Source organism: Megalobrama amblycephala, linkage group LG3, assembly GCF_018812025.1.
Source record: "Megalobrama amblycephala isolate DHTTF-2021 linkage group LG3, ASM1881202v1, whole genome shotgun sequence".
Lineage (NCBI taxonomy): Eukaryota > Metazoa > Chordata > Actinopteri > Cypriniformes > Xenocyprididae > Megalobrama > Megalobrama amblycephala.
This window is the reverse complement of record NC_063046.1, coordinates 2,492,221-2,564,309: the sequence shown is the minus strand read 5'-3', so window position 1 is coordinate 2,564,309 and position 72,089 is coordinate 2,492,221. Positions and strand designations below refer to the sequence as shown.

Below are 72,089 nucleotides of genomic sequence, written 5' to 3'. Positions count from 1 at the left end.
ATCAGCCAAATAATTTTGGAGGGAACCAAAATTGTGTAGAGCTTCGCTCAAGTGGATATTGGCATGACAAAGGCTGTAGTTTCAAATGCGTTATTATCTGTCAAAGCAGTAAGACTCGTATACTTTTACAAGAAAATACTATTTCAGTCTTTCTGCTTCAACATTTCACTTTTGATTCAATGTTACTTGCTAATTTCTTTAATTATTTACTAGCAATTTCTAAATGAGAATTGTTTTAAAGTAAATCCTACAGCAGTTTTTTTTTTTTTTTTTTTTTTTCAGTGTATAGTGTTTGTGCCAAGTATAAAAGGCAACAAATACAGTAGAATCCTGCTTTGTTCAACAACATAAACCTTACACCCCAAACATGCTTATCTATGAAAATAATAATAATAATAATAATAATAATAATAATAACAGCTTCAAAATTAGCGTTTTTGATATGGGTGTGTGTCATTTACATTGTAGAGCAAAACATTCAGTTATCGTCAACTTATGTTTACCACAAACCTTATTTTACTCATACTGTAAATTGAAAAATCTCATAATTAAAACCCATATAGGGAACCACTAATGATTTCGTCTTTTAGGTTTTGAAATCATCCCTGCACCACTCTATGGTTGTTGGAGCTAGTAAAAAGCCTTTACCAACAAACTTAATCAGTTATTCTGTTTTGCAGAAGGACAGCCGGTACTAGTTAATGGTTCACTGATGTCCTGGAACAAGGCTCAGAGTTACTGTAGAAAAAACTACGAAGACCTGTTCACCGTAAAGAACAATGATGAGAATCAACAGCTAACCATGATGACCCAAAATTACACTTGTGCCTGGATCGGTCTGTTCAGGGACTCGTGGAAGTGGTCGGATCAGACCATCACAAGCCCTCTGCGATGGGCTGCAGGACAACCGGATAATTCATTTGGCAGTGAAATATGTGCTGCTGTAGACAATGATGGTCAGATTGCTGATGAACGCTGCTCAAAACAGTTTTTCTTCTTTTGCAATAGTAAGTTTGTGTTTTTATTTTAGAGCATTTTGTGGCTGTTTCCAGGTTCTATTTTTATACTCTATACTGTATATAATTAATCTAGTAGGTCTATTTGTTATTGCTCATACTTTAGGATTTGAATATCACTGAACATTGAAGTTTAGTGTGTGCATTGTCCAAACATGAATGATTCCTTTTCTTAAAGTAGCAGTGAGTTTTGTGTGGACAGACAGCACACATATATTCTTCAGAAAACATAGGCAAAACACCACATGTGAATTAGAGTAAACTTTAACTAATAGATGCACCATACTTTCTCTGGTTGATTAATCGCAGCACATTAAGACAATTGTTTTGTATTACAGTTTGTTTGTTTTAAATGTTGTTTAAATATGCAAGTGAGGCATTATTTAATTAAACATTCACTCATTTGCATATATTTTCCTAACAATAATCTGAACATTGGTTGAAGCCAGGTTCGAAATTCACACATGATAGAGTTAAGGTTTTTACAGAGGGGATTTCTCCTTTTCACTGCATAAATCAGAATAAACTGTCAACAGACAGAAAAAAAACACATTTTAACACATTTTTTGTTTTTAGAAATAAAATGCTATATATGATCAGGCGAATTATTTATGAACAAATCCTTCAGTAAAACCCTTCAGAATAAAGATAGGAATAAAACTGTAAGTTTTGTTGTATGTAAGTGCTGCTAAAGTGGAGAAAAAAATCATTTTGTGAAAATGGCCTTTAAAAATATGTATTGTAATCAACAAGCGCAAATAGAAATGTGTACTTTGGATGTTTCCCTTCCACTAGACACGTTATGGAAGCAAAATAGACCAACATCTCAAAATTGACCAGTGCATTAAAAACAATGTAGTGTCTTGACTTAAAAAAATAATGTTAAGAAACTGTCAACAGACAGAAAAAAAAACCACATTTTAACACATTTTTTGTTTTTAGAAATAAAATGTTATATATGATCAGGCGAATGATTTATGAACAAACCCTTCAGTAAAACCCTTCAGAATATAGATAGGAATAAAACTGTAAGTTTTGTTGTATGTAAGTGCTGCTAAAGTGGAGAAAAAAATTATTTTGTGAAAATGGCCTTTAAAAATATGTATTGTAATCAACAAGCGCAAATGGATAAAGTGTAATTAACACTTAAATGTGTACTTTGAATGTTTCCCTTCCACTAGACACGTTATGGAAGCAAAATAGACCAACATCTCAAAATTGACCAGTGCATTAAAAATAATGTAGTGTCATGACTTAAAAAAATGTTACTGCAATTTTAAAATATTACAATAAATCTATAATATTAGAATAGATAAATTTACTGAAAATAACTGTCTAATTGTCTGTATTTTCATGTGTTTCATTGCTCTTCTCAGTACGGCCGAAGCAGCAGATATTAAGACTGGAGGTGAAAGCAGGTGATGATGTCAGTGATCAAGAGATTAGAGATGCTGTGTTGAAGGAGGTGAGCCATGTGCTTCTCACGGCACCTATAATCTACAGTAGTGTTTTATGTTATCTCACTAACCCACATGTCCTGTTGAGACTGGCTTCTAGGTTCTTTGTATTTCAGAGATTAAAATTAACCTCTATATTCTTTTCACTTCTTTGCAATGTTTTTCTACCCAGTTAAATCCCGGACAATTAAAGCTTTATAATCTTGTACTTTTACATTGGTTCTGTCTGACATTAGTCTGTCCTCAGGTTCATCAGAAGCTGAGAGAGCAGACGATGGCAGCGGATGTTAAGTTGGTGTGGCGGGAGCAGCCAAATGGAAGAGTGTTCCAAAAAATTAAGGATCATTATAAATGAGGAAAAAAAAAACTTAAAAGGAGAAGATGATTATATTAACATTATATCTTATTTACATTATATCTGAAAGAACCAATATATTTTAGTCACTTAATTGCATGTTTAGAATTTTTAGATTTTATTGGATTTAACCTGATCTTACCAAAAAACATTACTATTTTATGAGGTGGTGATTTCATATGAATTTTTACAATGGGAATCGAATGAAAATGTACTTTTTTTTCTTTTCTTTTTTTTAGAAAAAATATATACCATCTAAGCATAACCACTGCTGGAGCAGATCATACAAATTCATACAAAATTAGCCACCAATTCAACAAAATGTAGTTACGAAAAACTTAAAACATTATTGTGAATGAAGTTGGTGAAAGGCTAAACTGGAGGATAACATCAGCTGATATAATAAGTCTGGTGCAGTGTATTTGTAAGATTTGCATATGTGATTTCTCGTTTAGTCTAGAGAGGGCACACTTTGATTAAATGTATAAAATATCTGCTTGTTAGGTTGTGACGTCATATACTGTTTGTACGCATATATACATGTATATGGTTCATTTTTAAGATTCTGGGTCAAGTTAGCATTTTTAATAGCTTCGCCTGTTGATTGTCGAAATCTATGCAAATTGTGTTTTAGTGATTTATTAATTTTATGTAAACGGTGTCAATTATACAGCAGGTGAAATCCGAGGGTATCTGATCCACACATAAGCAGCAATGACAATGCATCTTTTGAGGTCCAGAAGGGTATTAAAAGACATCGTTAAAACAGTCATGTGACTGCAGTGGTTCAACCTCAATGTTATGAAGCAATGAGAATACTTTTTGTGTGCAAAAACAAAACAAAATAACTTTTTCAACAATATCTAGAGATGGGCGATTTCAAAACACTGCTTTGTGAAGCTTCAATGCTTTATTAATCTTTTGATTCGAATCAGGGGTTCGGAGCGCCAAAGTCACATGATTTCATTAAACGAGGCATCGTTACAATGTAAGTCTTTTGAAATTTCAGTGGTTCGTGTGATTTTGTCAGTTTGATTCATGCTCCGAACCGCTGATTCGAAACAAAAGATTCATAAAGCTTCGAAGCTTCAAGAATCAGTGTTTTGAAATCGCCCATCTCTAGATATTGTTGAAAAAGTCGTTATTTTGTTTTGTTTTTTGTGTCATTGCTGCTTATGTGTGGATCAGATACCCTCGGATTTCATCAAAAATATCTTAATTTGTGTTCTGAGGACAAACGAAGGTCTTACGGCTTAGGGGCAACACGAGAGTGAGTAATTAATGAACGAATTGTCATTTTTGGGTGAACTAACCCTTTAATTCTTAATTATTTTGCAGTTAACGTGTCTTTTCTTCCCCACCTGTCTTTGTATGACCCAATGAGGGTTTTTCTGTCCAGTGGTCATGCCTTAACTTTGCAATTTCTAGTATTTCATTAGTATTGCATCCTTCTCATGGGCATTTAATAATTTTTTACTTTTCAGTCTGAGTTAAATCTCATTTTTAGCTCATTTTGCCTGTAAAAGAAAACCTGCCTAATAATTTTGCACACCTGAATCTGAGGCGTTTTCATTCCCAACCTTTATGAACAATTATATATCTCTTATAAATGATTAAATACAAAATTAGTAGTAATTATTAAGATTGATCTGCTTTGAAATTGGTAAGATGTACTTTGAAATAAAAAATATGATCAGAAAATCAACTTGCCTAATAATTCTGCACACGGTGTATAGCTTTGAAAATGCAAAAACAAATATAACCTGCACTGATGATATTATTCACCTGACAGATTAATAAATGTAATAGTTCATTAGCAGACATTGTGTAATGTTTACAGTTAGTCATGGATATTCAAATATAAATCTGAGTGAAGTTGAATTTACTGCCATGTACTCGTGTGCATTACACTTTCTTGGATCTTTTGCTGTTTTGTGATCTTGTGTACCAGCCAGCGCAGTAATTGGATTACTTCTCTTCAATAATGTGGAGAATATTATTGTTTATAATATTATTATACACAGTTTGACATTGTGATAAAGGTATTTCTGTTTTGTGCTTTTAGTAAAATTATCCAGAAAAACATTTATAAGTGTACGTAGGTAAGAATCAGTGTGTGCAAGCTATTCAGAGAGCTTTTTAAAATGCATTGCTGAAAAGACCAATTAGCTGGTCACCAGCATGTTATTTTGTATAATTGTCAAAAATTGTATAATTTCGACAGTAAATACTACATTTGTATAATTGTATAATTGTCACAACAAAGTTGTGTTTCATTATAATTGGCAAGACTTTCTCCACAGCTTCACTGGTTTGCCAACTTTACCAGGTGAGTTTTGATCAGGTGGATTTCCAATGCAAATAATTCCCTTCATCCTTGGCAGTGATTATTCTGTATTTGTGTAAATGCATTTGTTGAGCATCATTAGATGAGGAAATTATGAATACCTACACCATGAACGGAGAAGGATGCTGCTTTTACTCTCAAAATACAGTAAAAAAAAGGATTTCTTTACACCTGGTCTTGAATAATTTTTAAAACAAGGTGAATATCTATCTACTACAACTTGCATTTTTGGCATCTGGACAGTGATGGAGCTGAGATTGGTGAGTGTATTGTAAAAAATGTTTTCACTATCTGCTGCTTAGAATAATTTTGCTATTGCAATGCTACATTACATTGTTAGTTTTGAAGTTGTAAAACTAAAATTCTTTTAGGAGGAGGAGTGTCATTGGAGAAGGCGTAACGTCAATGGTCCTGACGTCATTGAATCGCTTTCAGTGTTTTACGACTGTCACGACTAACCATTGGAGGATACCTTGGAAATTATTGGTTGGTGCTGTAAAATGAATCCCACCTTCACACAGAGCAGTTTATTTAGTGTACTGAGGCTTCCCTGCCATTGACTTCCATTCAGAATGGCCTTCCTGAATGTCTCGCTGTCGATGATGCTTACCTTGCCGACAGATGCAGGTAAAAACACACTCTTTCTGTCACACATGCTCAAACAAACTTGTTACTTCAACAGCCTAAGCCTTTGTTAATAAAACTTTCGAATAGTAACGACTGATTCAGCATTTAAGATAGCAGTCCAGAAAGCAAGTATGACTACATTGTGGAAATAATGGAAAGGGTCTTATTAGGCATGACACGCATTTGATTGACTATATTTACAGTACTGTGTGACCTTCTTGCTTTTGTGAAACAGTTACCTCATTACATCAAATTTAAGATATTAAATCGTGTACTTCATATTAAAAGATTCTTACAGATGTCAAGCACACAACACAAAAGCTTTTCATGAACAAAAGCCAATGATATTGTGCTTTCCCATGCAAACAACTCTCTTCTGCCTGGATTGATTCTCTCAATATTTGTGTAAACACATTTGATGTGCATCATTAGCTGAGCAAATTTTTACACCATGAATCCCTAATGCTGCTGTTGTCAAAGAATAAAGACAATAGTGATGTCAATACACAAATGAACATGGGTGTGTGTTTACCCCAGGTCAGAACTATATTTTAATATGGGGTTCATTCATTTTTAGTTAGTCCATGAAGAAGAGCTCACTGATCTAATCTCAGCAGCGATGGAGCAAAGATTGATTCATCTGTTTTTGCTCTCAGGTGAGTGTAATTTTGTGTATGAATGTGATCTCCATTAAGTCACTTTTTATTGACCATCTGAAAACTTGAATTACTGGATTTTTGTTCTAACTTTGTAATAACATCTCAACCCACTCAGGATTTCTCTCTTTAATTCTGTGCGGCTCACGTGAGTACATTCTGATCCGAGAGTATAAAACGTGGGGCAAGGCTCTGGATTACTGTCGACAGAACTACATTGACTTGGCTACTGTACAGACTGATGAAGAGTGGAGCGAATTGAACAAGTTAACCGCCGAACTACAGTTTTACATTTGGATTGGACTGTACGATGATGCAAACAGCTGGCGTTGGTCTTTTCAAAATGAAACTGTTACATCCTTTCAATGGGATTCTGACCAGCCAAACAATATGTACGGAAAACAATATTGTGTAAATCTACGATCAACTGGATACTGGTGGGATGAAGTCTGTAATTTGACATATCCCTTTTTTTGTCAAAATGGTGGTAAGATTCTAGACAAAATATTTTCAATATAATTTCAGCCATTCATCCCAAAGAGCTCATTTCACTGCATGCCATTGTACATTAGCTTAAACCAGTTACAAGTCACACGGGTATATTTGTAGCAATAACCAACAATACATTGTATGGGTCCAAATTATCGATTTTTCTTTTATGCCAAAAATCATGAGGATATTAGGATATTATGTAAAGATCATGTTTCATGAAGATATTTTGTACATTTCCTAACATAAATATATCAAAAGTTTATTTTTGTGATTGTATATGCATTGCTAAGGACTTCATATGGACAACTTTAATGGTGATTTTCTCAATATTTAGATTTTTTTTTTTTTTACACCCTCAGACTCCAGATTATCTCAGCAAAAATTGTCCTTTCATAACAAACTGTACATCAACGGAAAGCTTATTTATTCAGCTTTCAGGTGATGTATAAATCTCAATTTCAAAAATTGACCCGTTTTGTGGACCATGGTCATATTACAGTGTATATAATATTGTATTCCTCATCGGTTTTCAGGCAAGACACTACACATTAATAGGGTAAAAACTGATATCACCTACATTTCTCATTTGATTAATCACAGTATACTAAGACAATTGTTTTGTATTGCAAGTTTTCTGAAATATTATATATGAATATGCAAATTATGCATTATTATTATTAAATATGCACAAATTTGCATACATTTCCAGAACACAAATTTGAATATTGGAGGAGGAGATTTTGGATTTCTCTTTTTTCTATCACTCCATAAATCAGAAAATACTGTCAACAGAAAAAGAAAATTTCAACAGTTTGTTTTTAGGATAAATCAGGTTGAATGTTATATGAACAAACCCCTCAGTACAAACCTTCAGAATTTAAATATGAATAAAACTGTAAATTTTGGTGTATGTAAGTGTTACTGAAGTGAAGAAAAAAAAGAGAAAACGGCCTTTAAAAGACACATATTACAAATGCAAATAGATAATGTACAAAATAAACACTACTTTTGATGTTTTCTTTCCATTAATCATAAGATATGTTATGGAAGCAAACTAACACAAAATCTTAAAATTGACCAGCGCATGATTTTTTTTTTCTTGCCTTTTTCTTGCCTTGCCTTAAAAACAGTCAATTTGATTTTAATAACTTTGCAGCCACATGAGTAAACTTTCTTCATGTATTATAATTTATTATGTTAAAATAACCAATATAACTTTTACTATAGATTATACGCAAACAAGAAGCTTTGCTTTCACTTTGCCAGCTGTGATTTTACCTTTTATGTAGTGGACAAATGTAGAATAGCTCGATCAATTAGACTGGCCTGTTGAGGTAATCATAGTTACTCTGATGTTTTACAGAAGGACAGCCAGTACTAGTTACTGATCCAGAGATGTCCTGGAATGACGCTCAGAATTACTGCAGAGAAAACTACACAGACTTGTTCACCGTGAGGAGCAGGGATGTGAATAAACAGCTAACCACGATGATCAGAGATTACACTTGTGCCTGGATCGGTCTGTTCAGGGACTCGTGGAAGTGGTTGAATCAGACCAGCATGAGCCCTTATTTCCCTCTGCAGTGGGCTGCAGGACAACCAGATAACTCATTTGGCCAAGACGCATGTGGTGCTTTAGATTATTACAGTGAGATTGCTGATGAGACCTGCACAAACACGCATTTCTTCTTGTGCCAGACAAGTATGGTGTTATTTAAATCTTGATATTTTTGTTGTTGTTTAAGATTTTTTGGCTTGAACATATATAAAACTAGACACGCTAAAATCAAAGAAGAGATTACTTTAAATATTCAGTATTCAATATATATATAATTAAAGATTGGCTGGATTAAATTAATTAAAAGTTTATTTTTTCGAACAGATATTAAGAAATTTTCATGCAAGATTTTTTTGAACATTGCATTGTAAAAAGCAAGTTCAAAATGACTACGTAATGTATAATTAAATAAACACAAGTAATAATAATATATGGTGTTTAATATATGGTGTTTATCAATATATACATGCAAAAACATTAAAATAAAAAAATCCATGCTGAGATATAAATGTTTTGAAGTGATTGTGCAAATGAATCGTTGAATCATAATTTTGAATCATTTCACTTAAAAGGACAATTTGAATAAATCGAGCTAAAAACTTAGTTTTTGCTACTGAGGTTTAAATTGAAAATGCTATTACTTAACTTAATGACTTAATTCTCATCATTTCTAAACCCTAACCTAGTGTAATGAATCAATGTGATATTCACAAAGTTAATAACACATATTGTACATATTCAACATATATCACTGAGCCATATTGCAACCAAACCTTTTCTCATTTTGTAGTTTAAGTGATTGCAATCATATGTATTTGTATTTTTCACTTTCATTTCTTTCCACAGCACGAATGAAGCAACAGGTATTAAGACTGGAGGTGAAAGCAGGAGATAATGTCAATGATAAAGCAATTACAGCTGCTGTGTTAAATAAGGTGAGCTGCATACTGTACCTACAGTACTGTGGTAATTGATATCGATGGCCATCTTTCTTACCTTGTTATCCAGTTCTGTTGATTTTACATCAGGCTTTTATATTTCAAAAAAATACTTTCATTGGTGTAATCTGAAGGAGTCATGTTGATTCAGTCATTCTATCACATGAAAGATATTTCACAGAAGGTTACCTTTTATACAAATGCATGCAACTTCTAAGTTGACCAATAAGTATCCTGATACTTCTGTGTGTGTGTGTGTGTGTGTGTGTGTGTATGTGTGTAATATATATAATATACACAAAAAATATGCTTTGGTAAATCTAAATTATAACATGTCATACTTATGACATACTAAGTTATGTTTATGAAATGCCAAGTCAAAATGATGACATACTAAGTAATAATCATGAGAAAAATGACATCATTTTGAATTTTTATATCATAATTTATATCAACTTTTTATGACATTATGTCATAATTATGACTAATTCATCATTGAGATCAAAAGTTGTAATTATGAGAGGAAAATGTGAAATTATGACAGTCACAATTTCTACTTTTTGTCATCATTGACTTTTTAAGTTGTCATAATTTCAATTTAGTATGTCATAATTTAGACTTAATGTGCTGTAAAAATTCAAAATTGTGACATACTAAGTCATAATTCTGACCATTTCATAATTATAAGATGAAAAGTTGCAATTATCATCATAGTTTGTCATAATTGTCTTGTCATAATTGGAAATGATTTTGTCAAACAAAAGCATTTTTTTCGGTAACACTTTACTTGAAGGGGTGTGCATAAGACTGACATGACACCTTCATAATCATGACATGACACGTGTCATGAATATGAAGGAGGTTTTATGAATGTTTATGACAACTGTCATTAAGTGTCATTCGCTCAATTATGTCATTTTTAATGCAAAGATGACATTGTTTGAGATGTCCGAGTTACGACAACTTGACATAAACCAATACATTGTAACCTGTCAGTGTCTTTGTCATGACAACTTGACATTATTTAGCTTTATGGGTTAACATTGCATTAAACTGTCATGTGGTTGGTTTTGACATGGCTGTCATGAGGCCATTATAATAGTGTCATAAATATGTATCTTGAGCTCAAGTACAGTGGTACAAATTTAACTTGTCATTAAAATGTCATTAAGTGACAAAACTCTGACAAATAATTTTATAACAGCGTCATGACTATTTTTCATTTCATGTTTTTTTTTTTTTTTTTTTAAGTTTCCTCCAACAGAAGGTCAGATAATAGACAATTTCAAATTTCGTAAAAAAGATGACACTGTTATAAAATAATGGTAACACTTTATTTTAGGGTCTTTTAACTAGTTGCTTATTACTATTAGCATTCATATGGCTAAAATATTGGCTGTTTATTAGTACTTATAAAGCACATATTAATGCCTTATTCTGCATGATCTTATTCTACATTCTTAATCCTACCCAATACCTAAACCTAACAATTAACTATAATAAGCAGTAAATTAAGAGTTTATTGAGGGAAAAGTCATAGTTAATCGTTTATATATGTGTTCCCTATACTGAAGTGTTACCAAAATAATGTAATGTAATGTTAACCCATAAAGCTAAGTAGTTTTTTAAGTTTGATAATTAATCTGCTATGTCATGTTTATGACAGGTTATGATGTTTTGCTAATGTCAAGTTGTCATGACAAAGACACTGACAGGTTATGATGTATTGGTTTATGTCAAGTTGTCGTAACAAAGATATCTCAAACAATGTCATCTTTGCATTAAAAATGACATAATTGAGCGAATGACATTTAATGACAGTTGTCATAAACATGCATAAAACCTCCTTCATATTCATGACACGTGTCATGTCAAGATTATGAAGGTGTCATGTCAGTCTTATGCACACCCCTTCAAGTAAAGTGTTACCTTTTTTTCTTATGATGCAGAAACGAGCTTCCTTACATCACAGACAGATTTTATTAATGAATCGAACCGTTCTAATCCTCAGGTCCAGCAGACACTGAGAGAGAAGGGAATGGCAGCGGATGTTAAGTTAGCATGGCGGGAGCAGCCGGATGGAATGGTGTTCCAAAAAATGAAAAATGGATCAACAGGCATGAACGAAGAACTTTAAGTGCAGAAGATGATTTAATATTATCATCGACAAACTTGAAAATAGTGCTTCTGATTTGTAGCATAATATGTAGTGTTTAGAATTAAGATTAATTTGTTAATTATTTTTTACATGATGTGATAATATTAGTGAACATTTTTAGTTAGATTTACAGTAGATTCTTGAAAATAAATGTTCTTTATTGGTTCCATGAAGAACCTTCAACATCCATGGAATCTTTCAATTTTTCAAGGTTCTTTAGAATTTTAAAATGTTCGTTACACTATGAAAGAATGGTTCTTTTATGATCTGATCACTGAAAGGTTATTTGGGGAAACAATAATTGTTCTTCTTTGGAATCCCCCAAATGCTCTCTAAATGTATTTTTTGTTTTGTTTTGTTTTTAAATTCAGTGGATTATTGTTCTTAGCAGGCAATAAAATGGCACAAACATGCATTTTTATCCATATACTGTAACTGAACCTGAAGGTCATAGGTTCGAGCCTCAGTACCAGCAGGAAATGCAGGTGGTGGGGAGTGGGTTTGGAATGACATGAGGGTGAGTAATGACATAATTTTCATTTTTGGGTCAACTAACCCTTTTAACACATTATAATCCTTCACGTCTATTGCGATTTTCAAAATTCTGGCCACCTGATAATACCTAAAAATGTTGATATACTAGGAACTGTTAAAAAGCATCACATGACCCCTTTAAACAAACAAACAAACAATAAAAACAAATGAAAAATAACTTGATACTATGATTGTGGTGTGATTTCCATGTCACTTCATTTAGACGCCGTTACAGTGAATTCAGTAGTGCTCCAATGATGAGATGGTATGATACGATGGTTTTGTTTATTCACAAAAAACAAACAATCAATACAATAACAGTTATCCAAAGTAATTGTAAACAACAATTGAAAACCTTACATCTGCTGGTGCCTTCCACTGTTCCACAACTCCAATTATGTCATTTACTAGGGACACTTACTATACTGTCACGATGACATTAACAAATGAAAGTGAATGGCTCATACAATGATTAAATAAACTTTAATATTATCTTCAGATCTACAGAAAGTCTCCTGCATTGATTTCTCATTCTAAGTAGTCGTCTTCATTTTCATGGTTTTATCTGTTTTACTTTCTGCATTTGTTCATTGCCCACTAAAGAAAAGATTCAGTTTTCAGGTAACTCAGAGCATCTTTATTGGCTTCCTCTGCTTCAGCGGTTCTCCTCAATTCCTCCAGCTCTCTGACCCAGTCTTCTTTCCCAGCCTCCCTCAGTTTGGGGATGAAAAAGTCCAGATGTTGAAGAGTGAAGGCAGAGTCTGGCTTTAATGTGATCTGAGACAGATGCTTGATGGTCATGTAAGCTTCAATTTCCTGCAGATCTTGATCAAGATAATCCATTAAAACTGAAAACCTCTTGGACTGTTCTTGAGCTTTTTCATACTCTTTTTTAATATTGTCATACTTGAGTTTCTGATGATGTTTTTCTTGTTTTCTTTGACGTGTTTGCTTTTTGTTTACATTTCAATAATGTGCTTAGAGTGCTCTATTTTCGTGCACTAATTTTGTACTTAATATACTAATAATTCTTCTTTAGTACTTCTTAAGATCATCTTAAGAACATCTAAGTGTACTCAACTGTGCTATTTTGAGACAGCATGAAATATGAACTAAAATGAGCTTTTAATTTTAAAAAATGTATTTAGATATCACTTATAGTAAATTTGAACCCATAGTGTACTACAAGTGGTAAGTAACTTGTCATTTTTTAAATACAGAGATAGTTTAAATAAATAAATAAATAGAAAGCTACAAGTGTACATTTGTAGCTAAATGTTTTGCTGATCCAAAAAAATGATCTGATCTGTGACTCAAAAGCCATGATCTACACCAAGATTAATAAATGTTATAAAAAGGTGTTGTTTATTATTAAGCAATTTTTGTGCATATCCAATTTAAATATGGTCAGATTTAGTGTGAACGGGGAATGAAATGCAATTTTTATAAATCTGTTTCGAGCTACATCCATACGTGGTTTGAAATCCTGTTCAAATCGCATATCTGGAAATCTGATTCAGTCTGACTGCTCTGATCGGGTTTCACATGGTTTATGTTATTTTCTCACGCCACTTAAAACAAACATTAAACTTTGTTATAGGAAACATGCTGAAAGTCGATGAAGAAACAAGAATGCGCTAAATGACAATATACTGTAAATGAAACCGGCGGAGATGACAGCTAAGAATAAAGCCACTCATATCAGCCTTGTACCTTTCTATCGCTGCCTCATTATAACGTAGTAGTCCAGCGCGGTGGATACACCTGTATTGCAAACCCCTCCATTGTTGCGGTTGTTGTTTTTTTTGGTGTATGCCTACCAATGCAACATCATTGCCATAGAAACCAATTCAGATAATCCAGAAAATAAAAGAGTGTTTATCCAATCGGAAAACAAATAATTGGATTTGGACTGACAGTGTGAATGTAGCCTTTGTTCTTTTCAGCTGATTTTGTGCATTGTGTGGTCTGATTTGTGCGCCCATTTGAACACAATTACAAATGCAGAAAAGCAATCTTTGTGCTGTCCTATTAAATAAAGGCATTTTTATTAAGACTGTTAAAAGGGGCTATGAGCTTCAAACACTTCACTGATTTAAAAAAATGCAGCCCAAAAAGACAGAATAAAGCAGAGGAGCATAGCAAAGAGCACTAAATTACCAAAAATAATGTCACTATTGTTTCCATCAGTCGTATAATGACGTACTAGACATGTGTGTGCAGTAGTGTGCCATTAGCTGCTGATGCAGACAATTCAGAGCCCTGATACAAAGTTCTACATGTGATTCACTGTGAGTAAAGCTGGGAGTAATTTTCATTTTAAAGTGAACTAATCCTTTAAGAAAACATTTTTCATTTCCTTAACCAAAACAGAATGTTTGGGGGGAAAATTTAGCTGAGTGGATCTGCAGGTTGGAGTAATGGGCATGCCAAAAGGTAGGGGGCGTTGAGAAAGGTCTTCATCATTGGTCACTAAAACTGTCTGCCAGGGTGTGGGGTAGGGTTAGAGTTAGTTTCTGTTGTAGTAATTTACCTTTCGGGACGCCCATTACTCTGACCTGCAGTCTCCTCATTTAACAACTTTCACTTTGAGCTTCATGGACTTTGAAGGACGCAGCTCTGTTTTGAAACACAGTTACAGTGTAACATTCCTGTAGCTGCAATAAAACTAATAGATGAATAAGACTGGATGAAACGTAATGGAATATGACTAGAACAATAACTCTCACTGTTTCTCCTGTTTCACGTCAGAGATGTAAATATTGTCCATCCTGAATGTCTACATGTGATGTGGACATAAGAAAATGAGTGATGAGGATGTGTTTACATGCAAATGTGTTCATATTCTATGAACAAAATGAAAATAAACAGTAAAAAACAACAGGAATATGAAATGAAACAAAATAATTAAAAAAATGTAATTCTCATGAAAAAAACAACAACTTATTATTTAAAAAAAAAGAATAATAACAATGATAATAATAATAATGTCTGCATTCCAGCCAATCACAATCCAGTATTTAGAAGAAATAAGACTGAAACAGCAGCAGCAGAAGATGATGTTATTATTTCAGTGGGATAATGAGAGTCCAACGACCTTTACTAACATTATAAATGAACTTCAGGGGAATGAAAGCACGATATGAGCACTTTAACGTCTTTATCTCGTCTCTGTTGTGAATGTCTCCTCCTCAACACCAGGGGTCTCTGCTCTCAGAAGAGGGAAAAGAAGAAAGCCCATGAGAGCAGAAAAACGTTTCTCCCTCTTCATCACCAGCACCAGATAAAAAGTGGCCCAAAACAGAGAAACACAAACATACATAATATTTTAATTAAGGTCCATATTCATATAGACTGACACTGACTGACACAGACGTCAAGATGCAAATAAAGGGAAAGAGGTGGACGAATACACAAATATAGAGGTAAATATGTAAATAAGTAAATATGAAATAGGGGTTTTCAGAGAAATACACAAATGATGTGATGACGAATGAGGGATGAGAGCAGATATAATGATCACACTGTTTAAAGCTGCAGACAGAAACATCAGACTCAGGACAGAAACACACGACCTCTAAAGTAAGAACAACTCACATGTTCATTCTTCAAACACAACTAGACTTTGAGATCTTAATATTGTCTGAATGATTATGTACAGTGAATTCATGCTGCTGTTCAGATACTAACTGAAACTGTCATATTTTACTCCAAAAAGAATCTGTGAATGTTTGATATCTGAGTTTTTCAATGTGTTTCTTCCTCAGAAATGGAGCAAACTCTATATTTCATTCTTCTTCTCATTGGTGAGTGTGTTTGTTGTTTTATTGATGGTTTATAGTTTCATCAGGTTTGACTCTGTTATGAAAAGCATTAAATCAAACCCTCTCTTTCACAGCTCTCTGCTCCGTATCTGAATGTGTTCAGCGTCAGTATCACTTTATAAACGTGAAGAAGACCTGGACTGAAGCTCAGAGATACTGCAGAGAGAAATACACAGATCTGGCCACCGTTGACAACATGAACGACACGAACGAGCTGAAGAAGAGTGTGAATGATGAACGTGTCTGGATTGGGCTGCAGAAGACGAGTGTTGATAAATGGCAGTGGTCTTCAGGTGATCCTGCGCTCTATCTGAACTGGGGATCTGGACAACCTGATGGCAGAGACGAGTGTGCTTTTATGAGAGATGGACAATGGCATGATGGGAAATGTAGTGACAGCCTGACTTTCATCTGCAGTTCATCTAACAACAGTAAGTTCAGCTCTTTTTTTGTCACTTGGGATAACTGTGTGAATCTGCCATTAGAGAGCTTAGCCATTGTTTTGACTAACATATATTGTAAGTAATTAATGAATGGATAAAATTTCAATATGCAATAGACAACCTGTCACATATTGATATTTATGAACAAAACTCCAATTATTGTCTTAATACACCTGAGTGTGATTTTATTGTGTTCACTTTTTACATAAATAGATAATAGCAATTTTGTTGTGGAGATTGTAATTCTCAAAAGTAACCTTGTTTAAGTAGATGTTTGAAGATGAGATGTTGTTGACATATATTTTATTTCTATAAGAGAGAGCTTGATTCATTCATCTTTCAGGATCTCAACACAAACCTGTAAAAACGTCATTCTTAGATGAACTTTAAAGGAACAAGACAAACACTAACATTAATATTAATATTGCAACAATATTCATTTGTATATATTAATAATCTTCAACATTTACAACTTTTTACTGACATATTTCTAGGTCTAGCTAACAAATATATTCAGCAGCAGTGAAACATCTTCATCTGTTTGATGTTTCTCTCATTCAGATCTTTGTGTCTGAATCAAGTATTCTAGAGAAATGTGTAACAAAACATAATGAGGAAATATAAAGTTATATTAAAATCATCACAAATGTTACTTAATGTTTTATCAGCAAAATCATCATGAATATATTGTGAATATTTAATATATCATCAGCTGTAGAAACAGTCTTTGAAAGACACGTGTTTCTGATGTTTCCACTGCTGCTCTTATTCACATCAAACCATAAAGCAGCATAAGAATAATGAACAAACTGATTCATGAATCTGTTTCCATTTGTTTTTCTTAAAGTGAACACAGGACTCGTCTTTGTCAATGAGCAGAAGAAGTGGAGAGACGCTCAGAGTTACTGCAGACAGAATCACATTGATCTGGTCAGTGTGAGGAACCAGAATGAGAATCAACAGCTTCAGAAGTTCATCAATGAGAGTCACATATCTGGTGATGTCTGGATCGGTCTGTTCAGAGACTCATGGGAGTGGTCAGATCAGAGTAACTCCTCATTCAGATACTGGAAGACTGGTGAACCTAATAATGTTGGAGGTAATGAAAACTGTGCAGCGATCGAACCGAACACTCAGGGACAATGGATAGACATCTCTTGCAACTACCAGTTTCCTTTTGTGTGTCATGAAGGTGAGCAGATCCTCACAAACACACACAATCCATCCATCACCTCCAGATATCTTAAAGTTCACACTACATGTCTGACATGACAAATTCCTCCACAGTGTTTGTTCTGCATGTTGTTTTTGATCAGTCTCTCTCTAGTTTCTGCTTGTGGTTTGTTTTGTGTCCAGATAAACTGATTCTGATCAAAGAGAAGCTGACGTGGTCTGAAGCTCTGAGATACTGCAGACAGAATCATGTGGATCTGGTCTCGGTTCATTCAGAAGAGATTCAGCGTGACGTGATGAATGTGGTTAAACAGGCGTCTACTGAGGCGGTGTGGTTGGGTTTACGTCACTCCTGCACTGTGGGCCTCTGGTTCTGGGTGAGCGGACAGACCGTGTGCTATCAGAACTGGGCTCCAGGGAACGGCACAGGAGAAGAGAACTGTGTGTTCGGAGCAGTTCAGTCTGGAGAAGATCAGCGCTGGATCAGCCGTCCTGAGACTGACAGACTCAACTTCATCTGCAGCAGATATGAAGAATGAATTAATACACATACATTTCATGTAAGATAACAAATGCTTGTGTGTGTTTAACTTCATTTTTATTCATCACTTGGTTGTAAAATAATAGAGTAGAGTCTTTATTGTCCACCAAGGTGGAAATTTTTCACATAAAACAGCTAAACAGGCCATTTAAAAACAATACACGGACAGAATCAAATAACATAAATAAAAGATAAAAAATACAGTTCATGCCACTGTCAGTCACTTGCAGAGTTGAGCATTTCAATGGCATTAGGAATAAAAGACTTCATAAACTGTTTTATTTGCTAAAAGAATTCGATAGCGCCTTCCTGTCATCATCGGTGCCTCTGTTACTCTTATAGGCAAAGTGGATCAAGCGCACAGTGGAAGTTAAATGGTGGGCTTTTAAACCATCTGAGCCAGTGGTCTTATTCGACTTCAGTTTGCTAAGACTTGAAATAACATCAGCCATAATAGCATAAATAATTTTACATATAATAATTTCAGTAGGCAGTTGTATCTGAGCTTTAAAAACACTGCTTCATGAAGCTTTGAGAATCTTTTGTTGTGAATCATTCAGCAAACGTATCAAACTGCTGATTTCAGTAAACAAGGCTTTGTTACTTTTTGAAACATTTCGAAATTTTAATGGTTTGCCGCTATCATTTCTGATCTCAAATCAGTTCGGAAATTTATTGTATTAAACAGCATTTTTTTCAGGAACTTACTTTACAATGTAATCATCAATAATTAGATCAAATTGAAGTTTTTTAAATAAAGGAATATTTCCAGCCCATAAATGATTATTCAAAAACATCTGGTTTGATCATCATGAATGAGTCGTATCCTCCATGTTTGAGTGCAATGATTGGATAGCAAAAATGGATGGTAATATCATGCAAAAATAAACAAAATAGCATTAAACATAAATAAAAATGAGTCTGGTGATTCCTCTGGCAGTAACTTGAGCTGTGCTGCTAATGTCTGATAGCGCTGACAATCACGTCTCTCAGATAATGTTACACAATAAAATAAAAGAGACTTACACAGTAGGGTATCATGTAAGACTAAATGAACAGTTTCAAATATTGACGTTTGTTGTTCAGCTGTTAATTGTTAAGAGCCTTTACATCTGCTGTTTGCTTTTATAAACTCTTTCTGTCTCTTTTCGTGTTATTTACTAACTTCAGAGTTAATTGAATTTTGTGAGGGGTCAAAGGGCATCATATACTCGTCATTATATGTTTATACTGTTTTCTTTGTGTTTTATCATGATATAATTCATGTAACTGAAGATGGTGTGAGTTTTTTAAATTCCTCATTTGTGTTTTAAGGATCTCTGTGGTGCTTCTCTCTCTTATATTGAGTTTCATGTATTAATCATGACTTTATATTAGAAATGACTGGTTGAATGTGAATCAATGAGAACATTATGTGCCTCAGCTAAATGAAATATTGTTTATTCATGAAGAATTGAAGGTTGTGTATAAAATATCTAATTCTTTTGTGCTGAACATAAAAGAACGTGTCAACAACAGCAGCTCAAATAAACTCACATACAACCAGCAATCTCATCTCTTGACTGTTTCTCAACATCAGAACATCATTATATCACAAAATCCAACATGGTTTAAATCATAATTCAAACATATTGAGGATACATAAGCTGTGTCTCAATTTAGAAAGTTAATTCAAAGAACAAATGTGTCACAGCGGTGCAACAAAGGCTTTTCTATTTCAAAGGCTTCTTTGAATGCGGCCTATAAATGCATCTTTCTTTCCTCGGGTTGTGAAGGACAGAACGAGTGGATCCTTCCAATCCCAGCCTATCCCAAGATTCATTGCTCTTTCAAAGAAAACGACTTGTGCTTTGGTAGTGACTGATGATTTATGTTTAAATGTAAGTCTTTTAAGTTTTTTTTTTTTTTTTTTTTTTTTTTAAACAGCTAGCCATACAAATGTCAGAAAACCAATGGCCTTTATTAAAAACTAAAAATGCTGTTTAAACAATTGTAATAAGTTTCAAGACATTACAGATCTGTACCTCTGCACTTGCTCGGCTGCATTTGTTAATGTGAAGCAAAACTTGCTCTAACATTTGGTTTTGTTTTAGGGAGAAAAGAGCAGATGCTCAGTTTAAACTGAGGATGAAAATAATGATTTATTCACTGAGGCCAGAAAATTCAGCCAGTGTGGCTTGAAGATAAAGGCTACAACCCTTTATAATATCTCTGTTTAACCATCCTGTACATAAGGTTACAGTTAATTTAACCCTCACCCTTTACAAGGATCACAACAATAAATCAACCTATAGACGATGCAATACTCTTTCAGTTTGTGTTTTTGATGTCACGCAAGCTTTGTCAGATCATGTTTAAACCAATTCAACTCAACAATGGTGACATGCTTCATGCCAGCACACAAAAATCATTCAGATTCCCAGCATGCATTGCAACACAAATAAATTATGCAGCTGAATTCTTTTCCTATTTATATATGAACATTTTTGATTGTCACTATAGGTTTGTATGATGAGTGTTGATGTATAAGTGTGTTTACACAAGAGGTTGTGTCAGCAGCTGAATTTATTACTTTTTTCATTAATGCTTCAGCTGAGTAATTATTTAAGTCAGTCATGAAAGTACAAAAAAGGGAGTCATTTAAACCACTTTAATCCAGTCATTTGACTGCCATTAAAACATGTATTGATCTGAATTCTCATTCTCTCTTTCTGAAAACACCTGCAATTACTGAAAGAGAAATACACTAGCAAACGTCAAGAGCCCAAATAAAGCAAACACTGATCACCGTGATGGTGACTTCAAACAAATTTATTTTCAACCAAACATCCACATCTAAAACTCTGTTAATTCTCAATAAGAACTTCTGTAGATGTCTGACAGAAATAAAGCCGATCAGGGGTGCGTTTCCCAAAAGCATCGTTAGCCAGCTAACATCGCAAGAACATTCCGGAACGTTCCGTCGTTACAAACATAGTTCAGGGATTTGCCGTTTCCCGAAACCATACTTCTAACGAACATTCGCAAACTGCATCGCAAACTTGTGTGGTTGAACGACAGCTCTCGATCTGTGGTTAGAAGCATAGTTTCCTGTTTTTATGACATGTGGACTTAATAAATCCTTATCTTGACCAAAATAAGCAAGCTGACATTAAGTCTTTAATTTCGAATATATACAAATGTCATTTACATATTTTAGTTTGTCAAGAGATTTAAAGCACTGTTTTTGGAGAGTGTGTATGTGCTCTAGTACGTCAGAACAAGCATTTGATTTAATCTGGAAATAAAGCAAAATAACTGAGGGAAATGAGAATTAGTCCTCTAATGCCATGTCCGTAATTTATAGCAGAAAATCTAGCATTAATTCGATCTCAAAATTCATTTAACCCTTGATAGTACGCAATATGATATTAATGAGGAAAAAATTATTTGTGTTGTTTTTCCAGCTTAAAATTTGACACTTTAACAATATCAATAAACATTTTCATAAATTTTTAATTTATTTATTTTTTATAGGTTTATTGCCGCCTCGAGGCAACATTGTACCACAATGGAAAAATTTAAACATTTGGCATTTTCATGTAGAAAAAAGAAATTTATGTGTTGAAAACATCAATTTTGTTAACTAGACACTTGAACAAACAAATTTATCCAGTTTTTAATGTATTAAAAGTTTCATATTTAATAAAAAGTAACATTTTATATCCAGCTGTTGCTCTCAGGCAACATTGTACCATAGTGGAACACGAGTATTATATATTTATGTTATTATATCAAGTTATCATATCCATCTTTATCCTCATCTCCATCTTCTCTCTCACCCTCACTCTCTCCCTGATGGACTGTCACTATGATTTAATCTTCCTCATCACAGCATGACCCCTCATTAACTCCTCATCATCACCCTCATCAGCTGCCAGTGTTACCTGTGTTTTATAGCTTTATGAAGTACTATAGAAAATGTGCGGATCATATTATATGCAGATATAGTATGTGAATTAGTATTCTTATAAGTGCATTACAAAATCATGTGAAAATGCCAACATGTTTAGATAATTCTAACTCATTTCCTTACAAATATAATACATTTGTATTCAAACCTATTATGCCTGTATGGCCTTATGCGATTCCATTATGGTACAATGTTGCGGCAACATACAGTTTTTTGTTATTTTCTCTAAAACATTTGATGATATATAATGTAAAGTTCTTGAAAATACTTCTTTTACTTCATATTTTTTATGGGTGATCAAATGGATACAAACAAGTGAAAAAAGCACTTTTCATTGGAGAAAATATGGAACCATGTGCACATGTGCTGAAACAGGACACAAAATGGACCCCTGTTGCTCATGTTTTGGTCTTTTTTGGACTTTTATTGATTAGTATTTGAGTTATTCTGTCATGAGATATGTTTGATCAATCAATTGGTGCCTTATTTTATTAAAAACAAACTAAAATAGACCATGTTGCCTGGAGGCAACACCGTACCATAGAAGTTATTACTCACCACCTGCATGACGTCATTCACCAATGTGGCTGAACGACAGGTTTGTGACAATACGGTTTCTGTTACCTTTCGGCACGCACATTACTCTGACCTGCAGTGACCCCTGTCTCCTCATTAAACAACTCTCACTTCAACCTTCGTGGACTTCGAAGGACGCAGCTCTGATTTGAAACACAGTTATAGTGTAACATTCCTGTAGCTGCAATAAAACTAATAGATGAATAAGACTGGATGAAATATGAAATATGACTACAACAATAACTCTCACTGTTTATCCTGTTTCACATCAGAGATGTAAATATTGTCCAGACTGAATGTCTACATGTGATGTGGAGATAAACAAATGAGTGATGAGGATGTGTTTACATGAAAATGTGTTCATGTTTTATAAACAAAATAAAAATAAACAGTAAACAGCAGGAGTATGAAATGGAAAAACAAAACAAAACAAAAAATCATGAAAAAAAAAGAATTAAAAAAAATAATAATAATAAATAAATAAATAAAGATATTTTAATGTCTGCATTCCAGCCACAATCCAGTATTTAGAGGAAATAAGACTGAAACAGCAGCAGCAGAAGATGATGTTATTATTTCAGTGGGATAATGAGAGTCCAACAACCTTTACTAACATTATAAATGAACTTCACTTTAATGTCTTTATCTCGTCTCTGTTGTGAATGTCTCCTCCTCAACACCAGGGGTCTCTGCTCTCAGAAGAGGGAAAAGAAGAAAGCCCATGAGAGCAGAAAAACGTTTCTCCCTCTTCATCACCAGCACCAGATAAAAAGTGGCCCAAAACAGAAAAACACAAACATACATGATATTTAATTAAGGTCCATATTCATATAGACTGACACTGACTGACACAGATGTCAAGATGCAAATAAAGGGAAAGAGTTGGACGAATACACAAATATAGAGGAAGTGAATATGATATAGGGGTTTTCAGAGAAATACACAAATGATGTGATGACGAATGAGGGATGAGAGCAGATATAATGATCACACTGTTTAAAGCTGCAGACAGAAACATCAGACTCAGGACAGAAACACACGACCTCTAAAGTAAGAACAACTCACATGTTCATTCTTCAAACACAACTAGACTTTGAGATCTTAATATTGTCTGAATTATTGTGAATTTTGTTATTCTGCTATTTTTCAAATGACATGATCATGTTTTACTCCAAGATGAATATGGGATTATCTGAGTTTTTCAATGTGTTTCTTCCTCAGAAATGGAGCAAACTCTATATTTCATTCTTCTTCTCATTGGTGAGTGTGTTTGTTGTTTTATTGATGCTTTATAGTTTCATCAGGTTTGACTCTGTTATGAAAAGCATTAAATCAAACCCTCTCTTTCACAGCTCTCTGCTCCGTATCTGAATGTGTTCAGCGTCAGTATCACTTTATACGTGAGGCGAAGAGCTGGACTGAAGCTCAGAGATACTGCAGAGAGAATTACACAGATCTGGCCACCGTTGACAACATGAACGACATGAACGAGCTGAAGAGTGTGAGTGATAAAGCTAATAACTATGTCTGGATTGGGCTGAAGAAGACGGGTGTTGATAAATGGCAGTGGTCTTTAGGTGATCCTGTGCTCTATCTGAACTGGGGATCTGGACAACCAAATAACGGAGATGAGAGGTGTGCTATAATGACAAATGGACAATGGCATGATGGGTCATGTAGTGACAGCCGGACATTCATCTGCAGTTCATCTAACAACAGTAAGTTCAGCTCCCTACAACGACAACAAACATTATTTATAGAAAGATGCACCATATGTTGTACAAAATTGCTTCTACTTTTAATTGTGGTCATAAAGAGACTGTGGATATTTTTCAACTTAAGTCAATTTCTAATTCACTCGCATGTTGTCACTTGGGATAATGCGTGAATCTTCCATTAGAGAGCCTAGAGAATTTACAGCATAATTACATAAAATACAAAAATATCAAACCATTGTTTTGACTAACATAAATGGTAAGGAATTAATGAATGGATGAAATTTCAATATGCAATAGCATCGTGATCTCATTAGAATATGTGTGTATTTTTATGTAAAGTGTGGTTCTACCATACATACAGTAACTTACATTTTCATACACACAAAAACTTACAATATTGACATATTTATAGCACTAAAACATAAAAATACTTGCGTATTAACAGCAATAAAACATAAATCATTTACGTATCCAAGTGTGAAATGTGTATGAATTCCCATTAATTTTAAAATCGTGGCATTAATGTTTTAAATCTGTTGTATTCAATTGTCATATCAATACGTTTTTAGTCGAATTTATTGAATGCAGTTTACTCATCTACTTAAAGCTGCAGTAGGTAACTTTTGTAAAAATGTATTTTTTACATATTTGTTAAACCTGTCATTATGTCCTGACAGTAGAATATGAGACAGATAATCTGTGAAAAAATCAAACTCCTCTGGCTCCTCCCAGTGGTCCTATTGCTATTTGCAGAAATACACCGCTCCCGGTAAGAAACAACCAATCAGAGCCAGGAGGAGTGTCTTAGCAGTGTCAATCAAGCTCGCGTGCGCCTCTCATGCAGAGCGCGTAGAGGCGTTCAAATTCAAGATTACCGGTGTGCCGCAGCTTTGCTTATGGCGGAAAAACGATCCAAACTGCCAATTCCTCGAGTGGCACCTGCTCACAAAATAAAGACGGGTAAACGGAAAAAGACAGATGACGATGATAAAAAAGCCAAAAAGAAAGAATTAGATAGAGCCCGAAATAAAACGAGGGTAAATATCGGAGCGGCTTTTCCGAGGTGGAGGGAGCTACGTGTCCTGAAAGGATTAAAAACCGATGCAGAGTCAGACACATTTCTGCTTGACAAGTAAGTATCCCTGCTTGATTTGTTTCATTTTTTAAGAACTACACAACTAAGATAATTTCAAAACAGGCCTGCCCGTCCCCTGCCTGATGCTTCCTCTTCTCCCCGCCCGTTGACTCCTCGAAGTCGCTGTGGGTGTGAATTCCTCGTCGGAGCCCATTGACTCAGTGTCAAAACTCTAGCCGCATAACATACAGATAAAATGTCACGCGCTGTGCAAAGCAACTATTAAAACCTACTAATTCACTGGCTTGTCATGTTGCTGAAATAATGTACTAGCAAACCTTATTTAGCATTACATATCGATAGAATAATTACTTGCATACTGTAACGTTAGTTACCGTTATATTATCATACTAGCTATTTATTACTTATAGAAATAGTGCAACGTCATATAGTTACATTACATGTATTGCAAAATACTTAATGTTTTGAGGACCAAGTTTGTAGTCAAAGTATGGGCAGGCCATAGTCAATGTAAATCATATTGTTGATGTTTCGTCCGTACCAGTGAATGTGCCATAACTGTTTATCCCTTACTAGCCTGCGCGTTCACGGCAGGCTCTGTTGTGATGGGGGAGGAGCTGTGGAGGGAGGGCTGTAGCGCAGCATAGAGCAAGGGGGAGTGACCTGTGAGTTGTGCTTGTTCAAATTTTCAGGCTAAGTCAACGTTTTCTAAAAACTCCCTACAGCAGCTTTAATATGAAATAACATTTCTGTTCGTGACTTGTGCTGCAAACTCGTTTCGGAGGATTACACAATGTTAAACAAGACTACACTTTGAAACCTTAAAATGAATAACATTTCTGTAACTGTTTAACCATTTTGTAATATGTAGTTTGTTTGCTGTGCGACACAGAAAGCGTTTTCTCCTATGCAGTCAAATGCTGACAATACAACCATAAGATACACAAAAACACAACATAAATTCACAAATCACATCAATTTTATTTGTTCGCTGTACTCCAAATCTGTAAAATCCATGTAAGGAAAATTGTCTCCGGGCCGTTAAATTCTTAGAAAATAATGCACACCCAGGTTGTCTATTACCAGCCTGGTCTCATTGTTAATACGTAAGTATAAATATGTAACTTTCTGTAATGTATAGTTTTGTTTCATTTTTCGTGGTTCATGTCAAGTCAAGTCATCTTCATTTATATAGCGCTTTTCACAATACATATTGTTTCAAAGTAGCTTCACAGTGACAATAGGAAAATTATTATCGGAACTAAAGTTGGTTTTTGATTGAATCACTTCCGTTGTAAAAATTGTTAATTATTACTTTAGGGGCCGCTTAAATGACACCTTTCCTACTAAAGACCGAATACCTTTAATGCATTCTTGCCGTTCATTTACATGTTTAGTCTATAGGTTTGCGTGTTTGGGCACACTGTATGTGCACAGAAGCTTGGTCTTTTTAAAAAAGTGATATTTGCCAAATTACTTGTCTGATCCGCATAATACAGAAAAATTAGTTGTGTCCACTGATCTATGCGAACTAGAATAATTTGATAACGTTTTATCTATACATAGGGAAAGGAAAGGGAAGGGGGTATTCGCAGGGGATAGTTTAGTAGAAATGTCAGGGCTGCGTTATCATCATGTCTAGATGCAGGTCCTTCATCTCATCTGGACACGGCCTGGATCTGGCAGGCTGCGGCAAACCTCGGGATAAACAGAGAGAGACTAATATTAGCATAGACGGCATTCTTCTAATGATGTAGCGAGTACATTCAGGTGTTATGGGAAGTTTTCCCGGTTCTGGCTGACCTAATCTATGCAGCCTAACAATTTACATGATTTGAATTATAGAAGAAGATATGTATGCCAGGTTAAACAGATGTGTTTTTAGTCTAGACTTAAACTGACGGAGTGTGTCTGCTTCCCGAACAATGCTAGGAAGACTGTTCCAAAGAGTAGAACAACCACCCAGTAGAGCGTTGCAGTAATCTAGCATTGAGGTCATAAACGCTGTATGTCCTACACCTTCTCTATTCTACTTACGGAACGAAGGCAGTGCCATTTCCATTTTTTCCATAAGTAGAATAGGGAAGGCGTAGGACATACGGTGTAAGCTTTTTGAAGAATACGAAAATGCGGTTTTGGCGGAAGCACTTGGAAGGCGATATTTGTTTATATAAATCATATATATTTACATTTTTTTTCGAAAATGACCGATTGTTTCACTAGGTAAGACTCTAATTCCTCATCGGGTATCGTTTAAAGCTCTTTGAAGCTGCACTGAAACTGTAATTTTGACCTTCAACCGTTTGGAGGCCATTGAAGTCCACTATAAGGAGAATAATCCTGGAATGTTTTTATCAAAATCCTTAATTTCTTTTCGACTGAAGAAAGAAGGACATGAACATCTTGGATGACATGGGGGTGAGTAAATTATCAGGAAAATTTTATTTGAAAGTGAACTAATGCTTTAAATTCTGATCTGTACTCTATAAAAACGTCTCAGGTTACGTATGTAACCATGGTTCCCTGAGAACAGGGAACGAGACTCTGCGTTTGCAAACGCTATGGGGGACGTCACATAACCCAGGTGTCTGAAAGCAACTATCCAATAACTCTAATCCCTATTGGCCGGCGACAGCCTATGACATAATATGGCGTGACCCGGATGTATAAAAGGAGCACCTGGAGAAACAGAAGACATCCATCGTCTTGAGGGACTGTTCTGCAGGCAGGCAGCCCGAAGCATGGCAAGGAAATGCAGAGTCTCGTTCCCTGTTCTCAGGGAACCATGGTTACATACATGAGATGTTCCCTTTCGAAAGGGAACTTCTACTCTGCGTTTGCAAATGCTATGGGGAACGATATACCCATGCCGCCATGCTTGAGGACAGTGCATGCCAAAAAATATGGCTGACAAACTTCGAGCAGTTTCGAAGGAAACACTTAGCAACTCACCCTCGGGTCACACCAGCTGTCAGTGACGGCATTCCCTATGGCCAACAGCCCAAGCTGAGCCTACAGAAGGCCTTCCTCTATATAGAGAGAAGGCCTAATAAGGCTGCTAGAGCATCTGAGACCAACTTTTCCGCAGACAAAGTGGTCTCTTCTAGGGAATGAGGCCAGGGAACTGAAGGGAACCCCGACCAGTCACTAGAGGGGAACGAAGTCACTCCCAATGCCACCAGGGAGGCCGACCTGGTCTATCGTAAGACAAGCTTAGTCTTGGCCAATCCCTGTCTGAACACAGAATCTCAAAAACACATCCTTCACAGAAGGGAGTGGGTAAAAGTGACTGCAAAAGGGCAGGAGCAATTTAAACCCACGCGTAGAGGTGGGCATCCTGGAGAGCAGAACTCAGCTGAGTGCTATGAACCCTCAAATTCAGGGGAGTATGATCCACTCATCCTAGGATCTGCTCAGCGCTTAATGCACTGAGGAGGCTGTGCGCTAAACACCTGATGCTTCAGGGGAGCGCAAACCAGCCTATGGCTAAATCTTAGGAGGAGGCCTAATTAACCCTCAGGGGTCTGAGGATTTTTGGGGCCCTGGAGAAGTTTTGACATGCCCTGACATTTGTGCTTTTTTCAGTTGTTCATAAACATATTAATGGAAAAAGTGTCATTACACTGTACACTGTATACAATAATATGTGAGGAACATGTATGTACATGTTTGTGTTTTTGAAGGAATAACGTTTATGCGTGGTTATTGAAAAAACAAAAAATTTAAGTCACTGAAATAAGGCCAAAAAATATATATTAAATCTTTGTTCACAAGACTTCTGGGTATTTGAGGTTGTAGACTAGAGTTTTTGCTTCAAAATGAGGTAAAAATTATGCTGCCTGCTTGTTCATATAAAACAATAGAGAGATTTAAATTTTCTAAAAGATCTTTGGTCAAGAAACACAGTATGCGTGGAGGCGTGAATCATCATGAATAATGGGTGATTCTCACCTGAGAAGACAAAAGAATCGCATAAAGAGCTCTAATGAGCTGCATAAATAATGAGCTCTTTCAGACAGGTAGGCTGTGAAAAAACCCTCTGTTGATCATGTCTCAAATCTCATCATGTTGTATATCAAACATACAGAAAAAACAGCAATACTGTGAAATATTATTACAATTTAAAATAATGGTATTCTATTATATTCTTTAAAATATAATGTATTTGTGTGATGCAAAGTGTCTGAACAGTTATGTTACCTCTATGGCATTTCATATAGGCTTTTAGTTTAAAAGCATGCACATTTGGAGAAATATTGATGGATTCTCATATGTTTGTCAATTTTCTATACAGAGGAGTAATATTCAGGATTTATTGTTATCACTGAGCGCTGGATACTGTGTTTTCAATTCATACTTGCAGCCGGAGGGCGCTCTGCCCCTTTTGTCCACAAATGCCTGCTAAAGAAGAATAGGCAATCCAGGAACTAACCGAACTAACAGAGGCCAGAGATTGCTAACTATGGCTATTCAAAACACTTTTCAAGACAATAAATACACGATTGAGACGATGTATGCATGTATTGACTGAATTTACGTCTGAATAGCGCTCACTCCGTGGGCGTGGCCGCATTAGCGGATAATGAGCTCAATCACTGGCTTCTGACATGGCTCTCTTTTCATACAGATTACATAAACACAGAATATTTGTTTTTGATTTGATTTAAAACCTGACATTTCAACGTTTTTTTATACATAAGTCTAATTTTTTTGTGATTAGTATTCACTAAGTTACAGTTAATTTTCTGAGAACTATCAGATTGGAGTTCGTTCAGAGGGAGACGAGAGATCACGCATCGTGTTAGTTTTCTTTATTTTACAAAAAGCACAACATTTTGTTGTTACTCTGAGTGTACACAAATAAAAGAAGATATTCCACAGATTAAAATGGTGTATAACTCTTAATTGTATGTGCAACATTGACAGAGTATTTTGAGTCTCTTTCACACTGGTTAGAAAAAAACCGCGGTGATCACGCCGGCGTGACCGCCGACCCGAGGGAGTTAAGGCCTACCACCATGATCAGCTTAGGGAGCTAAGCACTATTACGTACATAACCCAAAAGGGAAGTACAAAGCTCACCTAACAGGTAGACCATGCAATGGGCACATACTCATGGAGGCCAAGAGGGCCTACAGCATGAAAGTAACTGAATATGACACAGAAGTATATTTAGAAAGTGGCCTGGAGGCGCCACCCTGAACACCTGTCCTGCTGGTAGCAGACAGACAACTTTTAATGGCAGCATAAGAGGCTGCAAAGCGCCCGCATGATAATCTACCCAACACAATCCAACGAGCAGTGTACTCAGTAAAAGCACCTTTTTACTCTTTCAAGCAAGAGGGGTACAACATACGGCAACACATAGTCGAGGAAGGCCCGTGCGGGCCTATCACCTCAACAGACACGTGGCATCAGCTCATGGCAGTGTTCATAGGCACCGAAGAACGATAAATAACCGACACAAAGGAGGTTAAATATCATCTGGGCGCCTGGCCAACCAGAAGTGTATATAATGGTTCTCAGAGAGAAATACACGTCAACATATACCAATATGTTGCAAAAGGCGGCCCATAGGGCCTAGCAACCTTTAGACATATGGCATATGTCCAGTGGCCATATCTAGGAGCATGTAATAGATCCGCCTTAGACATCTAGGTGGCCATTAGCTCAACTAGATTGATCAGAGGAGGCGGATGCAGTTTAAACCAAACCTCAGTAAGGTTTCACCACCGCATACACCCTGAGGGGCTAGCCACTCAAAAGTATTCAGAAAAAGCACCATGAAATTCTCACAGCGAGAAGAGTACGCAGCTGAACTCCACATGCTACACCGGAGGCTGAAAAGAGGCCTACCTTAGTAAACATATGGCATCAGCAAGTGGCTGCCATAACCAGACCACCCAAAAACCATGTATTTAGTACTGAAACTTCCTCAGAAGAAATACATAGAACGCTGCCACCCAATGTGAACAGGCCTGATTAGGGCCTATCCATCGAGGTGGGGCGTGGCCTTTTTAAGGTGGTCAGGTTTTTTTTTTTTTTCCCAAAGCATCCTGCCAACAAATCAACTAAAAAGGAGGCCTAGAGGGGCCTACAAATTCAGTGACAAGTGGCGTTCAGCAACTGTAGAGTAAAAACACAGACTGTGCACTAGAAACCCTGATACAGGGGAGCACAAACCATCCTAGGGCTGAACCTCAGAAGGAGGCCTCATGGAAGCCTACAACCCATGATCAGCTTAGGGAGCTAAGCACTATTACACAAACAACCCTAACAGGGAAGTACAAAGCTCAACCTAACAGGTAGACCATACTGTGGGCACATAATCACGGAAGGACATTCAGTGGTGGCCTGTGAGGGACATATGACTCAATGACAGTAGTTAAACTGTAAAGTGCCCACATGACAATCCACCAAGACTCAAGGAGGCTGATGTAGTTATAACCAAACCTCAGTAAGGTTTACCACCAGAACTCACCCTGAGAGGTCAACCACTCAGGAGGAAAAAAGGAGGATGCAATCCAGCAGGTGATGCATTCAGTAGCACCAATAAACCTACAAATGGGGAATATTAGGTCACCAATGTCTCCAATAGCAGCTACATGAAAAGGTCTGCTATTGTCATGAAAAGCTGCGCTTGAATCTTACCATCTCATCTTTGTGCATTACATGACATAACAATCCACCATGCAAAGATCCAGCAGCAAGAAAGTCCGGCTACCGACTAGCACACAGGGAAATCGGAGCGGTCCCCAGGATCTGGCTGCTCTTCGGCAAAGGGGTATGGAGGTGCAGGCCTTTACTCAGAGGTTTTGGTCACAGACAGAGAGATTTAATCACCCTGATGTGGTCCTCAAAGACATTTTTAATCATTGTCTTGATGACCCTCTGCCGCAGTGGGAGATGGAGCTGGTGGGGAGTTTAAATTTCTGGAATTTCTCTAATTACCTGTATCTGCATAAGAATGGGAAGAAGTGAGTCTGCTCCAGAGCCCGGTCCAGCCCGAGAGTCCGCTCCAGAGGCCACTCCAGTCCGTGAGTCCGCTCCAGAGGCCGCTCCTGCCTGTGAGTCCGCTCCAAAGCCTGCTCCAGCCCGTGAGTCCGCTCCAGAGCCCGCTCCAGCCCGTGAGACCGCTCCAGAGCCCGCTCCAGCCTGTGAGTCCGCTCCAGAGCCAGCTCCAGCCCGTGAGTCCACTCCAGAGCCCGCTCCAGCCCGTGAGTCTGCTCCAGAGCCTGCTCCAGCCCATGAGTCCGCTCCAGCCCGTGAGTCTGCTCCAGCCCGTGAGTCCGCTCCAGAGCCCGCTCCAGTCCGTGAGCCCGCTGCAGCGCCCGCAGAGGAGGTGGCCACTGAGTTGCCGCCTCACCCACGTAAAAGGAGGAAGAGGAGGAAGAAGGCTTCCTCCATCCCTCAAGGCCCGGAGGCCTTCCTAGAGCCTGCTGTAGGCCTGGAGGCCACCCCAGAGGTATTAGAGCCGAATGCTCTCCCTGTCATGGCCAAGAGGGCTGTCTTCGCCTTTTATGTTTTGGCTGTTCTGCGTGCCTGGAGAGTGCACTTAAGTTCTCTTGACCACAGACCAGTCTGCCAGTCTGAGCCCGCTGCCGTCCCTGAGCAGCCTGCTGTCATCCCAGAGCTGCCCGCTCTCCCTGTCAGTCCTGTCATGGCCAAGAGGGCTGTCTTCACCTTCTATGTTTTGGCGGTCTTGCGTGCCTGGAGGATGCACTCAGGCTCTTTTGACTCTGGACCAGTCTGCCAGCCCGAACCCGCTGCCGTCCTAGAGCAGCCCGCTGCCATCCCCGAGCAGCCAGCTCTCCTTGATACGGCCATGGAGGCCATCACCAAGCAGCCTGCTCATCCTGACACGGCCACGGAGGCCCCTTGGTCTGCCCTGCCGGCGCCACCCAAGCTTTCTGCCCTGCCTCCGCCGCCCAGGCCGTCTGACCTGCTGAAGCCCTCCTGGTCAGTTCCTCCAGCACCGCCCTGGCACTCAGCCAGGACTCCAGACCTGCTGGAACCCCCCTGGTCAGTTCCTCCAGCACCGCCCTGGCACTCAGCACAGACTCCAGACCTGCTGGAACCCGCCTGGTCAGTTCCTCCAGCACTGCCCTGGCAATCAGCCAGGACTCCAGACCTGCTGGAACCCGCCTGGTCAGTTCCTCCAGCACTGCCCTGGCATTCAGCCAGGACTCCAGACCTGCTGGCACCCGCCTGGTCAGTTCCTCCAGCGCCGCCCTGGCAATCAGCCAGGACTCCAGACCTACTGGCACCCGCCTGGTCAGTTCCTCCAGCACCGCCCTGGCACTCAGCCAGGACTCCGACCTCACTAGAGCCCCCATGGTCATTATCCCTTCATTGCACCAGCTGTCTTGAGTTTTGTCATTAGTGTCTGTCTATTTATACTGAGTTGTTTTCTGCCTTTGTTTGTGGATTGTTAATTTGTGTTACGTGCACTTTTGTATTCCTGGTTTTCTGTTGTGGTTTCCTATTTAATGTGGACTGTTCTGTGGAGTTTGACCCTTGCCTGTTTCAGGAATATGATTTTGGATTGTCCTATTAAAAGCTGCGTGTGGATCTTACCATTTCTTCTTTGTGCATTACGTGACAGCTATTATGAGAACAGGTGCTAACCTGTGGCAGCATAAGTAAGCTCACATATAATGTAGGGCAAATGTCTAGAACTTCAAAGCAAACACAACGCTTTGATGTACAACGTATATTCTATTTTCAAAGAGGAAAATAATTTTCTCCCTACAGATTCTCAAATCTGTACTGAGCCATAGAGGACGGATGCTAAACATTATCAACATCAACTCAAACTTGATAAAAGAAAACAAGTAGCTCAGAGGAAAAAACACATTTTCCATAGCATAAAAGTTCTAGAAAGTGGGGCCTAGCGCACACAGCATGACTTATCTACACAAAGATAAGGGCCTACCACCTGAGATAACAGCATCAGGAAGTCTAAAAACAGTCTACAACCTAACTGTTAAACTCAACAATTGCACCTACATAGCAAGGGGATAATGGGCATATGGCCTAACAACTCCCTCGGGAGGAGGCCAGAACTAGGAACTATATAGCCTGACAAGGGATAGTATACATAGGGTTATATGTAAATAACACACCTAACCTAGCTCTAGCCTGGCCGCTAAGCTATGGGCCTTCTTACAGGGCCACAAGCCTAGTGAAGCTTAGGTTTCACCTCCAAATCTCATGGATAAGAGAAAGAAAGTGAAGCTCACAAGCAAACAATGTCAGGCGGCCGATTAGGGCCGACCTAAACATACATAATAACTGAAGTGACGAGTGCTAACTCAAACTACTCTAGAAAACAGCAGATGAGAAGCTACTCTAAACAGGTGGCTAAGAAGCGGCCATTTTGTGGTCTGCACAACATATACTCTAGCCAGTCTATCAACTTCAGTTTGCCCAAAAAAAAAAAAAACCTAATATATACAGGAGGTGAAAGAAGAAGAGGAGAGGGTAGATAAAAATCACCCTATGTAGCTGGGAATCGATTACAAACGCAACAGTGTTTAGAATCGATCACCCATCTTACTCTCGCTTCTTCCTCCTCCCGTCTGTCTGGGTTCAGATACAAATCTGGACGGCTAGGGGTTTTTCCATGCCCTCCCGATCTCAAAGGCGGAGATCAGAAGGGAAAGGAAAGTCATGGAAGCTGCAGCATTTAAGGACAGAAAGGAACCGCTCGTCGAGCCGTCCGCACACAGCCCCTTTCTTAACGCGCTCTCATGGCAGCTGCAGCCCGCCGAGAAGCGCATCCCAAACACACAGCAGCTTGCATACACAAGCCAGAGGAGGAGCAGAAGTTCCCTTTCGAAAGGGAACTATTACCACCAGAGAGGACTGCGACTGCAACTCATCATCATTTGAACTATTTCTGGTACCACTTTTGACATTTTCAAAATAAATAAATTATTTTGATTACGCTTATTTGTCTGTTATTCTTTTATTTATAACAATATAACGTTAGCTTTAAGAAATGGTTATAGGTAGGTTTAGGGGTAGGTGTAGGATTAGTGTCTCAAAATATAGTTTTAATGTTATATTTTTACTAAAATTGTCATTTTCCTACACATTTCTGTCTGTTATGTATTACTCTTTTAACATTCTGTATAAAATGGGTACCTTTAGGTTCGGGGTGGGGTTTAGGGATCTTACATTTCTCTAAAAGGGAAAAGGGATACGATAAAAGTGAAATTATACATATATCTTTATGACATGAAAGATTCATAAATATTTTATGTTTTTTCACTGAAATAAAGTATTTTTATGTTTTAGTGCTATGTCAATATTGTACGTTTCAGCACCTTTCTAAATGTACAACAATGTACATTTTGTGTCTTTGAAAGTTACGTATTTATACCTACGTATTAAAAAAGAGACCAGGCTGGTAATAGACAACCTGTCACATCTTGAAATTTATGAACAAAACTTCAATTATTGTCTTAATACATGTGAGCAATTTTGTTTTGGAGATTGTAATTATCAAAAGTAACCATGTTTAAGTAGATGTTTGAAGATGAGATGTTGTTGACATATATTTTATTTCCATAAGAGTGAGCTTGATTCATTCAGCTTTTAGGATCTCAACACTGTGTTTGGGCCAAAATTCCGAGCTCCCCCCGGACAACATGCCAAATACACATAACTTTACTCTATTTAATTATATGGATATGTGAACTCTGAAAAATATTCAGGTGCAGTGAACCATCTTCATCTGTTTGATGTTTCTTTCATTCAGATCTTTGTGTGTGAATCAAGTAGAGAGAGAAATGTGTAACAAAAACATAATGAAGAAATAAAAAGTTTCAATAAAATGATCACAAATATTACTTAATGTTCTATCTACAGTGACCGGGAGGGGACATGTTCGGTTAATTTAGTTCCCTTTCGAAAGGGAACTCGCTCTGCGTTGATTAGGCAATGGGGAACGTCACATGTGACCAGGTGTCTGAAAGCAAAACTATCCAACAACTCCAATCCCTATTGGCCGGCGACAGCCTATGACGTAATATGGCGCGACCCGGAGTATAAAAGAGCGCCTGGAGAAACAGTCAGTATCTCTTCGTCTTTCGGTCCTGTTCTGATGAGTGGATGACGATGACGTTCGTGTTTGACGTCATCGCGTCCGGCGGCGAGCGCTCTTCTGGCTGTTGTGTATGTGGAGCTGCTGTGTTTTTGGGACGCGCTTTTCAGCGGGCTGCAGCTGCCGTGAGAGCGCGTTAAGAAAGGGGCCGTGCACGGACGGCTCGACGAGCAGTTCCTTTCTGTCCTTAAATGCTGCAGCTTCCATGACTTTCCATTCCCTCCTGATCTCCTTGTTTGAGATCGGGGGGGGCATGGAAAAACCCCTAGCCGTCCAGATTTATATCTGAACCCAGACAGATGGGAGGAGGAAGAAGCGAGAGTGAGATGGGTGATCCACTGTAAACACCGTTGCGTTTGTAATCGATTCCCCAGCTACATAGAGCGATTTATATCTACCCTCTCCTCTTCTTCGTTCACCTCCTGTGTATATATATATATATATATATATATATATGCATGTGTATATATATATATATATATATATATATATATATATATATATATATATATATATAAACATATATCATGCTCAGATGCTTCTTATGGTCAGACTGATGGCTGGGCCCATAGTGATCATTTCTGTTGGCCCGCTATTTCTGTTTGATAATGAGAGGATCTTTTAGGCTAGAACATTAGATTCCATCCTTTCATGTAAAAAGGAACATTAGGAGTCTTCGGTCTTTGAGCCGCAGGAGGGTCTATATTTAGTTTAAAATAAGACCTTATTTTCCTGTATAGTTTTCCGAGCATGTAGTCAGGAAAAAGTAAGGGGTGTTTTGGCAAACTGAAGTTGATAGACTGGCTAGAATATATATTGTGCAGGCCACAAAATGGCCGCCTCTTAGCCACCTGTTGTTTAGAGTAGCTTCTCATTTGCTGCTTTCGAGAGTAGTTTGAGTTAGCACTCGTCACTTCAGTTAATATGTATGTTTAGGTCGGCCTTAATCGTCCGCCTGACATTGTTTGGTTGTGAGCTTCACTTTCTTTCTATTATACATGAGATTTGGAGGTGAAGCACAGGCTTCACTAGGCTTGTGGCCCTGTAAGAAGGCCCGTAGCTTAGCGGCCAGGCTAGAGCTAGGTTAGGTGTGTTATTTACGTATAACCCTATGTATACTATCCCTTGTCAGGTTGTATAGTTCCTAGTTCTGGCCCGAGGGAGTCGTTAGGCCGTATGCCCATTATCCCCTTGTTATGTAGGTGCAATTGTTGAGTTTAACAGCTAGGTTGTAGACTGTTTTTAGACTCCCTGATGCTGTTATCTCAGGTGGTAGGCCCTTATCTTTGCGTAGATAAGTCATGCTGTGTGCGCTAGGCCCCACTTTCTAGAACTTTTATGCTATGGAAAATGTGTTTTTTCCTCTGAGCTACTTGTTTTCTTTTATCAAGTTTGAGTTGATATTGATAATGAAAATAGCATATACATCAAAGCGTTGTGTTTGCTTTGAAGTTCTAGACTTTTGCCCTACATTGTATGTGAGCTTACTTATGCTGCCACAGGTTAGCACCTGTTCTCATAATAACAGGCTTTTTCATGTAGCTGCTATTGGAGACATTGGTGACCTAATATTCCCTATTTGTAGGTTTATTGGTGTTACTGAGTGCATCACCTGTTGGATTGCATACTCAGGGTAGTATAGAACCACTTTTTGAGAAAAGCTGGTTTCTATTAGCTCCCTTTTGTGATCTTGTTAACGGCTATATTGCATATAACTTTGATTGTAGGCTCTTATGGTTAATTAGCCTCCTTCTAGTTAGCAATTGTATTTCTAACAAGTGCTGTTAGTTGATCACAGTTTGCTCACATAGTTTACACTGCCACATGTTTTTGCTACGTGTCCGTTTGAGGTAGTAGGCCATATAGGCCTCCCTTAGACCATGTTGGCATTATTTGGTTCCCTTTAGTCACATATGATTTAGGGTACATTGCCTGTTGGAATGTGTAGCCTAGCTCAGGTTGCAGTTAGCTTCCCACAGCTATTGTTGGGTTAGAGCTGGTTCCCTGTAGCTTGGTTCCCTTAATTTCATGAGCTGAAGCTACGTGTCATTGGAATGGTAGGCCCCAACAGGCCTCCTTTCTAGTTCACATGTTGGCACAGTTTGTGTTTTTATTCTGCAAACAGGCTGAACGCCACTTGTTGCTGAGTTTGTAGGCCCCACAAGGCCTCCTCTTTTAGCTGACTTGTTGGCAGGATGCCTGGGAATCCAAGAATCTACACCACCATTGGCCACACCCCACCTCTGTTGAGTAGGCCTTAAGCAGGCCTCTCGTGGAGTATGTGGTATAATATGCATTCCTTCTCTCAGTACTATGCGTGAAAGGTTTTCCACTGAATGCATGGCCTGATGGTTGGTATGGTCCTGGACTGGCTGATGCCATGTGTTTACTACGGTAGGCCCTAATAAGACCTCCTTTTAGTTTACATGTTGGCACAGTTTGTGCTTATATGGACAAACGGGCTGAACGCCACTTGTTGCTGAACTTGGAGGCCCCATAAGGCCTCCTTTTTAGCTGACATGCTGGCAGGATGCTTGTGAATCCAATACAATACTAGCTGAAGCCACGTGTCATTGAATCGGTCCCCTTCAGGCCTCCTTTTTAGTTCACATGTTGACACAGTTTGTGTTTTTACTCTCAATAGGCTGAACACCACTTGTCGCTGAGACTGTAGGCCCCGCGGGGCCTCCTTTTTAGTTGACTTGTTGGCAGGATGCTTTGGGAACTTGGGGCGTGGCCGTTAGATGCCATACCACCTAACGGCCACGCCCCACCCTGACGAATAGGCCCTAATCAGGCCTGTTCATGTTGGGTGGCAGCGTTTTATGTATTTCTTCTGAGGAAGTTTCTATATTAAATACATGGCCTTTGGGTGGTCTGGTTATGGCACTTGGCCACTTGCTGATGCCATATATTTACTAAGGTAGGCCTCCTTTCGGCCTACGGTGTAGCATTTGGAGTTCAACTACGTACTCCTCTCACTTTGAGAGTTTATGGTGTTTTTACAGAGTACTTTGAGTGGCTAGCCCCTCAGGGTGTATGCTGTGGTGAAACCTTACTGAGGTTAGGTTAAACTACATCCGTCCCCTTGAGTCTGATCTGTATTCTAGCTGAGCTAATAGCCACCTAGCTTGTAAGGTGGATCTATTATATGCTCCTAGAAAAGGCCACTGGACTTATGCCATATGTCTAAGAGGTTGCTAGGCCCTGAGGGGCCGCCTTTTTGAACATATTGGTATATGTTGGTGTATATTTCTCTCCGAGAAACCTTTATATATGCTTCCGGTTGGCCAGGGGCCCAGATGGTAACTTAACCTCCTTCGAGTCAGTTATTTATCGTTTTGGTGCCTGAGAACACTGCCACGAGCTGACGCCACGTGTCTGTCGAGGTCAGAGGCCTGATTAGGCCTTCCTTGATGCATGTTGGCGTACATTGTACTCCTCTTGCGTTAAGAGTAAAAGGTGCTTTTACTGAGTGCACTGTTCGTTGGATTGTGTTAGGTGGATTGTCATGCGGGCATTTTCGCAGCCTTGTTTTGCTGCCATCGAAGTCCCTCTCTGCCCCAAATGGCAAAACAGATATTCAGAGTGGCCCCTCAAGGCCACTTTCTGAGTGTACTTCTGTTTCACGCATTACTACTATCATGCTGTAGGCCCCTCTTCGGCCTCCATGATTATGTGCCCATTGCATGGTCTACCTGTTAGGTGAGCTTGGTACTTCCCTTTTGGGAAACGTACGTAATAGTGCTTAGCTCCCTAAGCTGATCATGGTGGTAGGCCTTAATCAGGCCTCCTTTTAAGATTCAGCCCTAGGCTGGTTTGTGCTCCACTGTATGAACAGGTGTTTAGCTCACAGCCTCCTCAGTGCGTTAATTAAGCGCTGAGTAGATCCTAGGATGAGCGGATTATACTCCCCTCAATACAAGGTTTCATAGCACTCAACTGAGTTCTGCTCTCCAGGATGCCCGTCTCTATGCGTGGGTCTCAGTTGCTCCTGACTTTCTGCAGTCACTCTTACCTGCTCTCTTCTATGAAGAATGCATTATGGAGATTCTGTGTTCAGACAGGGTTGGCCAAGACTAAGTTTGTCCAATGACAGACCAGGTCGGCCTCCCTGGTGGCATTGGGGGTGACTTTGTTCCCCTCTAGTGACTGGCCGGGGTTCCTTTCGGTTCTCTGGCCACATTCCCTTAAAGGGACCACTTTCTCTTCGGAAAAGTTGGTTCCAGATGCCTTTAGCAGCCTTCGTAGGCCTTCTGCCGAAGGCCTTCTTGAGGCTCAGCTTGGGCTGTTGGCCAAAGGGAATGCTGTCACTGACAGCCTGGTGTGACCCAAGGGTGATCTTTCAAAACTGCTCGACGTTTGTCAGCCATATTATTTGGCATGCACTCTCCTCAAGCATGGCGGCGTGGGTATATCGTTCCCCATTGCGTAATCAATGCAGAGCGAGTTCCCTTTAGAAAGGGAATGTCTCAGGTTACGTATGTAACCATAGTTCCCTGAGAACCAGGGAACGAGACTCTGCGTTTCCTTGCCATGCTTCGGGTTGCCTCCCTGCAGAACAGTCCCTCAAGACGATAGATGCTGACTGTTTCTCCAGGCGCTCCTTGCCACAGCATCTCAATAGGATTGAGGTCAGGACTTTGACAAGGCCACTCCAAAGTCTTCATTTTGTTTTTCTTCAGCCATTCAGAGGTGGACTTGCTGGTGTGTTTTGGATCATTGTCCTGCTGCAGAACCCAAGTTCACTTCAGCTTGAGTAATGTTTTAACAGCTGGGGGCAAGCACTTTTTCACACAGGGCCATGTGGGTTTGGATTTTGTTTTCCCTTCATAATAAAAACCTTCATTTAAAAACTGTATATTGTGTTTACTTGTGTTATCTTTGATTAATATTTAAATTTGTTTGATGACCTGAAACATTAAAGTGTGAAAAACATGCAAAAAATTTTTAAAAAATCAGGAAGGGGGCAAACACTTTTTCACACCACTGTATGTTGAGGGAACTACATATTTTTCTTGAGGCCACGGCTTCATTATATTGAGGGAACGACATATATTTCTCATGGCCACGAGTTAAATGTGTAAACAACATGCGCGACCATAGCAACCTGGAATTATCAGAAATGGATAAGACTATAATAATATTAATTTTTAATTAATAAGGAAAAATAAGAGTGGAATTAAGGAATGATTATTAACCTCTCTCTCTCTCTCTTTATATATATATATATATATATATATATATATATATATATTAGTAACAAACTGTCATGGTTCATGAAGCCCATTGAAGTCCCTGTGTTACCGCTCTCCTGCTGACTGTTATGTGTTTTTGTGTGTTTGTGACTGACAACCTTGTGTGTGAAGCTCTAATAAAGAGATTAACTTGCATCTGCATCCTCCCTTCATTCCGTGACAGAACGATCTGACCAATCATGGATGCAGCAAGTTCAGCAGCTTTAACGGAGTTCATCAACCACAGCACCTCCCGCATGGACCAGCAGCAGGAGAGCATCACTTCCACCGGACGCGCTGTCCAAGCGCTGGTAACACAGGTGTCCGAGCTCTCCCAGCAACTACAACAGCTTCGCGCTCCCACTGCGCCAACCCCACCGCCTGTTCCCCCCGCGTCGCGGGAGCGACGCGATCTGCCGGAGCCCCGCCTTCCTGTGCCCCCAGAGTTACGCCGGTGAGCCTGAGTTTTGCAGAGCCTTTTTGAATAAATGTTCCTTGCATTTTTCACTGCAGCCTCGCACCTTCGAGCATGAGGAATCCAAGGTGGCGTTCGTTCTTACCCTACTGACTGGGAAGGCGGCTTTATGGGGGAACGGCGGTGTGGGAGAATCAAGACCCATGCTGCACCTCGTTCCTGGCACTCTCCGCCGAGATGAAGAGGGTGTTCAACTGTGCGGTTGTGGGCAAGGAGGCCGCTCGTCAGCTCACCGAACTCAAGCAGGGCAGCCGCACGGTCGCGGACTACGCCATCCAGTTCTGCACCCTCGCGGCGGAGTGCCGATGGAACGAGGAGGCGCAGTGGGATGTGTTCCTGCATGGGCTGGCCGACCGTATCCATTGCAAGATTTATGCCCTGGATCTTCCCCAGACCTTCAACGGGCTGGTTGACCTCGCCTTACGGGTGGATTCCCGCCTCCAGAGGCTGGAGCTCCTGGAGGCTCCCAGCACCAGATCCCAGGGAGCAGAGGGCCGGACGGCCAGTGCTGCAGATACGGTCGGTCCCGCATCAGATCCTGAGCCCATGCAGGTAGGGAGAGCCCGGCTTTCCCGGGAGGAGAGAGAAAGGCGGAGATCCCTGGGCTTATGCCTTTACTGCGGTGCATCGGGACACTTCCTCAGGTCTTGCCCAGTAAAAGACCAAGCCCGATAGTAAATCTGAGGCTACTATCGGGCGGGATCTCCGCTGAGAAGTCCTCACCATCCACCCTTCTCCCGGTAAGACTGAGATGGGCTACTTACAACGTCACCTGTGATGCACTCATCGACTCCGGGGCTGAGGGAAACTTTATGGACACCATCTTCGCACGACAGCACGGACTACCCACCTCTTCGCTCACTCACCTGATTACAGTCAACGCACTCAATGGTCAACGTCTCCCTAACATCTCTCAGACCACGGATTACATCACCCTCATCACCTCCGGCAACCATAATGAACGGATACAGTTTATGCTCATGGATTCACCGCACGCACCTGTAGTTCTCAGACACCCCTGGCTCACCAAGCACAATCCCCGGATCGACTGGCAGCTCAACACCATCACCGAATGGAGCACTCTGTGTCACAGGTCTTGTCTTTTGTCTGCTTGTCCCACGGTGTCTGCTTCTGTGTTACAGGAAAAGGCAGCGGATTTGTCTAACGTGCCCAAGGAGTATCTGGATCTGAGGGAAGTGTTCAGTAAGTCCCACGCTGCTTCTCTCCCTCCACACCGTCCCTATGACTGTGCCATAGACTTAGTTCCGGGTAAGTCTCCGCCTAAGAGCAAATTATACTCTCTGTCTGTTCCCGAGAGGGAGGCCATGGAGAAATACATTTCTGATTCTCTGGCAGCGAAGTTCATCCGCCCTTCCTCTTCTCCAGCGGGGGCGGGGTTCTTTTTTGTGGGGAAGAAGGACGGATCTCTGCGACCTTGTATTGATTACCGAGGGCTGAACAACATCACGGTAAAGAATACTTATGGTTTGCCGTTGATGTCTTCAGCCTTTGAGAGGTTGCAGGGAGCGTCCGTTTTCACTAAATTGGACTTGAGGAACGCTTATCATTTGGTCCGCATTAGGAAGGGGGATGAATGGAAGACCGCTTTTAACACCCCCAGAGGGCACTTTGAATACTTGGCCATGCCCTTCGGGCTGTCCAACTCGCCTGCGGTCTTCCAGGCACTCGTCAATGACGTGTTGAGAGACATGGTTGATCAGTTCATTTATGTCTACCTGGATGACATATTGATATTTTCGTCGTCTCTCCAGGAACATGTTCAACATGTCAGACGAGTGCTCCAGCGTCTGTTAGAGAATGGGCTTTTTGTCAAGGCGGAGAAATGCGAATTTCATGCACAGTCTGTTTCCTTCCTAGGGTACATCGTCTGAGGGAATTCGCATGGATCCTGACAAGGTTAAGGCTGTGGTGGATTGGCCAAGTCCAGATTCCCGTAAGGCCCTACAGCAGTTTCTGGAGTTCGCCAATTTTTACCGGCGTTTTATTCGCAATTTCAGCCAACTAGCCGCGCCTCTGACCGCCTTGACCTCCCCCAGAACGACACTCAGGTGGTCAGATGCAGCTGAGGCTGCATTTGCCAAACTGAAGGGCCGCTTCGTTTCGGCCCCCATTCTCATTGCCCCTGATCCTTCGCGTCAGTTCGTGGTGGAGGTCGATGCGTCAGAGGTGGGGGTAGTTCTATCCCAGCGGGCGCCCTCAGACGATAAGATGCATCCCTGCGCATACTTTTCTCATCGTTTGTCTCCCGCTGAACGCAATTATGACATTGGTAACAGAGAGTTGTTGGCAGTCAAATTAGCGTTGGAAGAATGGCGTCATTGGTTGGAGGGGTCGGGGGTACCCTTTATTGTTTGGACTGATCACAAGAACCTAGAATATATTCGATCGGCTAAAAGACTCAACTCCAGGCAGGATCGGTGGGCACTTTTTTTCGGACGTTTTGATTTTTCTCTATCGTACCGCCCGGGCTCCAAGAACATCAAGCCCGATTCATTATCTCGTATTTTTGATCCGTCCGAGCGCCCGTCTACTCCCGAGTGTATTCTTCCTGAGACATTAGTAGTCTCCACTCTTACATGGGAGGTTGAATCGAAGGTCCTGGCGGCCTTAGAAGGGATAACGCCTCCGCCCGGGTGCCCACCGAACCGTTTGTTTGTGCCGGAGGGGTTAAGGTCCTGCGTCATCAAGTGGGGTCATTGTTCCAACGTGGCTTGTCATCCAGGGGTTAATCGGACCAGATTTTTGGTAAAGCAACGATTCTGGTGGCCTGCTATGAGTGAGCCCGTGAGACTCTGTTGCAAGTGAGGGCGCGCACCAAGGCTAAGACTGATCGCCACCGGTCGAAGCCTCCCATATACGTTGTGGGTCAAAAGGTGTGGCTTTCTACCAAGAACATTCCGCTCCATTCCGTTGCCAATAAGTTAGCTCCCAAATTCATCAGCCCGTTTCCTGTCACTAAAATTATTAGCCCAGTGGCAGTCCGACTCAAATTGCCTCCGGCGTACAGGAGGATTCATCCCGCCTTCCATGTTTCCAAAATTAAACCTGTTTTTCACTCACATCTTAATCCGCCCTCTCCGGTTCCCCCACCGCCGCGGCTCGTAGACGGGGAACCGACCTATTCGGTTAATCGCATTCTGGACTCTAGGCGAAGGGGACGCGGATTCCAGTACTTGGTGGACTGGGAAGGTTATGGTCCGGAGGAGAGAAGTTGGGTTCCTGCTAGGGACATTCTGTCTCATTCTGGTGTCTGTGTGAGAGTGTGGGTGTGTCACCTGATTGTTTTGTGTGGGCGTCGCCGCTGATTGTTGATCAGCGGCAGCCGTGGGCACTTACCATCTGCCTATTTAACGCCTTGTCTTTCGTCTCATGTTTGTCAGATCGTTGTGTGGAGTTCTGTTGTTAGTGTCCCGTGTTGCTCGTGTTTGTGTGGTTCCCTGGATTGGACTTCTCGTCGCTGTTTCCTGGTTCTCGTGTTTCTCGTTGGATTACTCTCTGGATTTCACTCACGGATTACTTCACGGACTCACGGACTCTGCTCTCCGATCACCATTCACCATGGATCTTCACCGCCCATCGAAGTCCCTGTGTTACCACTCTCCTGCTGACTGTTATGTGTTTTTGTGTGTTTGTGACTGACAACCTTGTGTGTGAAGCTCTAATAAAGAGATTAACTTGCATCTGCATCCTCCCTTCATTCCGTGACACAAACCTTGCTGTTTTAACAGTGATTTGCTCAGACAAATGGAGAACAGAGGGTACGTCACACCACCAAGACTGTATTAGAAAATTACACTTTATTTAATTCAGCAAAATAGAAAGTTCTTTTACTTGACATTTGCGAATTAACATCAGTCTTATACGCCCTCACTTGGGCAACGGTAATCAATGGAATTCCCAGCACTGCACTGCACTCTAGTGGTTAATTCACACCCCACACTGCATAATCTACCTAAATAGACACTGTGATCACACACAAATTCATGGCACAACAGTGAAAACAATATTGGCGTTCCCCAGATCAGCGCGTACAGAACTTTTAAAATTACACAATTACAACATTCATTCATACACACCCACAAAGACAAAAAGTATTAAAAGATAAAACACTTCCCCGCCTTCAGGAAAATAAGTCTCCACCATGGGGTCCAGGGGAAGAAGACAGTCTTGCCAGGTCCGCGTTCCCAGAACAAACGCTCTTCGCCACTACATCCGTAGTCCATATATCTGTGTTGTGTGTCCACAGTCTTTATTCAGCATGATCGGCAGTGCTCAGCCATCCGAGATGAAAAGGAGTAACTAAGAGAAATGAAAAGCCTCCTAAGTACCACCCCCACTATCTAACTAGTTCCACAAATAAACCTGGCTGTCTATCTTCATCGCCGGACAAACACTAATGGTCTCGAGCGACACATAATGTCCCCACTTTTTCCCCGTGAGCGCAAAAGCAGTCAACATTTACTCTCCTGGACTCACTGTCCCTCTCGCTGATTGTCTCTTAAAGGATTAGTTCACTTTCAAATGAAAATTTCCTGATAATTAACTCACCTCCATGTCATCCAAGATGTTCATGTCTTTCTTTCTTCAGTCAAAAAGAAATTAAGGTTTTTGTTGAAAACATTCCTGTGTTTTTCTCCATATAGTGGACTTCACTGGCCTCCAAACGGTTGAAGGTCCAAATGTCAGTTTCAGTGCAGCTTCAAAGAGCTCTACATGATCCCAGACGAGGAATAAGAGTCTCATCTTGAAATAGCTCTCTTCTTCTTCTCTATTAGAATTCCAGCAGTGTAGACACTGCTAAGTGTATTACTGCCCTCCACAGGTCAATGTTTGAACTAATTGTTATATACTTGCACTAGCATATTGTATATGACAATTTAGTTCAAACTAAACAATCAGTGAATGGATTTAAAAGACTGTTAGATGGGATTAAAATTTACAACATTTACAACATTTAAACATATGCACTATGTTAATATAATAATTTCTTAATTCCGTTCTTTTTCTAAATTAAAATTAAATATTATTATAGTATTGACCATATAATCTCAAGGCCACAACTTTACATCGCGTGGCCATGACATAAGGATGTCGTTACCTCGACAAAATTATCTCGTGGCCACGACTTATTATGTTCCCACAAGTTTATACGGTCACCGTATATATCAGCAAAATCATCATGAATATATAGTGAATATTTAATATATCATCAGCTGTAGAAACAGTCTTTGAATGACACGTGTTTCTGATGTTTCCACTGCTGCTCTTATTCACATCAAACCATAAAGCAGCATAAGAATAATGAACAAACTGATTCATGAATCTGTTTCCATTTGTTTTTCTTAAAGCGAACACAGGACTTATCTTTGTCAATAAGCAGAAGAATTGGAGAGAAGCTCAGAGTTACTGCAGACAGAATCACATTGATCTGGTCAGTGTGAGGAACCAGAATGAGAATCAACAGCTTCAGAAGTTCATCAATGATAGTCGCATATCTGGTGAGGTCTGGATCGGTCTGTTCAGAGACTCATGGGAGTGGTCAGATCAGAGTAACTCCTCATTCAGATACTGGAAGTCTGATCAGCCTAATAATAATGGAGGAAATCAAAGCTGTGCAGAGATTTTGAACGCTCAGGGACAATGGAATGACTACTTTTGCAACTACCAGTTTCCTTTTGTGTGTCATGAAGGTGAGCAGATCCTCACAAACACACACAATCCATCCATCACCTCCAGATATCTTAAAGTTCACACTACATGTCTGACATGACAAATTCCTCCACAGTGTTTGTTCTGCATGTTGTTTTTGATCAGTCTCTCTCTAGTTTCTGCTTGTGGTTTGTTTTGCGTCCAGATAAACTGATTCTGATCAAAGAGAAGCTGACGTGGTCTGAAGCTCTGAGATACTGCAGACAGAATCATGTGGATCTGGTCTCGGTTCATTCAGGAGAGATGCAGCGTCGTGTGATGAATGTGGTTAAACAGGCGTCTACTGGTGCGGTGTGGTTGGGTTTACGTTACTCCCACATTTTGGGCATCTGGTACTGGGTGAGTGGAGACACTGTGTGCTATCAGAACTGGGCTCCAGGGAACAGCACAGCAGTGGAGAACTGTGAGTCTGCAGTGAGATCTGGAGCAGTTCAGTCTGGAGAAGATCAGCGCTGGATCAGCCGTCCTGAAACTGACCAGCTCAACTTCATCTGCAGCAGATATTAAGAATGAATTAATACACATACATTTCATGTAAGATAACAAATGCTTGTGTGTTCACTTCCTTTAACTTCATTTCATTCATCACATGGTTGTAAAGTAATAATTTCACCCTCAGTATGCAGTTGTATCTGAGGGTGATGGTTGCTTTCAAAACACTGTTTCATGAAGCTTTGAGAATCTTTTGTTGTGAATCATTCAGCACACGTATCAAACTGCTGATTTCAGTAAACAAGGCTTTGTTACTTTTCTGAAACATTTTTAAATTTTAATGGATTGCCACTATGATCTCTGTGGATTACCTTTTCAATTTTCTTTATCACACTTCCATTGAAAAGCGTAAGCTTCAAATATGAGCGTAAGAAAACTTCTGCTGTTGCCTGAATCAATGGCTGTGCTCATAGTACTGGATTGTAGTGATTTATTTATGTCAAATTCAGCACAGAAACTTCTTCTAAAGACAGCAATCTCAGTTTACAGTCTTTAATTGTATTGTGAAACACTGAAGAAAAGGTGTCATGATATTCTGACGCATATGATTTAAAGGGTGAAAGCCATACTGTATGTGTACTTCAGAATCTGATCACCTTATTTTATTACAGAACTCAAGAATACAATATAAACAACAGATCTCATTAAAGAGCACTAGAATTAGGCAAAGCTTACAATATTAATTACTACTAAAGTCTATTTTGGAGAGATTAAATTAAACATTTGGTAAACTTATTGTATTACACAATAATGGCCACATTTTTTTCATGCACTTGTTTTATGATGAAATCATCAGATCAAATTGAAGTTGTTTAAATAAAGGAATATTTCCAGCCCATAGATGATTATTCAAAAATATCTGGTTTGATCATCGTAAACATGTCATGGCTTGAAGATAAAGGCAACAACCCTTTTATAATATCTCTATTTAACCATCTTGTACATAAGTTAAATTAATTAATATGTCAACCAATAGATGATGCGATACTCTTTCACTTTGTTGTGTTTTTTTTTTTTTTTTTATGTAAGTTTTGTCTGATCATGTTTAAACCAATTTTGGGAATCTAATAATATGATGTCTGGGTGATTTGTCCTGCTGTGTTATTTTTTCTAATCTTCATAAATTTGCATCCCTTTCTAAACATGTTTCACAAGCGTTTCATTTTTTTTTTCAACTCCATCGTTAATTAAATCAATGCCATTGAAACATTAATGAAAAAAGAAATAAACAAATCCAGCCACTGACACAACCTGTTGTGTAATAGTTGACACATGTATACAACAACTCTTCAATCATACAAACCTCAACAATGGTGAAACTGAAACTCAACCCAAAGAAATGCAAGGTCTTGCATGTCACTAGCACGAGGCGGGAACTGGTGAAGCCTTTATTCACCACTGATCAGAACACCTTGGAAATTTGTGACAGTACTAAAGTTTTGTGGGTCATTATTCAGAGTGATTTGAAATGGGATTGTCTAGTGGACCACATGTCCTCGGCTAACAGAAAGCTTTTTGTCCTGTCGTTTAAAGAAATTTGGTGTCTGTGATCCTGATTTGGTTACCATCTATAAAGGGTACGTGTGCTGAGTGCTGGAGTATGCGGTTCCAGTCTGTCATAGTTCATTGACCGCAGTTTAAGCCAAAAGACTGGAAAGTGTGCCTGTATGAAACAGGGTCTGTAAAGTTATACTCGGTCAAAGGTACCTGGGGTATTCTGATGCTCTTGGCCACCTTGGACTGTGTACCCTTATGGAAAGACGAACTCAATTGTGTCTTTTTGCTAAAAGTTATATACGTCTAGTTTCAGAGACTGGCTACTTACAGATCACCAGATGAGGAATTCAAATAAGTGGACAATTCCAAGATGCCGAAACGGAGAGACACCAGAGATCACCAATTCCTTATATGTGCAGACTTTTAAATGATTATAGAATACATTTTTGTATTATGTTTAGAATTTTTAATGATGGTGAATTTTATGAAATTATTCTTATAATATGGGATGGTTTGATGGTTAGAGTTGTATTTTTTTTTTTTTTTTAATATTGCATGCATTTCATTTTAGTTTGTAGATTTCTTTAGTGTTCTTTAGTGAACTTGTGATAATGCTGAAAAGTTAATAAAACAAAACAAAAATAATGAAACTAGAGAAAAAAAACAGTTATATATCATTTGACTGCCAGACATAAAACAGACATATTGATCTGTCTTCTCAGTCTCTCTATCAATGCAGAATCATTTTCTGAAAATACCTGCAATTGCTGAAAGAGAAATACACTAGCAAACGTCAAGAGTCCGACTAAAGCAAACACTGATCACCATGATGGTGACTTCAATCAAAACTTATTTTCAACCAAACATCAACATTTAAACCTCTGTTGATTATCAGTAGCAACTCCTGTAGACATCTGACAGAAATAAAGTCAATCTGGTCAGTAATACGTCAAGCTGTAATGCTGTTTGTGGAGTTGTTTAATCCTCCTCTGCTGAGATCTGGAGAGATTTAATGTCTTTTATCTTCAGTTGATTTCATCTAAGGCTGTGGCTGAAGTCAGTTGTAGTTTCTGTTCTTGTTGTTTCTCTTTCCTTCAGTGATTCTGCTTGTTAACAGCAGGTGTTCAAATGTTTCATGAACATCAAACTATCCTTTAAATGATGTTCATCTAACATTAAGAAACTGGACATTTTAATATTTCCTTAACACTCTGGAGTCTGAGGTATCGCCAGCGATACCACCTCGGTTTTTTTCTTACCAGTGTGAAAGAGACTCAAAGTACTCTGTCAATGTTGCACATACCATTTTAATCTGTGGAATATCTTCTTTTATTTGTGTACACTCAGAGTAAAAACAAAATGTTTTTTATAAAATATAGAAAACTAACATGATGCGTGATCTCTCGTCTCCCTCTAAACGAAGTCCAATCTGATAGTTCTCAGAAAATGAACTGTAACTTAGTGAATACTAATCACAAAAAAATTAGACTTATGTCTAAAGAAACGTTTAAATGTCAGTTTTCAAATCGTGTAAGTCAAATCGAAAACAAAAATTCTCTGTTTATGTAATCTGTATGAAAAGAGAGCCATGTCAGACGCCTGTGATTCAGCTCATTATCCGCTAATGCGGCCACACCCATGGAGCGAACGCTTTTCAGACGCAAATTCTGAGGCAATACATGTATACATCGTCTCAATTGTGTATTTATTGTCTTCAAAAGTGTTTATCTGCATATTATAGTGATCTCTGGAAGCCTCTGTTAGTTCCTGGAATATCACATGGCCTGTTCTTCATTAGGAGGCATTTGTGGACTAAAGGTGCACAGAGCGCCCTCCAGCTGCAAGTATGAATTGAAAACACAGTATCCAGCGCTCACAGTGATGACAATAAATAGTGAATAAATATTACTCCTCTGTATAGAAAATTGACATAAACATATGAGAATCCATCAATATTTCTCCAAATGTGCATGCTTTTAAGCATATTAAGAAATTACGGTCAATGTAATATTTTAAGAGTCAAAATGTGAAGCTTGAGTCTTAGATATTTTAATGATGTATAGTTTGTCAACTGCACATTAACATTTAGGCTATATAATATAACAAATATATTAGCCTACATGAAATGCCATAGAGGTAGGATTGTTCAGACACTTTGCATCACAGAAATACATTATATTTTAAAGTATATTAAAATAGAAAACCATTATTTGGTTAGAGACTTATGACTTTAAAAAAAAAATGTGTCCAATCTTTTGACTGGTATTGTAATTTAACATGGGCCTATACAACATTTTCTTAACATCATGTGCAATAATACGTGCATGCATGAGATCACAAAAATCATGTGTGTTTTTTTTGTTTTGTTTGTTTTTTTGTCAAGAGTGGACATTACACTGCGTTCCAAATTATGCAATTGACATATCAGTAAGATTTCAGTACAATAAACATTCAGATCTTAGTTTTTCTAAGAAAATGTTTGTTTGTTTGTTTATTTATCCATGTCTTTTTAGATAACTGGTATCAATCTCAGACAAAATAATTTGCCAGGTCTATGGAAACCCTACTTAGAGGCTGTTCCACATTATTAAGCAAGTCACAGTTCTCATGCAATATGGGGAGGAAGAAAGATCTTTCTGAAGATGAAAAGCATGAAATGGTGCAATGTTGTGCAAAAGGCATGAAAACAACTAATATTGTGTGAAACTGAATGGACATTATCAAATTATCATAAGATTTGTGAGTGATTTAGAGCACAGCAGAACTCAGTCAGATAAAGGCTTATTAATGAAAGTTCCTATCAAAAAAAATATATATATATTGTATTAAATGGGCAGCTATAAAAAAAAGCCAGTGTTGAGCAGCAAACAGGTATTTGAAGCTGCTAGTGTCTTGAGAACCTCACCATGCAGGCTGGCAGTCGTGCGTAAAGATGCATTTTAGACACCACTAACCAAACCTCACAAAGAGAAACATTAACAGTGGGTGTAGAAATACATTTTCAAACAGTTTTATTGCTGTGGTGTTTTTTTTTTTGCAGCATGGGATAGTGCATAGTGCATTGTACTATGCACTATCCTCCTTTTTATACCATAGCTGAAAATGGCCAGTTATGAACTCCACATATCTTGCAAAAGTCATTTTAATACCCTCCATCTCACTTCCCAGTATTCCAGCCCAAATCATCACCCACCAGCTCCTTGCTGACGTCAGTCTTGTTGGAACGTGGTGGCCATTCACCAACCATCCAGAAATCCATCCGTTTAGACCATCTATTGTAGTACAGCATTAGTCAGTGAATAAAACTATTTAAAAAATGAGTCTTCATGTATTTCTACACCCACTGTTAATGTTTCTCTTTGTGAGGTTTTGTTAGTGGTGTCTAAAATGCATCTTTATGCACAACTGCCAGCCTGCATGGAGAGCTTCTTGAGACTCCAGAGACACCAGCAGCTTCAAATACCTGTTTGCTGCCCAACACTGGCTTTTTTATAGCTGCCCTTTTAATACAATTAATTTTTTTGACAGGACCTTTCCTCAATAAGCCTTTATCTGACCGAGTTCTGCTGTGCTCTAAATCACTCACAAATCTTATGATAATTCGATAATCTCCATTCAGTTTCACACAATATTAGTTGTTTTAATGCCTTTTGCACAACATTGCACCATTTCATGCTTTTCATCTTCAGAAAGATCTTTCTTCCTCCTCATATTGCATGAGAACTGTGACTTGCTTAATAATGTGGAACAGCCTCTAAGTAGGGTTTCCATAGATCTGGCAAATTATTTTGTCTGAGATTGATACCAGTTATCTAAAAAGACATGGATAAATAAACAAACAAACATTTTCTTAGAAAAACTGTTTATTGTACAGAAATCTTACTGATTTGTCTCTTGCATAATAATTTGGAACGCAGTGTAATCGTGTTATCAGCATCATCACAGAGGGTTTTTTCATACTCTACCTGACTGAAAGAGCTCATTAATATGCAAGTAATTACAGCTCATTATGCAATTATTTTGTCTTCTCGGGTGTGAATTACCTCATTATTCATGATTATTCACACCTCCACGCATACTGTGTTTCTTGACCAAAAATGTCTTAGAAAATTTAAATCTCTCTATTGTTTTATATGAACGAGTAGGCAAGATAGTTTTACATCATTTTGAAGCAAAAACTCTAGTCTACAACCCAGAAGTCTTGTGAACAGAGATTTTTATTTTTATTTTTTGGCTTTATTTCAGTGACTTAAGTTTTTTGATTTTTTCAATAACCACGCATAAACGTTATTTCTTCAAAAACACAAACATGTACATACATGTTCCTCACATATTATTGTAGCCTAGTTTGTGCTGAATACAGTGTAATGACACTTTTGTCATTTATATGTTTATGAACAGCTGAAAAAAGCACAAATGTCAGGGCATGTCAAAACTGTTTGGAAAATGTCTCTAGAATAATAATAAAAAGATACTGTATCCGAGTAGATCTGTGTTATTATTATTATCTGTATTAGAGTGTCTGCAGGTTGGAGTAATGGGTGTGCCGAAAGGCCTGCAGAAAGGTCTTCATCATTGGTCACTAAAACTGTCACCAGGGTGTAGAGTTAGTTTCTGTTGTAGTAATTTACCTTTCGGCACGCCCATTACTCTGACCTGCAGTGACCCCTGTCTCCTCATTTAACAACTCTCACTTCAGCCTTCATGGACTTCGAAGGACGCAGCTCTGATTTGAAACACAGTTATAGTGTAACATTCCTGTAGCTGCAATAAAACTAATAGATGAATAAGACTGGATGAAATATGACTAGAACAATAACTCTCACTGTTTATCCTGTTTCACGTCAGAGATGTAAATATTGTCCAGACTGAATGTCTACATGTGATGTGGACATAAGAAAATGAGTGATGAGGATGTGTTTACATGCAAATGAGTTCATATTTTTTAAACAAAGTGAAAATGAACGGTAAATTTACTGCTGAAACTTTACATACTGAAAATTTAAAACATTCTCATGAAAAAAAAAAAAATTCTAATATTATATATATATATATGTACTTGCAATATTTTAATATATATATATTTTAATATCTGTATTCCAGCCAAGCACAATCAAGTATTTAGAGGAAATAAGACTGAAGCAGCAGCAGCAGAAGATGATGTTATTATTTCAGTGGGATAATGAGAGTCCAACAACCTTTAGGGGGAATGAAAGCACGATATGAGCACTTTAACATCTTTCACAAGTTCGTTTCCTCATAAAATCTTTAAGCTAATAAGTTAAGCGTATTTGGCTTGCTGTCCACTGTGGAGGGGCTCAAGGAAGCAGCTTCAACTCGAGCTTGGATATACCCCCCCAGGGACTACTAGTGCCTGGAAGAGGAGTATGATAGATGAGATGCCTAAATGATGTGGTGGACTTTGGGAGGTGGAGGGATATCGAAACAACTGATGCCAGAGCAGGGTGAGTAGCTGCTTATATGCTCTGGTCGTAATTGAAAGATTAGGGTTCCCTCCTCTTGAAATTATGTTTGAATTTCACTAATTGAAAGATTAGATGGGTTCACTCCTCCCGAAATTACGTTGTGAACTTCACTTATCTTGTCTCTGTTGTGAATGTCTCCTCCTCAACACCAGGGGTCTCTGCTCTCAGAAGAGGGAAAAGAAGAAAGCCCATGAGAGCAGAAAAACGTTTCTCCCTCTTTGTCACCAGCACCAGATAAAAAGTGGCCCAAAACAGAGAAACACAAACATACATAATATTTAATTAAGGTCCATATTCATATAGACTGACACTGACTGACACAGATGTCAAGATGCAAATAAAGGGAAAGAGTTGGACGAATACACAAATATAGAGGAAGTGAATATGATATAGGGGTTTTCAGAGAAATAAACAAATGACGTGATGACGAATGAGGGATGAGAGCAGATATAATAATCTCATTGTTTGAAGCTGCAGACAGAAACATCAGACTCAGGACAGAAACACACGACCTCTAAAGTAAGAACAACTCACATGTTCATTCTTCAAACACAACTAGACTTTGAGATGTTAATATTGTCTGAATGATGATGTACAGTGAATTCATGCTGCTGTTCAGATACTAACTGAAACTGTCATATTTTACTCCAAAAAGAATCTGTGAATGTTTGATATCTGAGTTTTTCAATGTGTTTCTTCCTCAGAAATGGAGCAAACTCTATATTTCATTCTTCTTCTCATTGGTGAGTGTGTTTGTTGTTTTATTGATGGTTTATAGTTTCATCAGGTTTGACTCTGTTATGAAAAGCATTAAATCAAACCCTCTCTTTCACAGCTCTCTGCTCTGTATCTGAATGTTGTAAGGCCCGCCTAATGGGTCCAATGACGGTTTCCCACAGGACAGGGAAGGTTTAAGCGTGTATGTCTTTTCAGCGTCTCTATGAAGTTCACTTAATTTCACTCGTTTAATCTGACTCCAATTTCAAATGATTCTTACACTTAGGTTGTGTTTCCAATTAGAAATTCATCATTAGTTATGCATTAGTTTAGATATTTGATGATTCTGGATATTCCATATTTCAATTGTTCAGTCATTAGGGACCCGATGCCGCACAGAGATACTCGCCCCGGGATTTCGCGGTAAACTCACGGACATAAACTCGCCAGTCTGATCTTCGTCAGAGGGTGTAATAAGTTGGCTAATACCTTTAGTCGGTTGCCTACTGCTCACTCGAACAAAAGTGTATTTTAATTTAGCCACTTCCATACAACTTGCTAAATCAGTGGTAAACAGAAATCAAAAGGTCTTCAGATGAAGTGCCTACTGCTCCTTCATTCATGCGCCTTCAGTTTGTTTTACCCTGGACACAGATTTACGGTAGCATTAGCCTCCCATAATTTACTGGTAATAATGATATCAGGAGAATCCAGAGTAAATCAAATATAACATTTTATTTGTCAAGTAAAAATATATCATGTCAATTACATTACAATTAGACAATTAGAAGCCAATTCAGAAATGTTAAATGCATAACATCGATTACTCAAAGAAATGCATATATACACAGTGATGGGTGAATGTCCTCAGACATTCACCCATCTCTGTATGGGGGTTCTGGTTACAGAAGGTCCCACATGACTGCTTTGCTCTTTACCTTTTATACCAGAACCAGAACAAAAGGGTTGTAAATATTTACTATACCAGCACCTGTTTTGGGGGGAGAGAAGTGGGTTTTCACAAAAGGCACCACCCAAAAGAGGACAGAATTTTCCTTAGTTTTCAATCTTCTTCATAATTCTAGTGACTGCTGTGAAATTGAGACCGTTTTACCAATCGCACTGAGACAAATTAAATGATACCAAACATGAAAAAGGAAAAACAATAGATACACAAGTTACATTATATGTTTTGAATAACTTTCAGTGACTTGAGGCAGGGGGAAGGAGAGTTTGTGTGTGTGTGTGTGTGGGGGGGGGGGGGGGGGGGGCGTTGTCCTTTTGGAGTGGGGGCAAGGCGTTGTCCTTTTGGGGTTAGGGCAAGGCGTTGTCCATTGCTACTTCTTTGAGATCTTCTTTCCAGATTAAAGTTTTATTACTTTATTGCAGGACGCTTTATCTCAGTTTTTGTTTAGCAGGAAAATCAAGCCTTACAGATGGCCCCTGGCCCCTTGGGGCAAATTCAATGAGTCCCTTAGGGGCCACTTTTTAACATTTCCTGCTTCCGTATGTTGGGTGCATGCTTTCATATGCTCATTAGTCGATGGGTGCAGGAGTCTAGTCATCACCTGAAATAACAACATTAAGGCAGGTTGAACAGTAAGATGAAAGTACAGCAGAATGCATCTCTGTGGCACACAGTCCCTTTAGGTGTGTACTGTGCTGACTGGATGCTGCAGCAGCTGGACATGTCTGTGATACTCTTGGTCAGGTTTGCTTCCACCTGCACTTGGCTGTGGTGGTATTCTGTCTGTAGAATGACTGGTTGTACCAAGTCTTTTGTGTTGGTCAGCATGAGCAGAACGTGTCAGGAAAGTCTCATTACACTTTGCGGAAACATCTGTGTCCGCCCCAGGTTTAATTGATCCTGTGAGAAATCCTCGGTTACCTTCAAGTAGAAGGTCTGGTTTGCCGGGCAGGTCAAATTTCTATGGGTGAAGGATTCATTTAGCTGATGATGCTCCATTGCGTGCAGGACACCTGAACAACCTCTGAGTGACCATTCAATACTTGAACACTGATGAACTTAATGATATTGTAAGATGAGGAAAAGGGTTGTTGGAAAAAATAATAACACAAAATAAAACATGATGAACATGTCAAAAGTGCGAGTGGTAAAGAAGGTCTCCCTTTCAGAGTCCTATCTTTAGTGAGCAGGTCTCATTTAATCACCAGATTCTTCACTATGATAGTGGAATTTAGACTTGGTCTGGATGCATTAAAGGCAAGTAGCAAAGTGTCTAAATAACTAGTATATTTACCAGTGGTATAAATAATTAAATATATCACATACTTAAACATAGAAATACCCAATTTCATAATTACAATTATAAAACTGTCTGCAATAGTTGTTTTAACTGCACATCCTTGATGCAGAACTTAAGCTTCAATCAAGTCAATTAGAGAATGGAATTTACAGAAACGGAGATTTAAAATCTCTTGTTTAGCTTTTACAACCATCATCTGTGCATTTGATGCACAGGCTAAGTCACACTCAAGAATAGAGGTCTGGGAATTGAGTAACTGATTTATAGAAATGCCTGCATTTCAGTTCTAACTGTTTAGTTCAATTTGTCATTAGTCATATGTTGGAAACTAGGGGGCCCTCCTAGTTTGCAACAATGCCAAGGACTGGACATAATAAACATTTTGTCCAAAGAGACCAGTTACATTACTGAATAGATCTCATTTAGATTTTGAATTTGTAATTTGAATGATCAGAAATTCTATTAATTGATGTGTGACTAAAGCCATGCACATTTCCTGCATATTACAGTGTTTCCATTATACCTTAAAATTGATACAGTTAAAAAGGAAAAGAAATTACAACAATAATTTCCTTTGTCCTATATGTATGAAGGTGAATGATGTATGTTAGATTTGCGTTATGTGAATGCCAGGTAGAGATGTTGTGAGTTTGTAGTGTGTGTGGTCTGTATGTTTGTGTAGAAGATGGGTGGTGTCTATCCTACCATAATTTGTGTTGCATAATTTAGTTCCAGTTTTACACTGGGAGGCCATGTATCTATTAGTGTCATGAGATGGCCTCTTGAAGTTTCACCCCCATCTCCTGCGTGTGAAGTTGTATGTCATGGCTCAATACAGGTGGGACCAGAACCTTGTGGAATCTGGCCCTTAACATGGCAGCTGTTAATCCTGAAAAGGAAACAGACACACAGGAAAACACTTTATCTTGAACCTTCAAACAAATTATATTAAGATAGATGGTGCTATCTTAATTTTTCTTGAATGGTTTTATCCAGGCAGTTGTTGCAAATGGCTTTAATCTGTTAAGATTGTATGCCATTAGAAGAAAATTTGTTTTAGTTTACAGAGACATAGATCATTATTATGATTATGTTTCTGCAAAGAAAAGGCCAGATAAAACTGAATGTTAGTGGTCAGATCTGACTGCTGGCGTTTAAGCATGGTCAGAGAATCTTGCACCTTGAGTTGCTATCGCAGCTGTGCTTACACAGTCTGTTGTGTTGTGAGTTTTATGACACCTGGGTCTCCTGGGGGAATCTCACACTAGTCAGATCTGTGATTAGGACACCAGATCACCTTTTGTGTTGCTGTGCTGTTTGTTTAGCAATTGGCTTTTATGGTGTCATTCAAATACTTGACCATTTGGACCTCTGTGGTCTGTAAAAACAGAAGAGTTTCTGCCTGATATTAACATTTCACACAACTTTAATTACATGTCCAGTAAAATAACTTCCCTGATCAGATCCCATATGATCCAGCGCCCTCAGAGAGGAGTTTGCTAACACTTTGTCCACTTTCTCTGTGGTTTTGTTGCAAAGGAAAATCAAAACTTGTACTTCCTCTTGTCACTGGGTTACAGATCAATAGAATTGAATTTTTTAATTCATGTTTTGATCTTGAATGGATTTAGCCTATTCAAGATATGACAATCAGGTTGATTGTTTTAGTTAATAAATACTGGGCATTGTACTTTTTCTCATTAAAGATTCTTGCACAGATAGGAGATAAAGAAGTTCTTTCCCATTAATTTGATTCCTTCCTTCCATTTTTCTTTCTTAACAGTTTAATGCAATTGTGAAGCACATTGTAGCCTTATGGCAATTCTATGCTCCTGTACATGGTGTAACTGCAGCTATATGGAAGATAGCTGAGTGTTCCACTTATGAGACTAACTAATTCAACATAGACACACATACAACTTGAAATTGTTGTACAATTTCAGTACTAGTTATTCCAACTTACACAAGACACATGGCCTAGAATGCATAGCATCTACAACCTTAAACCTAAGTGTGTCACGCATCACTTACAGTAAAGCAGTCATGTGTTTTAAAGAATAAACTCAACTAGTCTAGGTGCACATGTAGTAGCACAAACAACTAGAATGTGTGTTCTGTGAGAACAATGTGTCTAACACAATTACAAATTTGAATCCTTCCATTGATTCCTCATAGTTCTTTCAGCACCAATAGTGCTTCCAACTTCTGTCTACATTCTAATTCCTTCTGCTCCTCTCCCAAAGTTCTTTCTTCTTCTAAACCATTGCTTGAATCATCATGAGATTAAAGGCCATCCCTGGCCATCATAATATAATATATCATGATGTGATCATAATATAAATTATATTATATTAAAATAGTATAAATTAAAAATAATTTTATTTGCTGGTATCAAGAGGGTCTTGGCTGAGTAATTTGTGAAGAGTGACTTGTTATCACCTCACTGATCTTTTAGAAGGCATTTGGCCCTGCAGCTACAGCTGTGATCGCATTGCTTTGTGTTCACAGCAACAGGCTAAACTGGAAACAGTTATAGACTTTGAGGCTGTGAATATTGGGTCAAATCATTTGCTCAATTTTAAGATTTTTGTGACTACAATATAGAATTGGACACAATTTTCTTATTTTTGGGCTAAGACATTCTCCTGAGAATCTATTTGGATATGAAAAGAAAGGTTGGACAAACACCCGTCTGATTTGAGAGCACAAAGATTAATTGTTGGTCTGTTTGTTTTTTTTCAGTTTCTTTTGAGACACTGAACAACATACAAAAGTGCAGTAATGTTTTAAAGATTGAACTAAGACCAAGGTAAAAGATGTTTTATAAGACTGAGTGCTTAACCAGTGCTGTTTACACCATTTGTGACATCAGTCGTAAACTTTCTTAGCACCTCTTGAAATTTCTTTTATGAAACAAAGACAAGCTGGGCATGTCCTCTGAATGGGTGAAACCCTCAGGCTTGGTTACAAGTCTCTCAGTAATATCATAATTATCATTATGCACATCAGTTTTAACATTTGGTGTATTTTCCCAATTGCAGTCTCTCCAGGACTTCTGCATGGCAGCAGTTCTCCAGGACTGAGACAGAATTATGCCAAAATCTTTTCTTTTGAAAACTTTTTAGTTTTACAACATTGTTTTATAAAATTCATAAAATTCAATAAAATTCATAAAATTTGGATGATGTTATTCCAATTTAAGGTTAATCTCTTGTTGCGTGGGCAAACAAGGAGATCTTTGAGTTACAGCAAGGGATATCATTTCTCCTCTACGCTGCTGTTATCATGTCCCTGATAACATGTGGTTGTCTAATTCTCCAGCCCCACTGGATTTCGGTCTCCGGTCTTAAATCTATGGGTATGCCGACCCATTCTACGAATGTGTAGGATGCCATTATCTTTCCCTCAACACTTCTAAAAGGCAAATAAGAATGGACTTACCACAGCTGAAGAAAGAGAAGATGATCAAGCCTCTTACTTGTTGCAAATCCCAATTTTCCACTGAAAAGACACTCGCCAACAGGATATGGGAGATCACGGAGGGAACGTCACCACTTTGTAAGGCCCGCCTAATGGGTCCAATGACGGTTTCCCACAGGACAGGGAAGGTTTAAGCGTGTATGTCTTTTCAGCGTCTCTATGAAGTTCACTTAATTTCACTCGTTTAATCTGACTCCAATTTCAAATGATTCTTACACTTAGGTTGTGTTTCCAATTAGAAATTCATCATTAGTTATGCATTAGTTTAGATATTTGATGATTCTGGATATTCCATATTTCAATTGTTCAGTCATTAGGGACCCGATGCCGCACAGAGATACTCGCCCCGGGATTTCGCGGTAAACTCACGGACATAAACTCGCCAGTCTGATCTTCGTCAGAGGGTGTAATAAGTTGGCTAATACCTTTAGTTGGTTGCCTACTGCTCACTCGAACAAAAGTGTATTTTAATTTAGCCACTTCCATACAACTTGCTAAATCAGTGGTAAACAGAAATCAAAAGGTCTTCAGATGAAGTGCCTACTGCTCCTTCATTCATGCGCCTTCAGTTTGTTTTACCCTGGACACAGATTTACGGTAGCATTAGCCTCCCATAATTTACTGGTAATAATGATATCAGGAGAATCCAGAGTAAATCAAATATAACATTTTATTTGTCAAGTAAAAATATATCATGTCAATTACATTACAATTAGACAATTAGAAGCCAATTCAGAAATGTTAAATGCATAACATCGATTACTCAAAGAAATGCATATATACACAGTGATGGGTGAATGTCCTCAGACATTCACCCATCTCTGTATGGGGGTTCTGGTTACAGAAGGTCCCACATGACTGCTTTGCTCTTTACCTTTTATACCAGAACCAGAACAAAAGGGTTGTAAATATTTACTATACCAGCACCTGTTTTGGGGGGAGAGAAGTGGGTTTTCACAAAAGGCACCACCCAAAAGAGGACAGAATTTTCCTTAGTTTTCAATCTTCTTCATAATTCTAGTGACTGCTGTGAAATTGAGACCGTTTTACCAATCGCACTGAGACAAATTAAATGATACCAAACATGAAAAAGGAAAAACAATAGATACACAAGTTACATTATATGTTTTGAATAACTTTCAGTGACTTGAGGCAGGGGGAAGGAGAGTTTGTGTGTGTGTGTGAGGGGGGGGGGGGGGGGGGGGGCGTTGTCCTTTTGGAGTGGGGGCAAGGCGTTGTCCTTTTGGGGTTAGGGCAAGGCGTTGTCCATTGCTACTTCTTTGAGATCTTCTTTCCAGATTAAAGTTTTATTACTTTATTGCAGGACGCTTTATCTCAGTTTTTGTTTAGCAGGAAAATCAAGCCTTACAATGTGTTCAGCGTCAGTATCACTTTATAAACGTGAAGAAGACCTGGACTGAAGCTCAGAGATACTGCAGAGAGAATTACACAGATCTGGCCACCGCTGACAACATGAACGACATGAACGAGCTGAAGAAGAGTGTGAATGATGGACGTGTCTGGATTGGGCTGGAGAGGACGGGTCATAATAAATGGCAGTGGTCTTCAGGTGATCCTGCGCTCTATCTGAACTGGGGATCTGGACAACCTGATGGCACAGATGAGTGCGGTTTTATGAGAGATGGACAATGGCATGATGGGTCATGTAGTGACAGCCGGGCTTTCATCTGCAGTTCATCTAACAACAGTAAGTTCAGCTCCCTACAATGACAACAAACATTATTTATAGAAAGATGCATCATATGTTGTACAAAATTGCAATGCAATACTAAATGCTTCTACTTTTTAATGTGGTCATGAAGAGACTGTGGATATTTTTCACATTTTCAACTCAATTGAAGTCAACTCAAGTCAATTTCTAATTCACTCGCATGTTGATCTTTTGTTGTCACTTGGGATAAGCGTGGGAATCTACAATTAGAGAGCTTAGAGAATTTACAGCATAATTACATAAAATACAAAAATATCAAACCATTGTTCTGATGAATGGATAAAATTTCAATATGCAATAGATATATGACAACCTGTCACATCTTGATATTTATGAACAAAACTCTTGTCCTGAGAACAAAGTTCAGTTCTTGTCTTATTACGCCAGTCTGATTGTTCACTTTTTACGTACATACTACATACAAAATAATAGTAATTGTTTTTTGGAGATTGTAATTCTCAAAAAAGTAACATTTTTAACTAGATGTTGGAAAGGAACAAAACATTTTAGATATGAATTTGTGATCATTAGTGTGATAAACCATTACAAAAAGAATATACGGAAATATATTGTCATAGATTTTCAATTTAGGAAAAGCAGCAGTCCCTTACGTATTATTCAATATAGTATAATATATTACTGCAATATATTATTCTGTATTTTTTTCAGTATAATTAAACCATTAATATATTGATCATAAATATATGGAAATATATTTTATTTCAATAAGAGAGAGCTTGATTCATTCATCTTTCGGGATCTCAACACAAACCTGTAAAAACGTCATTCTTAGATGAACTTTAAATGAACAAGACAAACACTAACATTAATAAAATAATATTAATATTTCAATATTAAACAAATATAAACAATATTCATTTGTATATATTATTAGTCTAAAATCAAAATTTATGAATGAACTTTTTACTGACATATTTCTAAGGACTAGTTAATAAATATATTCAGCTGCAGTGAAACATCTTCATCTGTTTGATGTTTCTCTCATTCAGATCTTTGTGTCTGAATCAAGTATTCTAGAGAAATGTGTAACAAAACATAATGAAGAAATATAAAGTTTCTTTTATAAAAAAATCATCACAAATGATACTTAATGTTTTATCAGCAAAATCATCATGAATATATTGTGAATATTTAATATATCATCAGCTGTAGAAACAGTCTTTGAATGACACGTGTTTCTGATGTTTCCACTGCTGCTCTTATTCACATCAAACCATAAAGCAGCATAAGAATAATGAACAAACTGATTCATGAATCTGTTTCCATTTGTTTTTCTTAAAGCGAACACAGGACTCGTCTTTGTCAACCAGACGAAGAAATGGAGAGACGCTCAGAGTTACTGCAGACAGAATCACATTGATCTGGTCAGTGTGAGGAACCAGAATGAGAATCAACAGCTTCAGAAGTTCATCAATGAGAGTCACATATCTGGTGATGTCTGGATCGGTCTGTTCAGAGACTCATGGCAGTGGTCAGATCAGAGTGACTCCTCATTCAGATACTGGAATACTGGTGAACCTAATAATGATGGAGGAAATGAAAACTGTACAGCGATCGAACCGAACACTCAGGGACAATGGAATGACATCTCTTGCAACAACCAGTTTCCTTTTGTGTGTCATGAAGGTGAGCAGATCCTCACAAACACACACAATCCATCCATCACCTCCAGATATCTTAAAGTTCACACTACATGTCTGACATGACAAATTCCTCCACAGTGTTTGTTCTGCATGTTGTTTTTGATCAGTCTCTCTCTAGTTTCTGCTTGTGGTTTGTTTTGTGTCCAGATAAACTGATTCTGATCAAAGAGAAGCTGACGTGGTCTGAAGCTCTGAGATACTGCAGACAGAATCATGTGGATCTGGTCTCGGTTCATTCAGAAGAGATTCAGCGTGAGGTGATGAATGTGGTTAAACAGGCGTCTACTGAGGCGGTGTGGTTGGGTTTACGTCACTCCTGCACTGTGGGCCTCTGGTTCTGGGTGAGCGGACAGACCGTGTGCTATCAGAACTGGGCGATTGATGATTCAGAGAACTGTGATTCTGCAGTGAGATCTGGAGCAGTTCAGTCTGGAGGAGATCAGCGCTGGATCAGCCGTCCTGAGACTGACAGACTCAACTTCATCTGCAGCAGATATTAAGAGTGAATGGACACACATATGTTTCATGTAAGATAACAAATGCTTGTGTGTTCACTTCCTTTAACCCTCTACTACACATGTTGATGGCAAATGAAAAAAAAAATTCCACATAATTTTTTGGTTAATTTGGAAACATTTTATTGATTAACCCCAAAATACTTTTTCGTTGCCTCAGGGCAATGTTGTGCAACAATGGTACAGAATCATACAGAAAATTATCATCAAAATCACAAATTTTTGTAAAAAAATGTCAAGAAATCATTAAGTAAAAAGGGAAAAACACTTAAAAGACATCGATATATTGAATTTGATACATGCATAGGTCTGTATCATGTAGTGTGTCATGCTATATAATGTACTTCATGTAATAATATTTCATTCTGTACAAAACTTCAAAAAGCAGTTCTTCTCTGCTGTGACATAGTGGTGTATGTTACAATTATTGCACACCCAGGAACCCTGCATCTTCCCTTCTTATAACACATTATGGCCAATGTGAGGTATTGTCCAAAAACATCCTCAGAAAGCACAACATTGCCCTGAGGCAACGAAAAGAAAAACTGAATTTCTGAACATGCAAAATAAAAAAAACTTCATAAAACCAGACAAAAGGCTTCTCTACACCTTCATACACACATATTTTTTATATATAGTTCATGTCATTTTAAATAAGATTACTAAAACAAATAATCTCGCCTTCTTCTCACACCATGTGCTCCTGTGACCATGTGTCAGAACAGGACGTCCCACCTTTAAATGGTTCTTGATAGTGACTCCAACACCTTACTGGACTGTTCTTTGGTACTTTCTCAACCTTTCTAATTGGTTGTAATCATTTAAAGAACAATGTACTAAACATAGGGCTTAAGAAAATTTTCCATTGCCTGAGGGCAACACTGTGCTGTAGAGGGTTAACTTCATTTTCAGTCATCACTTGTGTAAAGTAATAATTTGAGTAAAGTAATAATTTCACCCTCATTAGGCAGTTGTATCTGAGGGTGATGGTTGCTTTCAAAACACTGTTTCATGAAGCTTTGGGAATCTTTTGTTGTATCAAACTGCTGATTTTAGTAAACAAGTTTTTGTTACTTTTTTGAAACATTTTGAAATTTTAACGGTTTGCCGCTATCATCTCTGTGGATTACCTTTTCAATAGGTCTTTATCACACTTCCATTGAAAAGCTCAAGCTTCAAATAGTAGCTTAAGAAAACTTCTGCTGTCGCCTGAATCAGTGGCTGTGCTCATAGCATGGGATTGTTGTGATTTATGTAAAATGTAAAATGTAATGTAAAATTCAGCACAGAAACTTCTTCTAAAGACAGCAATCTCAGTTTACACAGTTAATGCACTTACTTTACAATGTAATCATCTATAATTAGATCAAATTGAAGGTTTTTAAAAAAGGAATATTTCCAGCCCATAAATGATTATTCAAAAACATCTGGTTTGATCATCATGAATGAGTCGTATCCTCCATGTTTGAGTGCAATGATTGGATAGCAAAAATGGATGGTAATATCATGCAAAAATAAACAAAATAGCATTAAAAATAAAATGAAATGAGTCTGATGATTCCTCTGGCAGTAACTTGAGCTGTGCTGCTAATGTCTGACAGCGCTGACAATCACGTCTCTCAGATAATGTTACACAATAAATTAAAAGAGACTTACACAGTAGGGTATCATGTAAGACTAAATGAACAGTTTCAAATATTGACGTTTGTTGTTCAGTTGTTAATTGTTAAGAGCCTTTACGTCTGCTGTTTGCTTTTATAAACTCTTTCTGTCTTGTTTTGTGTTATTTACTAACTTCAGAATTAATTGAATTTTGTGAGGGGTCAAAGGGCATCATATACTCATCATTATATGTTTATACTGTTTTCTTTGTGTTTTATCATGATATAATTCATGTAACTGAAGATTGTGTGAGTTTTTTAAATTCCTCATTTGTGTTTTAAGGATCTCTGTGGTGCTTCTCTCTCTTATATTGAGTTTCATGTATTAATCATGACTTTATATTAGAAATGACTGGATGAATGTGAATCAATGAGAACATTATATGCCTCAGCTAAATGAAATATTGTTTATTCATGAAGAACTGAAGGTTGGGTATAAAATATCTAATTCTTTTGTGCTGAACATAAAAGAACGTGTCAACAACAGCAGCTCAAATAAACTCACGTACAACCAGCAATCTCATCTCTTGACTGTTTCTCAACATCAGAACATCATTATATTACAAAATCCAACATGGTTTAAATCATAATTCAAACATATTGAGGATACATAAGCTCTGTCTCAATTCAGATACTGCATCCTTTGAAGGTTGTATTCGAAAAACTGAATGCGTCGACAAAGGCTTTCCTATTTCAAAGGCTTCTTCAAATAAATGTGCCCTTCTTTCCCCGGGCTGTGAAAGATCCACTTGTATCCAGCCTATCCCAAGAATCACTGCCGGTGACGACTGGATTCTTTTAAAGAAAATGGCAAGTTGTACTTCGGTGGTGACCGATGATTTACGTTTAAATGTAAGTCTTTTAAGTTTTCATTTTTTTAACAGCTAGCCATACAAATGTTAGAAGACCAATAGCCTCTATAAAAGCTAAAAATATTGTTTAAACAATTGTAATAAGTTTCAAGGTATTACACATCTGGACCTCTGCACTTGCTCGGCTGCATTTGTTAATGTGAAGCAAAACTTGCTCTAACATTTGGTTTTGTTTTAGGGAGAAAAGAGCTGATGCTCAGTTTAAACTGAGGATGAAAATAATGATTTATTCACTGAGGCCAGAAATTCAGGCAGTGTGGCTTGAAGATAAAGGCTACAACCTCTTTATGATATCTCCATTTATCTTACATAAAATTAGTTAAATTAACCCTCACCCAATAAAAAGATCACAACAATAAGTCAACCAATAGACGATGCGATGCTCTTTCAATTTTTTTTTTAATTAATTAATTTAATTACATTTTAATTTAATTAATGCCATAAACCAACAACAATACAATGAGATATATCATTGAAGTAAAAAAACAAAAACAAACCAGCAACTAAAATAAATACATTATATATATATATATATATATATATATATATATAACAATCAAAAGGAAAAGGGTGCTACTTTATACATCATATCTGCTTATAATTTTATAAGCTCGCATTGCCTTTTTACTTTTACAATTATGCAAAACAGAACAATACAGTTTGAAATCATTTTTAAAGCAAAAAAAAATTTGGCTTGGAGTCAGACCACTTCATCTTATGAATGTGAAACTTTCCCATTAATATTAACAATTGTATAAAGTATGCCTTTTCTTTCTCAATCCCATAATCATTAAAGTGTATCATTATATCAAGTCCACTCAATTGCAATTCAATGTTCAATTTTTTCTTAATTAAAAGCTATATTTTTGTATATATACAATGAAAAAATAAATGAAAAATAGTTTCTTTTTCACCTTTACAGAAATTACAAGAATAATCGATATCTAATTTAAACCGTTAACACATGTTTCACTGGGTATATTCTATGCATTATTTTAAAAGAGACTTCTTTTACTTTATTATTAACATAGAATTTATCCACTGTTCGCCAGGCTTTACGCCAATTCACATCCCCAAACACAGAAGACCAGAAAAAACGAGCTGGAGGATAAACAATATTATTAAGTATATTTCTAATATAATTATTTGAGACTCTATTTTGTAAAATATTTGTATTACCAATAAATATTGTATCCTTGATATCTGTAAAATTTAGATCTTCCTCCTGTAGTGCATTCCTCAGAAGGATCAGTACTTTTTGGGGAACTGCATCCAATACAACAGCAAACTCCTTAGGTCTAACTGGTATTTTAAATTTATTCAAAAATTCTCTGTAAGTCAATAAATTTCCATCATTATTTAAAAGCTGACTAACTAATATAATATTGTTTTATAACCCAGTAATAAAAAAAAGAGATTTATTTTTGTATAAGATGTCTTTGTTGTTCCAAATATAATATCTCCTAGGTGAAAAGTTATGCTTATAGGCCAGTGTCCATGCCATGAGAGCTTGTTTATGAAATTTTGCAAGCTTAACTGGTATTTTTTCAATTGAATAATTACACTTAAATAAAAATGAGAGGTTACCCAATTGCTTAAATAGATAATTGGGAAAGGAGTTCCAGATACTGTCTTTATCTTTTAAATATTGAATAAGCCAATTTATCTTAAATACATTGTTTAAAGCATCATAACTCAACACCTCTAAACCACCATGGTCTTTGGAATTACATAAAATTTCTTTTCTCGGATAATGAGGCTTGTTTTTCCAGATAAAGTCAAAAAGTTAATATCGCTTCTTAGGAGGGATTATTAGGCTTTATATCAGTTCAGCTAGAATTTGGAGGTATATTTGCGTTCGACGTTTGTGTCTTTAAATGGGGATTCCCTTTGTCTGCATCTTTGGCTTGGACAAGGGTATTTTCTGGGTTCTTTTCAGGTCTGGATTGATGTTGTGGGAAGCCAATCACGTTCTGGTGTGCTGGCGGATGAATGGAGTCTCAGTCGTGGCTGAAGTCTGACATTTTGAGGCGGGCAAAGACTGTAGAGCCGTTGGTTAAACTTTGCTGCAAAACTTGACTTAGAACATGAGACTCTCATGGAAAAGAAAGGAAACTAAGTAAAAGAAAGAAAAGTAAGTGAGACCAGAGTAGTTAGATGGCTTGAATGAAGGTGTTTGTTTTTAACCCATTCTCATCTCCCAAATCTGATCTTTGTCATCATTGTCTTCTCTTCTGTCTGATTCTTTGTTTGTGTCCTGAATTTTTGAACTGAGGTGTTTGTCCTCTTTGAGGAGTTCTATCCAATTAGGTATCGTCTTTATTTCAGAGGTGGCTTTTCTCCTCCTTTCACCATAAATTACATGTTATCTGTGGTCTCTTAACTTTCCTCTTAGCAGAGAGTACAGTTTAGAATGATTTCTCTAAAAATAATATGATACATTTTCATTCATGCCATCCTTTGAGTTATTAGAAATCAATCACGCACATAGTAAACACACTCTTTCAATCAACTATTCAAAACTTAGAACAATTACATGAATTGTGAGGGATCTAAGCATAACTAGTCACATGCATAGGTTGAAAACATGATACAGAATTAGGCAGTTGAACGATGTTTGATTACAAGTCCGTCTAGAAATCTTTTGGAACGATCTGATGCATTTTTTATATGTAAAGTCTGAATCTCTGTTGGTTTTAAGAGATTTGAATCCTGTGTTTCAGAGGTCATTTAAAGGTCTTGTAGGAAAAGAAGGTCTGTCTTATTTCAATGTTTTGGGATCAAACAATCTCTGGGTTGATTTGGAGTCTGGAGTGTTGAGTTTTTGTGTGGAATTATGTTTGAACAAATCATCTGGAAGATTCATTTGTGTGGTTCGCCCTCAAATCCTACACTGGTGTCTTACGAGCGGAGTGCTCTGCTGTTTAAGGAAACATGTCGATGTTTTTATTTTTCAGTATTTTTTGCTACAGCTTGAGTTTGGCCTTGAAAGCATTAAGTTTGTCTGTTGTTGTTAAAATATTTTCATTCTTTCCTTGCATCTTTGTGTTAAGCTCATTTAAGTGACTAAAAATGTCTGTGAGGTATGCAATCTTAGCCCACCATGAGTCGTCGTTGATCTGTTCTTTGTGGGGTTTGTCGTGCTCAGTGTAAAACTGAGTTTAAGCTCGTAAACACGGGAAAGCACCTTGCCCCGTGACAGCCAGCGCACCTCCGTATGCAGCAGCAGACTCTGATGTTCAGACCCCATTTCATTGCACAGTATGTTAAACAATTGGGACTTCAAAGGTCGTGACTTAATGCAGTTCACAATTTGAAAAGCTTGTTCTAAAGCTACAGTCAGGTCTGTGTGCATTGCTTTTGTGACGATTGCTTTGCTGTACAGGGGTAATCTGCACATCTAAGTTTTGGTTCTTCCTTATAGTTACCAGTCCTTTTACTTTTCCAGTCATAGATGCCGCTCCATCTGTGCAGATACTATGACACATGCCCCAGTCGAGACTGCGTTCTTTCAAGTACATATCGACGACAATAATCATTTCTTCACCTGTTGCACGATTGGGTAGTGACTCTTTGCTGCATTTGATAGCCTTTCCCTGTAAGCCAGGTAGCTGTCACTGAACTGCCTGATTTTATTTTTTGGGTGGTGGTGGTTCCGGTTGATGTCTGTCTGTCTTCTGGACTGTGACATTT

General features: G+C 38.3%; 3 protein-coding genes across 4 annotated transcripts; all 3 read left to right on the top strand.

The window, feature by feature from the left end:
* Positions 1-15,602: 15,602 nt before the first annotated feature.
* Positions 15,603-18,175, top strand: LOC125264275 (macrophage mannose receptor 1-like). Its single transcript, XM_048183496.1, has 5 exons — positions 15,603-15,720; positions 15,906-15,944; positions 16,037-16,393; positions 17,253-17,597; positions 17,762-18,175. Exons 2-5 carry the CDS (start codon positions 15,908-15,910, stop codon positions 18,115-18,117), a joined length of 1,095 nt encoding a protein of 364 aa, XP_048039453.1. The 5' UTR covers positions 15,603-15,720; positions 15,906-15,907; the 3' UTR covers positions 18,118-18,175.
* A 4,986-nt stretch (positions 18,176-23,161) lies between these two features.
* On the top strand, positions 23,162-48,978 carry LOC125264277 (C-type mannose receptor 2-like). Its single transcript, XM_048183498.1, has 6 exons — positions 23,162-23,697; positions 23,869-23,907; positions 24,000-24,332; positions 40,385-40,414; positions 47,653-47,994; positions 48,159-48,978. The coding sequence occupies exons 2-6, from the start codon at positions 23,871-23,873 to the stop codon at positions 48,518-48,520; spliced, it is 1,104 nt and encodes a 367-aa protein (XP_048039455.1). The 5' UTR covers positions 23,162-23,697; positions 23,869-23,870; the 3' UTR covers positions 48,521-48,978.
* Positions 48,979-55,958: 6,980 nt separating this feature from the next.
* LOC125264274 (macrophage mannose receptor 1-like) lies at positions 55,959-65,903 on the top strand. 2 transcript variants are annotated; one of them, XM_048183495.1, is made up of 6 exons: positions 55,959-56,007; positions 56,193-56,231; positions 56,324-56,344; positions 63,325-63,660; positions 64,987-65,331; positions 65,496-65,903. In XM_048183495.1, exons 2-6 carry the CDS (start codon positions 56,195-56,197, stop codon positions 65,846-65,848), a joined length of 1,092 nt encoding a protein of 363 aa, XP_048039452.1. In that variant the 5' UTR covers positions 55,959-56,007; positions 56,193-56,194; the 3' UTR covers positions 65,849-65,903. The 2 variants fall into 2 exon arrangements, with proteins under 2 accessions (XP_048039452.1, XP_048039451.1); XM_048183494.1 differs by having other exon boundaries at positions 65,484-65,903.
* Positions 65,904-72,089: the final 6,186 nt, after the last annotated feature.

Bases quoted from the DNA above. Each gene is read 5' to 3' on its own strand.
- LOC125264275 (XM_048183496.1), top strand. From the start codon at position 15,908: ATGGAGCAAACTCTATATTTCATTCTTCTTCTCATTG. The intron at 15,945-16,036 runs GTGAGTGTGTTT...TCTCTTTCACAG, and splicing joins TTTCATTCTTCTTCTCATTG to CTCTCTGCTCCGTATCTGAA. The intron at 17,598-17,761 runs GTGAGCAGATCC...TTTTGTGTCCAG, and splicing joins TCCTTTTGTGTGTCATGAAG to ATAAACTGATTCTGATCAAA.
- LOC125264277 (XM_048183498.1), top strand. From the start codon at position 23,871: ATGGAGCAAACTCTATATTTCATTCTTCTTCTCATTG. The intron at 24,333-40,384 runs GCCGGACATTCA...ATTCAGCCCTAG, and splicing joins TGATGGGTCATGTAGTGACA to GCTGGTTTGTGCTCCACTGT. The intron at 47,995-48,158 runs GTGAGCAGATCC...TTTTGCGTCCAG, and splicing joins TCCTTTTGTGTGTCATGAAG to ATAAACTGATTCTGATCAAA.
- LOC125264274 (XM_048183494.1), top strand. From the start codon at position 56,195: ATGGAGCAAACTCTATATTTCATTCTTCTTCTCATTG. The intron at 63,661-64,986 runs GTAAGTTCAGCT...TTTTTCTTAAAG, and splicing joins CTGCAGTTCATCTAACAACA to CGAACACAGGACTCGTCTTT. The intron at 65,332-65,483 runs GTGAGCAGATCC...GCTTGTGGTTTG, and splicing joins TCCTTTTGTGTGTCATGAAG to TTTTGTGTCCAGATAAACTG.